The sequence below is a fragment of the Halichoerus grypus genome, chromosome 5 (assembly GCF_964656455.1).
Source record: "Halichoerus grypus chromosome 5, mHalGry1.hap1.1, whole genome shotgun sequence".
Lineage (NCBI taxonomy): Eukaryota > Metazoa > Chordata > Mammalia > Carnivora > Phocidae > Halichoerus > Halichoerus grypus.
Window position 1 is genome coordinate 27,985,324 of NC_135716.1, and position 72,089 is coordinate 28,057,412.

Below are 72,089 nucleotides of genomic sequence, written 5' to 3' on the forward strand. Positions count from 1 at the left end.
AAAAAAAAAAGTGAGTCTGGAAAGATTTTTATATATTAAATTTGTCATATACCGAAAAGAGTTCACAGAGGTCTAGGGGGCAAAAATCTTTTCAAATGGATAACTGTTCCAAAGGTCATAAGGTATACACAGAGCCTTTAAGCTAATTAGATTGAAAAGCTTGATTCAGCAAATGCAGTTTACTTACTACAAACCACATTTGACCTCCCCAAGCTTAGAAATGATTTCCATTACTTGTGACATTAGTATGATGCCTCTATAACTTTTCATCAATGTAAAAGGGCAAACCTTCAACCCTGGAAATGATCTATTGCACGTCTCTTTACAATCATTAGCAAATGCATAAAATTTCTGAGCACTTAAAGTAGCATGTACTTACCTTTAAACTTGCTTTTTAAAAGGGAATTCTTAATCTCAGGAAACAAACTGAGGGTTGCTAGAGTGGTGGGGGGTGGGAGGGATGGGGTGGCTGGGTGATAGACACTGGGGAGGGTATGTGCTATGGTGAGCGCTGTGAATTGTGTAAGACTGTTGAATCACAGACCTGTACCTCTGAAACAAATAATACATTATATGTTAAAAAAAAAAAAGAAGAAGAAGAAGAAGATAGCAGGAAGGGAAGAATGAAGGGGGAAAATCGGAGGAGGAGACAAACCATGAGAGACGATGGACTCTGAGAAACAAACTGAGGGTTCTAGAGGGGAGGGGCGTGGGGGGATGGGTTAGCCTGGTGATGGGTATTAAAGAGGGCACGTACTGCATGGAGCACTGGGTGTTATACGCAAACAATGAATCATGGAACACTACATCAAAAACCAATGATGTAATGTATGGTGAAAAAAATAAATAAATAAAAAATAAATAAATAAAAGGGAATATTTCCCTTCCTTAATATGTGAGTGCACTTCTAGCCTTGGGGACAAACAACACCATTGTGAAAATTATAAGCAAAGGGAATCAATTTGTTTTCCTAATTTACTTTATAATTTTAAATAAAAGTCACACTGCATATATCCTTTACGGAACCTGGAAGTTCAGTTAATACAATAGTTAACCATAAAAACAAATTATTTTTGTCAATATTGAAGCCACTACCTTGGCCCCTCCAGCCAACTTAGTAGTCTTCTAAGTTTTAGCAAGCACCTCTAGCCCTCATGACTAAACCATTCTTTGTATATCTGTAGATCATGCACTGTTTCCTAGAAAGACTCAGAATCAAATCCTCTTGCATTACCTCCTCCTCCCCACCCCCCGGGGACCAATATACACCTTCCAGGCACTACAATAATGTGTAGCTGGCCACTGCAATCAAGAAGTGTTATAGACCAAGATGCTCCCCTTTTACTGATTACCTGCCCTAAAGTTGCTTTAAAAATCTTTGGGCCAAGGGCGCCTGGGTGGCTCAGTTGTTTAAGCAACTGCCTTCGACTCAGGTCGTGATCCTGGAGTCCTGGGATCGAGCCCCACATCAGGCTCCCTGCTCAGCAGGGAGTCTGCTTCTCCCTCTGACTCTCCCCCCTCTCATGCTCTCTCTGTATTATTCTCTCTCTCAATAAATAAATTCAAAAAAAAAATATTTGGGCCAAGCAGAAACCTTGGTTGGTTTTTATTTTTATTTTTTTTAAAGATTCTATTTATTTATTTGCAGAGAGAGACACAGCAAGAGAGGGAACACAAGCAGAAGGAGTGGGAGAGGGAGAAGCAAGCTTCCCGCTGAGCAGGGAGCCCGATGCGGGGGCTCGATCCCAGGAACCTGGGATGACGATCTGAGCCCAAGGCAGCCGCTTAACGACTGAGCCACCCAGGCGCCTCGGAGTTGGTTTTTAGACAAGAGTCCACCTTCTCCCCAGGCGGCTGGCCTCCTGAATAAATTTCATATTCCTTTCCAATCAAAACTTGTCTCTTGATTATTGGCTTTTTCAGTGATGACAAATCGAACTTGGGTGTTTCAGTAACAATATTACATGTATCTAATTTATCTTAAATATGTAACTAGAAGCAGATGTAAAGACAAAAGAGGTAAAATTAAGAAGAGGTGGGTAAACAGAGAAGCAATTAGTCTTAATGTATATGTAGTTTAAGTAAGCTATTTTATTTCTGTTCAAATTCCAACACATTACCACATAAATCATAGAAAGGTACAGTACATATTGAGAGAATACAAACCAAGTAAGGTGGCTGCCTGGCTCCCAATGGAGCCTGCTGAAGATTCTCTCTGCCCCTCCCCCCATGCTCTCTCTTTCACAAATAAATAAATAAATACATACATAAATAAAAAACCAGAGAGGGAGGCAAGCCATAAGAGACTCTTTAAACTATAGAGAACAAACTGAGGGTTGCTGGAGGGGAGGTGGGTGGGGAATGGGCTAGATGGGTGATGGGCATCAAAAAAGACACTTGTTGGGAGGAGCACTGGGTGTTATACATAAGTGATGAATTACTAAATTCTACTCCTGAAGCAATACTACACTATATATTAACTAACTTTAATTTAAAAAAAAAAATCTCTACTAAAAAATAAATAAATAAATAAATAAAATTCAATGGAGAACCAATTTGACCTGATGTCACTGGAGTTGAGTCACTTGCACTCAAGAGAGAAGAGGTCTCTGAATCCTACTAGTATAGTCCCAGAGGAGTCTTATGTCTCTGTTTTTAACTGACCTTCAATTCCATTAGCTACTCCGGTATATATGCTATAAACTATTTACTTTTTCCAAAGCCTTATATGCAACTAATAGGAATTCAACTATGAAGCTGATAACAGGATGTTACCTCTTTTACCCACTTTCATACATGTATCACTCACTCATAGAGAGGTAGGATAGGGTATGACGAAGATAGTGATGATTTCTGTGATCTAGTCTCAACTCCAAAATTTGTTTAACTATGCAACCCTGGACAATATATAACTTTTCTGTGCCTCAGTTTTCTCACCTGTAAAATAGGACAATAACTCCATATAGCTGATATAACTGTTGGAATTAAGTGAGCTACCATAACTAAAGTGTTAGATTTAAAACTGCCACATAGAAAAAAATGTAAGAGTGTTATCTATTACTATTTCATAGCCATTGAGTCATAGGCACTGCAGGCTTGAGAGAAAAAGAGGATTCAGAGCTGGGGGCAAATCCAAAAGCAAAAAACAAAACAAAACAAAAACAAAAAACAAAACAAAACAAAATAAAACAAAAACAGCATAGGAACACTAAATGTTAGGGTTCTGGGGCAGATAATGCAAAGTAATTTCCACAGACAATGGTTTTTTATGGCAGAACCTCTTTTGAAAAGTCATGTACTTGTTTCCTAAAGTGGTCCTGCTTTTAAAGAATGTAGAGTCTAAAAACCATGTGCTTTTTTCATGATGTGACACTGGAAAAGATAAACATATTATTTTATCCTGAATGGGAATTAAGCCTGTGAATCACTGAAATCAAGTGATACCATGCATGTCCTGGCTATTTAAGTTCCTTCATTTTCTTAAGGAAAATGAAGTAGAGATAGATATGTTTGAAAGAATTTCTACATTAAGATTGTGGCATGATGAAATTATGCCAAATAACAGGAAAAAAATTCCTTAACTGAAATATTAATAGAAGGAAAAATAGCCAATGACCCAGGAAACATAAGGCTGTAGACTGGTACCTAGCAACATGAATCCTTTATGAAAAGAAGAATTATTTTAAAACTTAAAAAAAGTCATTTAATAAAATACTCATAAAATGAAAGAATTATTATTTTATTTTATGCTCTGTGGTTAAAACTTAAGATAAAATACCTGTTAGGCATTATTAGCAAAACATAGATCATCATTTGATGCATCAAAAGAGAGTTATGTTGGCTATGTTAGACAAGCTTTCTAAAGTTAGTGCAAATTAATCTTTATAATATAAAATTAAAATAATGAAAATATATATAAAAGTAAGACTCCTATCCTCATCCAATTTAAATACACTGGAGAGACAGATGTGTACAAATGAACAATTACATCAAAGTAATAAGAGTTATAATGTAGATAAATAGAAGGTAAAGTGGAAACATTAGAGAAGAGTCCCTGAGTCCTCCTATGGGAGTTTCAAGAGGAAGAATTTCCTCTGCACTTCAAGGTCCTTCTAGCCTGATTAAGAATCAAATTGGCATGAGGCAGATTAGCTAGAGGAAGTCAAATTTAATTTCATACATATGGGGAATCCACACAGACATGAAATTCTAAAGACAGTCAGGCAAAATGAGGTATGTATGTCATCCCGAACTACGAAGGAGGTAGGGGTCTGGCTCTCCAAAGGGAAGGAATGTAATTTACAAACAGATGTAAAAGAGTGAACATTTGGTAAACAAATGTTTTCTGGGCCATCCAGAAACTATGGGACATAGAGGGCTTTGAGCAAACAGGCCTTGCTAGGTTCCTCCCTGTCTACAATATCTAGTTCATATAATAATGTAGTTCTCTATGGTGATAGCTCTCTTCCTGGAGCCTTTCTTTCTCCATCTAAATTCTTTTTAGGCAGTTGAGGGACAGGTAAGGGACTTTTCTGGAATCTGCTGGGTTTTGATTGCTTTTAACTCAAAAATGATCCTTTTGCTAAAATGGTCCATCTTGGGGCAGCCTGCCTTTGGCCCCTACAGGAGTCAGGGAAGTCCACAGACAGTGACACTGGAACCCATGTTAAGTCAAAAGCGCTACATGAAAACATGACAGAATATTTCAACTTTAAGCATCTAAAAATAGTATGATATCTCTGAAACTTACAGCATCAAAGAGAATGCCTGAGAGGAAAAAACACTGGAAGAGTAAGCAGAGACCAAATCATGAAGGAACTATGCTGTTGCTATGCCCAAGTGTCAGCCTTATATCTTACAATGAAGATATATAAAATTGAAGAATTTTGCAGTTCCATAATGCTTGGAAATGCATCTTTACCTGTAGGAATCAGGTTATAAATCATTACCATTACATGGTGTGATATTGTGTTTTATAAAAAATACATTTGTTCATTCAGATTATCATAAGGTACGAGCAGCAGAAGATAGAAAGAATAAACTAGTAGAATATATAACTGTTTGTAATGGTTTTGTAGGACAAATGAGTTTCTTTCAATGTATCCTACAAGGCTTCTCCAAATGTTAGACATATTTTGCTTGTACTATTGCTCTATCTGTCCTATAGGTGCTACACCAAGTGTAAGTGCTGTGACAGGTATGACCATTTTTGTTCAAAGACCAGCGGTGGACTGCGATATTGTGATTTATAAGCAATATATGTTTGGTCATTCAGATGACCAAAATACATTTCACATATGTATTTAGTGTTCATCCACATTTCCTGGTTCACAGCCCCCCAAACCCTTGGAATTCCCCAAGTGATAAGAGCGATTAAAGCATCTTTTGTCATATTTGGTCTCTTGTTCTTGGTTCCTGAAAACACTTCAGAGCCATAAAGGTGAAATGGGTGTATTGTTATTCATAACAAGCCCCTTTCCAATACAACTAGGTCTATGTTAACGAAGGTGACTTTTAGGAAGCTCCAAGGATGGGGGTTGCTTGCCAGGGGAATCAACCATGGATGGAGGGTTGCAACTTCCAGCCCCATCCCCTGATTTCCAGGGAGGGGAGAATGGCTTGAGATTGAATCAATCACCAATGGACAATGAGTTCATCAGTCATGCTTATGTAATGAAGCCTCCACAAAAACCCACAAGTAGGAGGTTTGGGGAGCTTTCAGGTTGGGGAACCGAAATGCTTCCACGTGCCACTGTGCTAGCTCCCAAACTTCATGAGGAAAGAAGCTTCTTTGTTTGGGACCTTGTCCTATGTATCTCTTCATCTGGCTGTTGATTTATATCCTTTAATATTCTTTGTAATGAATCTGAAATCTAGTGAGTAACTTGGTTTCCTGAATTCTGTGAACTATTTTAGCAAATTAATCAAACTCAAGGGCAAGATCACGGGAGCCCCTGATTTATAGCCAGTCTGTCAGAAGTACAGGTAACAACCTGGGCTTGAGATAAGTAAAGGGTGGTCTTGTGGGACTGAGAATTTTTTCAGTTTTTTTTTAAAAAAAAACTTCTTAAAGTTTTTTAAAACTTTACCTGAGAATTGAGTGGAAAACAGCAGGGTATCAAAGAATTGCTTGTTGTTATGAGGAAGCCTCCATGAACACATTGGAATTGGGTCCAGGAACCCCAAAGACATGGGTTTTCAGTGAATGAGTAAATAGTAATTAAATTATACTAGAAATATTAAATTAACAAAAAAATTTTATATGAAGTTATCTACAGTGAGTTATGAATCTTACCATTAACTGAACTAAAAGCTTCCCAATTCAACATTTAAAAAGTGATATCAGAGTAGTTACAAAACACTTAAAGGCATCAGGTATTACAAAAGTGTAGATGAAAAAAGAAAATTTAATATTTTTAAAGGCAAATTACTTTATCTATACCTAGTATAATCAGAAAGAATCCTGGATTAGGAATAAAGAAACCTTAGTTCTAGAGCTCTTGTTATTTTTATTCTCTAACTACCTATTAACAGAATATGACTTAAAATCTAGTAATAGAAGTGCTGATCAATACATTCTCTATTCTTCTGATGAAACATGTGAGCATCTGAGAGAAGAGTTCTGAGCAGGAGCAATAAAATTTAGGATGTCATATTCTTATTTATGTTATTAACATTAACATTTTATTAAGACCATAAAATATCTGGATTTAAAGGTTATAATTTGTATTTTGCCATCCAGACCATCTGTTTCTATGTATTTGTCAGTTAATTTGAATGACAGTAATAAATAAGTAAATTTCACTTTCTGTATCTCCTGGCTAATGACAACTTAAAACCATTTTCATGGTAAATTATACACAAATATATATATAAAATAAAAAATATATATAATATATATTTAATATTAAATAAAATATAATTAATATAAAATATATATATAATATAGAAAATTTATTCCTGGTTTCACTTTATTTTTTTTTAAAGATTTTATTTATTTATTTGACAGAGAGAGAGATAGCGAGAGCAGGAACACAAGCAGGGGGAGTGGGAGAGGGAGAAGCAGGCCCCCCGCAGAGCAGGGAGCCCAATGTGGGGCTTGATCCCAGGACCCTGGGATCATGACCTGAGCCAAAGGCAGACACTTAACGGCTGAGCCACCCAGGCACCCCTGGTTTCACTTTAGAAGGGGAATAATTGGTGAATGAGAAATGAGATACAAAAGTTAGCTCATTAACAAGAGCACAGTCTCTTCAGCTAAATAGCTATAAATTATGCTATAGCTTTGACTATTCTAGCAGAGACCTAAAATAATAGTTGATTCAACAAGACAGAATTTTAGCTCTTTGGGTGCAAATATTCCATCACGAATGTGGTGATTTCATGATGCCAAGAATCCAGTATCTTTCATTTCTTTGTTCCATCATGGAATGTTGTCCTCATTTTTATGATTTGAGATGACTCAACTACATGTAAATATTCTGGCCAATGGGAAAGGGGAAAGCAGAAGGAGTATGTATCCTTGTTTTTGTATCTTCTTGGCCAGCATATAATCACATGGCCATTCTTAGTTTCAGTAGACACCTGTGAGTTTAATTTTTATTATGGGTAGCCATGAATTCAGTCAAAAACTGGAGACCCATTTCCTAAGGGGAGAACGGATAACAGGAATAACCCTGTACCTGCCACATTCTATGTTCATTGCATCATTGTTTATAGTAGCCAAGATATGGAAGCAACCTAAGTGTCCATCAATAGATAAATGGATAAAGAAGATATGGTACACTCAGGCATGCACACGCGCGCGCACACACACACACACACACACACACACTGGGCTACTACTCAGCCATAAAAAAGAATGAGATCTTGCCATTTGCAACAACATGGATGGACCTAGAGGGTATTATGCTAAGTGAAATTAGCCAGACAAAGACAAAAATCATGTGATTTCACTTATAAGTAGAATCTAAAAACACCAAACAAATGAACAATGAAACAAACACAAAAGACCCATACAGAGAACAAACTGGTGGTTGCTAGAATGAAGGGGGTGGAGATGGGAGAAGTGGGTGAAGGGTATTAGGACATACAGGCTTCTAGTTACAAAATGAATAAGCCCGGGTAACGAAAGGTATAGCATAGGATATATAGTCAATGAGATTATAACAGTGTCATACGGTGATAAATGGTAGCCGTACTTCCACTGAGTATAGCATACTGTGTAGAGTTGTCAACTTGCACCTGAAACTAATTTAATATTGTGTATCAACTATATTTCAATTAAAAAAAAAGAATCCCATAAAGAAAAAAAGTGATAAACTTGCCACTAAACATTAATGTGACATGGAAAATCTTTCAAGTATTTTTAAATCCTTTAACAAATTTCTTTCAAACATTTAACACGGAAGGGCAAGATGATTTTTATTAATTATACTTGAATCTGTATGGACATTATTTGTAGATGAGTTTTAAAATAATCATTTTTATTTATTTTATCTATGAAAATTCAATTTGTTTTCTTCAATATCCCTCTGATTCCCAGGAAAATATCTCACTGGGACAGACAATAAAAGTTTAGCAAAAGGAATAGTTAAAAATCAGAATTTTGAAAAGTACACCACATCCTGTGTTAGGCAAAAATACTTTTTGAATCTATATTTTAAAAGTAAATTTAAATTAGGACCTATGATTATCATATGAAGTATAGCCTGTACATTTTTCTACCGAGAATTCTCTACTGAGAATTTTAATTGAACTTTATCCTTGTATCTTTCAAAAGTAAGGCAGATACCATCATAGAAATGCATAGCATTCCTTGTCTAAATAAAATAAAAAAAGTGACAAATCATGCCATGCACAAAATGGGTCATTAGACTTCATTTGTATGACTACATGATGAATAACATGGCTTCAATTTTTTAAAATAAATTTTACAATATCAAGCAAGACACTTAAAAAGAGTGTGTTATGCATTGTAATATTACATGTTTAAGAGCTTTGAATAAATTTTAAAGAGTATGCATTTTCTAAAATGTGAAGTGGGAAACTACTTTGAAATTCAAACCAAATCTAAGTTGTTTGACAATTATCTGGACTTTAAATGAAATATATATATATACACACTTCTACTTCATATATTGAAGAAATTGAATTCATCTCACATTGACACATAAGTCTGCAAAATTTGTCAACCTGAATGAGAAGACATAATTTGTACAAAAGATGCAACATGCAGTGGTTGAGAGTACAGATGCTAGAGCCATATTTACTACTTCAAATCCTGGCTGTTTTATTGGGTGTATGGCCTAGATCGACTGATTAAAACTTTCTAGGCTTCTATTTCTCTATTTTTAAAACTAGGCCATTACAGTCTTAGAGTTATTGTGGAGGTAAAACTTTTTGATATAATAAAGCTTTTAGTGCCTGTAAGTGTTATCTACTATTATCATTTTAACAATTACAACCAGAGTTCTCAGCCTTCTGGAGCATAAGTGTATCCAGAACCAGGCAAATCTGTGCCAACTTTGAATAAAAATCCTTCTCATACTTGGTCTTTTCCAAGAAAGTTCCAAAGAAATATCCACATTTAGGGTAAAATAAATGACATAATAAAGGTCTGATCCAAATTGGCCATTTAAAGAAATCCTATGGTTAATTCATTTACAAAACATCCAATCAATAAATATTCTGAATGTATTAAAATTTTCATGTAGTCTGCTCTAAACGAATGTATTAAAATCTGAATTTACAAAAATATAAGTTTGTGAGAGAATTAGTTTTGTTAAGAAAATGTTTTTTGTTTTTTGATTTTTTTTAAGTAGGATCCACAACCAGCATGTAGCCCAATCGGGGGCTTGAACTCACAAACCCTGAGATCAAGACCTGAGCTGAGATCAAGAGTCAGACGCTTAGCTGACTAAGCCACCCACTAGACCTGAAAATGTTTTTGAGTAATAGAATTTACAATTACTACATGAGGGAATGCATTTTGGTCAGTTATCTATACATAAGGTATAGTACTTGTCTTACAATGAAGAAGTAGATAAAAGTAGGTCTAAATACTTCAATTTCTTGATTCCAATTTAGCAAGAAGAATTCAGAATATTTATGTTAAGCATTATAAAAATTCTCTGATAGATCATTTTTTTTCAGTCCATAATGGAAAAAGGTCCTTTAATTCCTCAACCTAGGAAAGATGACGGAGCACTAGTTATCTTCATCTGTCTTTTAGTTATCACCATTGGGAAGTTGTTCCTAGTGTAGATAATGAACAGAAAACTTTCTTAGAAATATGGTTTGCCTCTAATTTTTCATCTCAACTCAATTGTCAAAAAGTCACTAGTTTGAGTTTATCAAAATATGTTATAAAAACTCGTAGGAATTATATTTTACATAATAAACATTAGAAATCAGGAAATTAGACTTACTAGTTTTAATATTTTATTTATGTTACCTTGGTTTTATGTTAGATTGATCAATTATTTTTAAATGTTTTATTCTTAGAACATTTTCCATTATGAAACCAACATAATCATATAAACAATTATAAAATAGAAAATTTTATATTAATAAAATTAATTAATTAATAAAATAGAAAATAAAAGAAAATAAAAATTCCAATGCTCTAATATAATCATTTTTAGCATTTTCTTTTATTTCCCTATATCATTTTTCTTTGTATATTTTACTTAGCCATAATCATAATGCATGTAAAATTTTACATCCTGCTTTTCTTAAGTTAGTAGCACGAATTTCTTATTAGTACATAGTACTAGTACATAGTCTATGATTTTTAATAGCTGTATAATATTTCTTTTTTATTTCTTATAGATTTATCTCAATTAACTATTTCACAACTTTCTTCTCCTGTATTCCCTAACTTAGTGAATGGCATCCTTAATGTCTAACCAGACACCTGGGAATCATGCCTGCCTGCTTACCTACCTCCACCCTTCAAATCAAATCAATTAGAAAAGTCTAAATATTCTATTTTCTCAGTATAAGGGGAATATAGCCATTTCTCTCCATCCATGCAGCTGCTATCTCAATTCCAGCCACTATTTTCTCTAGTATGAATTATTATAACAACCTCTTAACTATCTTTCTGCCTCTGTCTTGCCTGGCTCAAATCCATTATCTATTGTGTAGCCAGGGTGATTCTTCTAAATGACAAATCTGAGCAGGATGTTTCAGGCTTAAAATGCTAACCAGTTCCCCAGGACTCTCAGGGTAAAATTCAAACTCTTTAATGTGTCACAAAAGGCCTTCCCTGATCTGTACCCTGATAATCACTCTAGCCTTATTCCATCATTCTATTCCTTTTACTTCAGGCTGTGGTCATAATAAAACATTTTGCAATTGTCAAAATGAGCCCTTGTTACTCTGGACATTTGCACATGTTATTTCTTCTACTTGATTTACTTTCTTGCTCTCCTGTGTACCTTTTACTTCTAACAACTGATAATTCTTTAAGATTAATTTGAGATTAATTACCATGTCAAGCAAATCTTTGCTCACGCAAGGAGGAATAAGAAGTTCCTTCTATGGGCTTCCATTAAAGCCTGTGCTTACCTCTTTGCCAGCACATATGATACTCTATTGTCCTTATCTCATTACAAGTCTGTCCCCCATAATCGACAGTGAACTAATCAGGATCTAAGATTATGTTTTGTCTCTCTTTATTTATATTCCTGAATTATTGAGATATAATTGACATATAGCATTGTATAATTGTAAGGTGTACAACATGTTGCTTTCATACACTTAGATATTGCAAAATAATTACAATAGCATTACTTAACACCTCCATCAACTACATATTTACCTTTTGTATGTGTGGTGATAAACATTTAACATCTATTCTCAGAAACTTTCAACTGTATAATTCACTGTTGTTAACTATAATCACCATGGTGTACCTAAGAGTCCTCAAAACTTTTTCACCTTGTAACTGAAAGTTTGTACCCTTTGACGAATATCTCCCCATTTCTCCCAGCCCCCAGCCCCTGAATCCACCATTCCAATCTCTGTTTCTACTAGTCTCTAAGGAAGAATCTGTTTCATACCTTTCTCTTGGCTTCTGGTGTTGCTGGCAATCTTTGGTATTCCTTGGCTTGTAGATTCATCACTTCAATCTACGTCTCCATTATCATATGGCATTCTCCTTGTGTATCTCTGTGTCTCTCTTTCTCTCCATATAAAGACATCAGTCATAGATTAAGGGCCCACACTTCTCCAGTATCACTTCATCTTAACTTAAACTCATCTTAATTACATATACAAGGACCTTATCTCCAAAAATGGTCATGTCCTGAGGTTTCAGGAAGCACATGAGTTTTGGGGAAACATTATTCAATCCAATACAGTTTGTTTGTTATCATTGTTATTACTAATTGGAGATTGTTATGAACAAAGAAAAGAAAAAATAGTAATGAATGGAACATTTTAAATGCAGTTGGAAGGAAGAATACTTAACACATTCATGCAGTTATAATACCAAACCAATAATTTGTCCTTCAAAAAAATTAAGGAACACCTCAACCACACTTCATTCTTGAACAAAATTGTCTAACATTCCAAATTGGCTCCAAGTTAACGAGATTTAACTGAATTTCTTTTCAAAGCTCATTTCATCTTAACATCCTTTAATAATTACCCTTATTCATTTTTAACAGCTCTACTGAGTTATATTGATATACAAATAATTACACATTTAATGTGTACAGTTTGATAAGTTTAGACATACGCAAACACCCATTATGCCATCACCACAAACAAGGAAATATATATATATATTTCCAACACTTTCCAGTGTTTTGTGTCCCTTTGTTGTTTGGGGCTTTTTTGTGTTAAGAACATTTTACAAGAGATCTACCCTCTTAATAAGTTCTGAAGTGCACAATACCATATTGTTACCTAACTCCTACAACTTAACAGCCACAAAACAAGTGACTGAAAATGGGCAAATAATTTGAAGAGACATTTCTCCAAAGATGACATACTAAAGGCCAATAGGTTATAAAAAGATGCTCAAAATCACTCATCATCAGGGAAATGCAAATAACAACAATGATATACTACTTCACACTAGTTAGGATAGCTATTACCAGAAAGAAAAAAAAAAATGTGTTGGTAAGAATATAGAGAAATTGGAAACTTATACACTATTGGTAAGAATATAAAGAGGTGTAACCATTATTGAAAAAGTATGGAGTTTCCTCAAAAAATCAAAAATAAAACTACCATATGATCCAGCAATCCTACTTCTGAATATATATCCAAAATAATTGAAATCAGGATCTTGAAGAAATAACTGTACTCCCATGTTCATTGTAGTATTATTCACAATAGCCAAGATATGGAAACGATCCAAGTATTTACTGACAGATGAATGGATAAAGGAAATGTGGTATATACATATAATGGAATATTATTCAGCCACAAGAAAAGGAAATCCTGCCATTTGTGACAATATGGATGAACATGGAAGACATTATGCTAAGTAAAATAAGCCAGTCACAAGACAAACAGTGCATGAATCCAAACTCATAGAAGCAGAGAATACAATAGTGTTGCCAGGGCCTAGAAAATGGGGAGGTTGACTGGATATAAAGTTTCAGTTATGCTAGAATAAATAACAGTAAAGCTCATTCTTTATGTCCATGTAAATGAAAGAATACAGGTTGAGAATTGTATGATATTTAACTAGTGCAAAGTGGAGACAAGTTTAGGGTTTCCAACAAATATTTCATCTCTGATTCATTGGAAAAATAAAGTTTCCAGAGCCTTTCCTTCTTCCATTAACCTTGCAGAATAAAATGTGCCTTTGAGACTATTTCCCAACTCTCACTCATGCAAAAATATGAATAAATAAAATGTTTACTCTTAAAGAAAAATCCAAAGAGATGGAAGGAAGAAACCAAAGGAAGAATGAAATAAATACTAACTTCTGAATTTGCTTAATCATAGCATATGATTGTTAACTCCCAAATACAGGTAAGTGTGCTTTGATATACAACACAGTGGTAACTCAAAAAAAGAGGCACCAAATAAAACATTTACTTCTTTACCATTATTATTATTTGCCTAGCACTGTTTTTTAATTTGATTAAGATTTATGTAAAAAAATGGTAATGTTTCCTAACCCCAGATTTTCCCATTAAAAATGAATGTGCATATGTCTGTGATATTTCTAAAATATGAAGCTATGTATGCAGGATGAAAGAAAACCAAAATGGTGGTATCTATCACAAGAATACATAAATTTAGTTATTTATTTATTTTTATTTAAATTAATACTTTAAAGAAACAGGATTTTAAGGGAATCATGAAGAGTTTTAGGGAATTGCAGAATACTCTCAAAACTTAGTGGTATAAAATAATCATCAGACCAGCATTATAGCAATCATGCAGGTTTAAAAATCATGAATCATGAGGAACTTACCAAATATAATCATAAAAAATGTTATTTATAATACATGGATATACTCATTTAATAGGTTTGGGAAAATGACTAGCTGTTAGACACAGGGGAAAATATCTAAGGGTTCCTGAATAGTTGAGAGTTGATTATATTTATATCATCCCCACCAAATAATCCTATATGTTCTCCTGCATATAGTTCTAGGGTTGGCAGGAATCTAAGTCATTTGAATAATAAAAGTTTACTATATAACACAAAACAATTCTATGTGAACATAAATATAACCAAGTGTATATAAATGTGAAAGAAAAACATCTCCACTAACAATAAAATGGTAATATTAATCAGTCAAATAGATACTCATTATCTATGTCATACTCACCTTTTTTGAAAGTCAGTGTTGTTGACTTAGTCCTTTCTGGTTCTCCAAGCAACTGTAATCAGAGGACCTGAGTAATCAAAAATCATCATCTCAGCAACATAATGCCTAAGTGTTAACCTCTGAGTTCCTCTCCTATTTAATCCTCTCTTCTATTAGGTTGACATGAAAATCTGTGTGTGCCCTATGTTGACCACGGTCATATAAAGTGTTGCCAGAACAGTTTTCCCTGCCTGTTCTGAACCCCATGACTGTGTCACCCTCAGATGGGTTTAGACTTGATAAGTAGTGCCTGTATTCTATTTGCATACACTGACTGGTTCCTATTCACATCCTAAGGCCAGGAGGGTGTCTTTATTTGACAAATACAACTCCTGGGGCCTGAGCAATAGCCCTAATCCAAGCTGCGATACCAGGGCCCAAATGACCATCAAATGCCCTATTCTAGCCCCTGCCAGCCTGTCTCCTGTAATTCTTTCCTGCTTCTCTGCTTGACATAAATGGTGAGGAGAAAGAAAGAACCTGAACAGAATATTGGGGTGATGGACCAAATAAACATAATGGAGGCCTAGAAACTTTCAGTATAGAATGAAGAGTCTAAGCCAGCCAATCCAAGTTTATTCATACCTTGGCTAGCTTCACTCGGCTAGCTTCTCGGCTAGCTTCACTACCCAAGAGATCAGTTGGAAGTGAAATATCCAGTAATATAGAGTATCATTTAGTGCAATTCCTGTAGCAAGGAGATCCAAATCAGGTTTATAGAATGTGTGACCAGAGGTAGGGAGTGGGATTGGTAAGTGGCCAGGTTCCTTAGGAAATTAGAAGAAACAGGGTAAGGATCTAGACCCAAGCAGAGACTTCTTCAGAAAGAATCAAGAGCAAGAAACTTGGACATACAGTTATTCAACCTGACTTGCATTAACAAAGGGCACTTGGGTTTAAATCTTCCATGCACATTAGGAATAGAAGCAACAAGGTACAGATCTCAACAATGAGAACGGTACTTTTTTTTTTATTATGTTATGTTAATCACCATACATTACATCATTAGTTTTTGATGTAGTGTTCCATAATTCATTCTTTGCGTATAACACCCAGTGCTCCATTCAATACGTGCCCTCTTTAATACCCATCACCAGGCTAACTCATCCCACCCTCCTCCCCTCTAGAACCCTCAGTTTGTTTCTCAGAGTCCATAGTCTCTACTTTTAATATACTTCAGATAAGGTTCTCTCAAACTGATAGTTTTTGGTTTAGTATTTCTACAGTCTGATATTTCCAAGACTTCCAAGCATATAGGTACAAATGAATATTAAAGATTGTAAGTACTATGTAAGTGTGGAGTAGGTGAAGAGTACTGGTTAACGGAACTCTTGCCTGAAAAGGTGGGACTCAAGCTGATACTTGAAGGATAAACAGGAAAGTGAAGTTGAGTGATCAGGGTACTCCACGCAGGAGGCAGATGAAAACCAAAGCCCAAAGATAGGAGAAATTGTCCTCTCATTTCTGGGAGACAGGAAGAAGACCATTGGTTCTTAGATCTATCTGAAGCTTATTTACATTTAGATGACAGAATCCTGACGAATAAGCATTAATTAGTACATGATTTGGGGAATTCTGATGAAAAGGTGGGCTTATAGAAGATCAACTAATTTTATTACATTTAACTATAGCCCATCTACTATACACCATTAAAATGCAGTGAAAAACTGAGAATTTTTAAAATATGTAGATAAGAGACCAAAATGCATTTGTTTTGTTTGAATTATAAAGCTCAAAATTCAATTCTTCACTTGACTTTTATGATGATAGTGTTGAAAAGTGGCAGAAGGCAATAACATTCCACTAAATTGGAAAAATTGAAAAAGAAAAAATCCTAATGGTATGCTCATTCCTAGGGCATATAAAATAGCAATAATGTCATATTTGGTCACATTCTCTAATAGTCTAAATTAAAATAAAGTCATCATTTTTTTATTTTCTCAAAAATAGAAATCTTTCATAAGAGACTGTAATTTCAAAGTTAAACTATTCTGACTTCATAATACAGTCAAATACCTTGAGGACATAAATGACACATAACTCTCATAACCTATAAAACATATAAAGTGTATTGCTCTCATAAAAATAAAGGTTACAGTTAATAGGTTGCCTGTAGTAACGTGCTCAAAGGTTACTAGAGCAACTCTTCTATGCAAATCAGCATGGGTGGTCCCTCACAACTCTCAGATGGTTGAAATAAAAGAAGAATTAAACAAATGGAAGATCACTGGACTTCTCAGTAGTCAGTATTACTCCTTTGCCAGATTGTCACTAAATATCTGTAATGCACCAATTTACTCACCCACAGGGATGTGTTATGGCTACTGGCATTGTTTTTCCTTCAGTGATGTGAATTATATAGCAGCTCTACCAAATTAATCTCAGAAAATTTGTTAATTGTTTTTGCCACTCATCCAGCTCCCAAAGAGAAAAGAGATATGACCAAACAATATGACATTAAAATTTTGAAGACAAATGACAAATCCCAGAGTAGTATAATGAACATGGATTCTATAACCAGATGTATCTGGGTCTAAATCATGCCACAAATTGCTTCATAAGTGATCCTGCACACATCATTCAAATTATCTAGACCTCAGTTTTCTACACTTTAGAATGTCAATAATAGTGTCTACTTAGCAATTGTGAGGATTCCATATAATTTTTACATAAAATACCTAGCCTAGCATATTGGTTGGAATACAGTAGGATCACTACAAAGTCTAGTGAATATGATTATTATCATAATAGATTTTCAAGGGGAACATGTATCTAGAAGCATCACTGCTTTAAATAAAGAGCCGTCAAGTTATACACTGTTTTATCCTGGGGACATAATTTGGTGAAGAGTAAAACATTACCTCAGCCCAGTTGAAATCATCACATATTAATAATTCCACAGTGAAGTCCTTGCTAACACTGAATCCATCTAAAATTTGTGTGTCTATCTGCAAATACATAAATATATTATATGTGTATGTTTGTATCTGTGCAAATGTATAAATATACATAAAATATGTATATATTTACATTTGTATATTTATATGTACATGCCATTTGTGTATGTTTGCGTGTACATATGTATGTAAATGTATATATGTATGTGTATATATATATGTCTGTGTGTATGCGTGTGTGTGTGTGTACACAGGACAATTTTAAAATCCTTTCTAAGAGCTCTCCAAGGTGCTGACCCCAAACTAACCCCATCCTTTACTTGTCACTCTTCTCTGTTACAAGATGCCTACTCAAGTGGTAAGGGCATCCAACACCAGCACTGTTCCATAGAGAAACTTTCAATGTAAGCACATATTTTCCCACAGACATAATACCAAGATGTCAGAGAAACCTACTTGATACTTTTGGAAGCATTGCACGAAGTGTTTTGTAATAAATGAACACAAAAATTTTCCTATCACAATAGCCACAGATGAGCTAGTAATCATATAGAGAGCATTGCAGTTTTGATCTCAGAATGATAGGAAGTTGAATCTGTTGTCAGAGTAATAGACTGTTACTCAAGAAACCATTGGACCCCATTCAATAAGAAAGAGAAATGTCTTTCCTTCTTTTCAGATTTACTTTTCATTAGTGATTAAATCTAAATGCTTTCATTCAATGAAAACTTTACTGAATCCATAAGAATGAGCTCATCCCTACATGTATTATCAAATGGAAATGAATCTAAATGAAGTCCATCACAAGAAGTAGATCCAGAAATAAATGCAAAAATATAGTCCATATCTTCCTAGCCTGGAATAGCAAATTAATTCAAACACTTTCATAAATCAGACATTACAGTTGAAAACACTGTTGTGAATGAAAATATAAATTCCTAAGGTACGAAAGATAGACCTTCTCCCTTGCATATCTTTCAGTTTAGAACATGCTTTTAGAGCGTCCTGCATAGGTCAAGACCTTACCAAATACTTGTGACTCAGTAGCAGTAGTAATAGGATATTAGTTGCCCATTGCTTTCTGACTACCTCATGTATCTTCTCTACGTGATTTAACTACAGTAAAGACAAGCATTATCTTAACTGCAATTTATTTTGATTTTTTCTCTTTTAGTTTTATCTCTATAAGAAATATTATTTCTAGATAGTTCTACTGTGTCTTTAAATGTTTATAACATTGTATTTAAAAGTGTCCAAAACTATTTGGACATCAATTTAAATGAGACATACTGAAGTAGGCTAAAGAAGATTTGCACATTGCTATTAGATCACAGGCTTGGAGGGTTTCCTTGAAGCTAGGATCATATGCTTATTCTCCATTTTCTAAAATTGTAATTCTGCAATGAAAAACCATGAAGAAAGGCTTTAAAGCAGTACTGTGAATGGGTAGTTAGTCTATGTCAACTACTGAGTATGGCCATAAAATGCATTTTTCCTCATGCAGCTGAACTGCATTTATTTCCTGAGAGAATCCAAGAGGTCAGATTCATTATTGTGAAATGGAATCTAAAATAGAAGTTCTATTATCAGAAGTCACTGCTCTGGTTATTTGTGGCATGGTTCAGATGGCTGCCAGCCCTCACAAATGAAGAAGATATTTACCTCTATAACATGCTCAGTAAACTATATCCCATGGTATTTCAGAGTTACCAAATAGCAGCTGACAAGGTCCACAGGAATACTAAAGTGAAGAGTTTGCAAAGATTTTCAAAAGCATCCTTTGTTGACTCATGGGGATCTTTCCATCACCTAGAAAGAAAATTCTGAAGGCCATGATAAATTTTACTTAGATGCAGTTTAAATAGACAACAAATGTCATAAAAGGTTCCATATCGCAGCAATAGTACTAGGTTACACCATCATATACTCCCCTAAGAAATGTTTGATTGTTTCAAAAGAAGCTGCCTTCTGGAGGCCTAGGCACAAGATCCACCATACTACATCTCTGAGTAAAAATCTCCCCAAGCAGAAGAGATAGCACAGGCCTCTGCAGTGTCTTGATTATACCAACATATTAAGCCCTTACAACCAATGCTAATGGGCAACCTATTATAGAAGTTCTAAAAGCATACCTATTCCTGTGTTCAATATAGTAACATGTGATGACTAACTTTGGGACAATCAGAAAAATAGTCCAAATGTTCTAAACACAGAAAGAAAATTAATAGTTCTAATAGCTACTATTTTCAGAATGTTATCTGTCAGGCAGTTTACATACATTCTTTCAAAAATGGGAATTCTTTTTTCTCACATAGTACAGGTGAAAAAGCTGAGAGTCTAAGGTTGTTGAAAACCACGATTTGAAGCCAGATCTCTTATGCAAAATGTCTTTCCACTACATCACACACAGTTGTCAGGAATGTCTTATGGTCAGGCTTGGCCTTTATAAGAGAGATATATATACGGAGGGGAGGGAGGGTGGGAGGGAAGGAGGGAGGAAGAACAGAAGGAGGGAGGGAAGGAAGGAGGAAAGAAGGAAGGAAGGAACGAAGGAAGGAAGGAAGGAAGGATGGAAGAGAAATAGAAAAGAGAAAAAGAATGAAATTTAAAAACTAAAAACATGACCACTACAAAGAAACTGTGCATTTGTGTTTTAAGCCAATACAAAGACAACTTATATATATATCATAAGATATAAAGACTAATTTGAAAAAAAATAAGGTAGCCAGAAAACTAAACAGATATTTGAGTGATATTAAGTGCATAGATATGATAATAATAAAAATAACATTTATTGAGTCCTATGTACCATGTCCTAGGGGCAGGGGGAGGGGACTTTATTAAAACTGCATTATTCCATTTCATTTATAAAATAACTCTATGGGCTAGGAACTGTAAGCATGTCCATTTTACAGATAAAAAAAAAAATGGAGGCAGAGAAACCTGAAATAACTTTGCAAAGGTTGCATGTCTATGTAGTGGCAGATCCAAGATTTGAAACCCAAATAGCTTGACACAGAGACACTGCTCTATATATACCAGTCTGGTAATCCATATCATTTATTCTATTCCTGTGATATTCCCACTTTTTCAAGATTTAAAATATATCATTATATATAAGGAGGTAATAAATAGCATTCAAAGCAATGACCCTATTTTCCCCACAATAATCATTATCTTGCTTTTCCTTGTATCAACAGAGTCCCCTTGCTTTATTATCTAGTTATATATCATATGAAGAACATTATAAGCATGCAGGAGATAAGAGTAATATTTTTCTGAAGTTCTACTGTATCTATTTTTTCTCTTAGCATGAGTAATAATAGTAATATTTCCATAGTGCTTTGGAGCTTCCAAAGCACTCCCAAACATTCAGCCTATCTTGCTCCTCACATTATACTATTAGTATTAGACCATTTCACAAATTTAGGAATTCAAGCTTAGAGCAGATAAGTGTCTTATGCAATATCACAAAGAGTTGAAAGCAGATTTTCAACTTAAGATTTCTTACCTTGAAACCCTTTCTAACAATTCATCATTTTTTAAACTATAATGTATACCCTTTTATAAAGAGTAGACATTTAAAAGTGTGTTTAATTAAATCAATTTTAGGAAACAAGATGGATGTCTTTTTTTCTGACGGGCCTCCAACTGATGCACGGCCCAAGCAATTGACTATCAATACAGGAATATATTTAAGTCATTCATGATATTGATATGCAAGCATGGAAATAACCACTTGCTGTTTTGCTTGGGGAAAATAAATGTATACAGTCCTATTTTAAAAAAAAAAAGAACGCTGATTTCATGGTTTTATTATTAGCCTTAGGAAAAGCAAGATCTAAATAAAAATTTGGTGTGGGGGCTGGCAAAAGCTTTCTCCCTCTTACTGTCTTTGTTTAAATTCAAAGCTAGTTTACCATTTGCATGTGGGACTGCTAATACAAGAACCTCATTTTAATTCAACAAATTAGCTACAGTACAATGTTTCTGCAACATTCTCTGAAGTGGAGTCATTCACAAATTGTGTGGTTCAAAACTTGATGAAATGCTGACAGTTCTTATTTGTTTTACATACACTGGTGGGTACACTCACAAGGCAAGAGCTGCAGTGGAGAGTTTGGGTATCCCTAATTACCAGTATTTTTTTTTCCCAAGAAATTCAGGTCAAACTATGGAGCAGAACTGTTTGTAACTAGGCAATGGCGTCCATTTTCCTGCACAGTTTGAAAATGATAGACTAAGTAAACCGAGGTGTCCTCGTACTAGAAGAAATGCAGCAGAGAACCAGCTCCTCTACTGAGACCAGTGGCCTGGCAACCTCTGACTTTACTTGGGGATTAGGCAAGACTTTGTGAAAATGGCAAAACTCTCTTCCTCTTTTCCGCCTATGGACACTTCCTGTGAAGAGACAATGAGACCCTAGTACTGAAAAGTCTTTGAAAGTGTGTTTAGAGCATACCACTGAACAACTTCAAAGAGAAACTAACTCCATTTATATTTTAAAAGCAGAAACTTGTTTAACAGAGTCAATTCCATGAATAGAGAAAAAAAAATTGTCCTCTTCCCTTTAGTAAGACTTGGAACATATGATATATCTCTTTAATGCAAATCTTATTTGGCATAATAATCAGGCTTTTGCCATAACATATAAACCTCATTTATATTCTAGCAGTCCTTTTCATTTTTTGTTCCCTTGAGGTATTTTTTTTGCTTTATTCTCAGAATTATAATTGTATCATCTTTTATTATTATTAAGGAACCGAGAAGACTGAAATCTTAATTATCCCCCCAATATTTAACATGATAGTTAATTATTATGATAACAATTGAAAGTTAGTATCTGGATATTCCCCAAAGGAGAGATTTCATATAATAGTATTTTATGCAATTACCACAACCTTATCTGACCATAAGAACCAACATCCCATCACAGATGTTCATTATAAAGAGAACCAAGTGCCATTCTTTTGACTGCTCATTAGCTGAATCCCCTTCCAATGTTTGCAAAACCCCCATCTTATAAATATTCTTAGATTATAGAATCTGAAAATGCTCCAAACACACGTCTGTAACTCCCATGAATATAGTTAGTAAGCACATGACCTAGGCTCACCAATCAAGTGTCCTCACCCAAACTTTGAAGCAAGAGAGAGTGAAACAAAGAGGTGGTGGAATACCTGGAGGTAGTGATATTATCTGGGATCCAGACTAGTGGTGTTGATGCACAGGCTTCTTTGACTAATATTCATTGATGACAGCAGGGTGACTAACCTGTACCATTTCTGGGGCATACTTTTGCTAGCTGCACTGTCCTCAATGTAGGTATCCATCCTTCCAATTGATTATATAAGTACCAATATTCTCTTAATAAAATTTGTTTCTGCTTAAATCATCCACAGTTTTTTTTTTTTAAGTTGGTTTCTGTTAAAAAAAAAAAAAAAAAAAAACAACTCGCAAAACCCTTCTTGATTCAGCAAGATTTTTTTGCTTCTATTTTAGGAGCCCTGTCTGTGTACTTACATCCATTTTGTGAGCTTTTGATTTCTAGGGATCTAATACACTACAAACTAGGCAATAAATGTGGATTGCCACCCAGTATGACACCTCAAATATATTGAACATTGAGCATTTAAAAATAAAAAATAAAACAAGTCTCAAAAATTACAGATACCAAATACCATATACAAGAAAGATAAAAAAGAAAGTCATTATCTTGTAACTAATTGCTAACAGGTTTAAATCAAAAGTTAAACACAAAATGCTCCATGACACTCTTTTCCTTAAATGAAGCATGTTTTAAGAACTTAGCCAAGGCAGGTTTGACTCTATAGCTTATCTCTTTTCTGATTGAATACTCAATATTTAAGAAGATATCAACCCTTATACTTTTAAAAAATCATAATAAAGTCAAAGTAAAAAAATACTGGAGGAAAGAGATTTGTTATGGCTTAGGTTACAAAGAATCTCTCTGGGGGAAAATATACTTTCATTCTCATGAAAGTATTTTTTTTATTTTTTTAAAGATTTTATTTATTTTTTGTTTGTTTATTTATTTATTTACAGTGAGTGAGACTGGGGGGGGAGAGAGAGAGCACAAGTGGGGTAAGGGCAGAGGGAGAGAATCTCAAGCAGACTCAGTGCTGAGTGTGGAGACAATGCAGGGCTTTATCTCACAATCCCAAAATCATGACCTCAGTGGAAACCAAGAGTCAGACATTTAACTGACTGAGCCACCCAGGCACCTGAGAGTAATTTTGAAGCTAAATATTAGTTAAATAGAATGAATATTACTAAGTAACAACCTGTGAATATAAGAAACATAGTATAGTTTTACAAAAGGGTGACAGTAGTTAAATCTATAATAGAAAAAACAAATCTTTAAAAAGTATTACTCAATTCTTTCTTTGATGACTGAAAGAAAGTTTGGCCCTCCAACGTCTTTACTCTAAGTACGCTATTTTAAACTCAATGCATATTTTCTAAGCCTATTCAGTTTAACCAAACCAACATAAGCCATGGGGATTTTTACATGGTCAAAAGGATTTTTCTGTATTTGGTTTCATTCATAATGATATACAATACTTACCTCATACCAAGAAATGTATCTTTTTATTCACTTATTTTTATTATTCTGTTATGTTAATCACCATACATTACATCATCAGTTTTTGATGTAGTGTTCCATGATTCACTGATTGCGTATAACACCCAGTGCTCCATGCAGAACGTGCCTCTTAAATACCCATCACCAGGCTAACCCATCCCCCCACACCCCTCCCCTCTAGAACCCTCAGTTTGTTTCTCAGAGTCCATAGTCTCTCATGGTTCATCTCCCCCTCCGATTTCCACCGCTGCATTCTCCCCTCCTGCTATCTTCTTCTTTTTTTTTTTTTTTAACATATAATGTATTATTTGCTTCAAAGGTACAGGTCGGTGATTCAACAGTCTTACACAGTTCACAGCGCTCACCATAGCACATACCATCCCCAATGTCTATCACCCAGCCACCCCATCCCTCCCACCCCCCACCACTCCAGTAACCCTGTTTGTTTCCTGAGATTAAGAATTCCTCATATCAGTGAGGTCATATGATACATGTCTTTCTCTGATTAACTTATTTCGCTCAGCATAATACCCTCCAGTTCCATCCACGTTGTTGCAAATGGCAAGATTTCATTCCTTTTGATGGCTGCATAATATTCCATTGTATATATATACCACCTCTTCTTTATCCATTCATCTGTCGATGGACATCTTTCCACAGTTTGGCTATTGTGGACATTGCTGCTATAAACATCGGGGTGCATGTACCCCTTCGGATCCCTACATTTGTGTCTTTGGGGTAAATACCCAGTAGTGCAATTGCTGGATCATATGGTAGCTCTATTTTCAACTTTTTGAAGAACCTCCATACTGTTTTCCAGAGTGGCTGCACCAGCTTGCATTCCCACCAACAGTGTAGGAGGGTTCCCCTTTCTCTGCATCCCCACCAACATCTGTTGTTTCCTGACTTGTTAATTTTAGTCATTCTGACTGGTGTGAGGTGGTGTCTCATTGAGGTTTTGATTTGGATTTCCCTGATACCGAGCGATGTTGAGCACTTTTTCATGTGTCTGTTGGCCATTTGGACGTCTTCTTTGGAAGAATGTCTGTTCATGTCTTCTGCCCATTTCTTGATTGGATCATTTGTTCTTGGGCTGTTGAGTCTGATAAGTTCTTTATAGATTTTGGATACTAGCCCTTTATCTGATATGACATTTGCAAATATCTTCTCCCATTCTGTCGGTTGTCTTTTGGTTTTGTTGACTGTTTCCTTTGCTGTGCAAAAGCTTTTCATCTTGATGAAGTCCCAACAGTTCATTTTTGCCATTGGTTCCCTTGCCTTTGGCGATGTTTCTAGGAAGAAGTTGCTGTGGCTGAGGTCGAAGAGGTTGCTGCCTGTGTTCTCCTTTAGGATGTTGATGGACTCCTGTCTCATATTTACATCTTTCAACCATTTTGAGTCTATTTTTGTGTGTGGTGTAAGGAAATGGTCCAGTTTCATTCTTCTGCATGTGCCTGTCCAATTTTCCCAGCACCATTTCTTGAAGAGACTGTCTTTTTTCCATTGGACATTCTTTCCTGCTTTGTCGAAGATTAGTTGACCACAGAGTTGAGGGTCCATTTCTGGGCTCTCTATTCTGTTCCATTGATCTATGTGTCTGTTTTTGTGCCAGTACCATACTGTCTTGATGATTACAGCTTTGTAATAGAGCTGGAAGTCCGGAATTTTGATGCCGCCTGCTTTGCTTTTCTTTTTCAACATTCCTCTGGCTATTCAGGGTCTTTTCTGGTTCCATACAAATTTTAGGATTATTTGTTCCATTTCTTTGAAAAAAGTGGATGGTATTTTGATAGGGATCACACTGAATGTGTAGATTGCTCTAGGTAGCATTGACATCTTCACAATATTTGTTCTTCCAATCCATGAGCATGGAACGTTTTTCCATTTCTTTGTGCCTTCCTCAATTTCTTTCATGAGTATTTTATAGTATTATGAGTACAGATTCTTTGCCTCTTTGGTTAGATTTATTCCTAGGTATCTTATGGTTTTGGGTGCATTTGTAAATGGGATCGACTCCTTAATTTCTCTTTCTTCTGTCTTGTTGTTGGTGTATAGGAATGCCACTGATTTCTGTGCATTGGTTTTATAACCTGCCACTTTACTGAATTCCTGTATGAGTTCTAGCAGTTTTGGGGTGGAGTCTTTTGGGGTGTCCACATAAAGTATCATATCATCTGCAAAGAGTGAGAGTTTGACTTCTTCTTTGCCAACTTGGATGCCTTTTATTTCTTTTTGTTGTCTGATTGCTGTGGCTAGGACTTCTAGGACTATGTTGAATAGCACTGGTGATAGTGGACATCCCTGCCCTGTTCCTGACCTTAGGGGGAAAGCTCTCAGTTTTTCCCCATTGAGAATGATATTCGCTGTGGGTTTTTCATAGATGGCTTTTATGATATTGAGGTATGTACCCTCTATCCCTACACTGGGAAGAGTTTTAATCAAGAACGGATGCTGTAGTTTGTCAAATGCTTTTTCTGCATCTATTGAGAGGATCATATGGTTCTTGTTCTTTCTTTTATTAATGTATTGTATCACATTGACTGATCTGCAGATGTTGAACCAACCTTGCAGCCCAGGGATAAATCCCACTTGGTCGTGGTGAATAATCCTTTTAATGTACTGTTGGATCCTATTGGCTAGTACTTTGGTGAGAATTTTTGCATCCGTGTTCATCAAGGATATTGGTCTGTAATTCTCCTTTTTGATGGGGTCTTTGTCTGGTGTGGGGATCAAGGTAATGGTGGCCTCATAAAATGAGTTTGGAAGTTTTCCTTCCATTTCTATTTTTTGGAACGGTTTCAGAAGAATAGGTATTAATTCTTCTTTAAATGTTTGGTAGAATTCCCCTGGGAAGCCATCTGGCCCTGGGCTTTTGTTTGTTGGGAGATTTTTGATTACTGCTTCAATTTCCTTAGTGGTTATAGGTCTGTTCAGGTTCTCTATTTCTTCCTGGTTCAGTTTTGGTAGTTGATACGTCTCTAGGAACGCATCCATTTCTTCCAGATTATCTAATTTGCTGGCATATAGTTGCTCATAATATGTTCTTATAATTGTTTGTATTTCTTTGGTGTTGGTTGTGATCTCTCCTCTTTCATTCATGATTTTGTTGATTTGGGTCATTTCTCTTTTCTTTTTGATAAGTCTGGCCAGGGGTTTATCAATCTTGTTAATTCTTTCAAAGAACCAGCTCCTAGTTTCGTTGATCTGTTCTACTGTTCTTTTGGTTTCTATTTCATTGATTTCTGCTCTGATCTTTATTATTTCTCATCTCCCGCTGGGTTTAGGCTTTATTTGCTGTTCTTTCTCCAGCTCCTTTAGGTGTAGGGTTAGGTTGTGTATTTGAGACCTTTCTTGTTTCTTGAGAAAGGTTTGTATTGCTATATACTTTCCTCTTAGGACTGCCTTTGCTGCATCCCAAAGATTTTGAACAGTTGTGTTTTCATTTTCATTTGTTTCCATGATTTTTTTAAATTCTTCTTTAATTTCCTGGTTGACCCATTCATTCTTTAGTAGGATGCTCTTTAGCCTCCATGCATTTGAGTTCTTTCCGACTTTGCTCTTGTGATTGAGTTCTAGTTTCAAAGCATGGTGGTCTGAAAATATGCAGGGAATGATCCCAATCTTTTGGTACTGGTTGAGACCTCTTTGTGACCTAGGATGTGACCTATTCTGGAGAATGTTCCATTGGCACTAGAGAAGAAAGTGTATTCTGTTGCTTTGGGATGGACTGTTCTGAATATATCTGTGAAGTCCATTTGGTCCAGTGTGTCATTTAAAGTCTTTATTTCTTGCTGGTCTTTTGCTTAGATGATCTGTCCATTTCAGTGAGGGGGGTGTTAAAGTCCCCCACTATTATTGTATTGTTGTCAATGTGTTTCTTTGATTTTGTTATTAATTGCCTTATATAATTGGCTGCTCCCATGTTAGGGGCATGGATATTTACAATTGTTAGATCTTCTTGTTGGATAGACCCTTTAAGTAGGATATAGTGTCCTTCCTCATCTCTTATTACAGTCTTTGGTTTAAAATCTAATTTGTCTGATAAAAGGATTGCCACCCCAGCTTTCTTTTGGTGTCCATTAGCATGGTAAATGGTTTCCCACCCCCTCACTTTCAATCTGGGGGTGCCTTTGGGTCTAAAATGAGTCTCTTGCAGACAGCATATTGATGGGTCTTGTTTTTTTATCCAATATGATAGCCTGTGTCTTTTGATTGAGGCATTTAACCCATTTACATTCAGGGTAACTATTGAAAGATATGAATTTAGTGCCATTGTATTGCCTGTAAGGGGACTGTTACTGTATATTGTCTGTGTTCCTCTCTGGTCAATATTACTTTTAGGCTCTCTCTTTGCTTAGAGGATCTCTTTCAATATTTCTTGTAGGGCTGGTTTCGTGTTTGCAAATTCCTTTGGTTTTTGTTTGTCCTGGAAGCTTTTTATCTCTCCTTCTATTTTCTTTTTTTTTTTTTTTTTTTAATATTTTATTTATTTATTTGAGACAGAGAGAATGAGAGAGACAGAGCACATGAGAGGGGGGAGGGTCAGAGGGAGAAGCAGGCTCCCTGCCGAGCAGGGAGCCCGATGCGGGACTCTATCCAGGGACTCCAGGATCATGACCTGAGCTGAAGGCAGTCGCTTAACCAACTGAGCCACCCAGGCGCCCTCTCCTTCTATTTTCAATGACAGCCTAGCTGGATATAGTATTCTTAGCTGCATATTTTTCTCATTTAGCATTCTGAATAATCATGCCAGTCCTTTCTGGCCTGCCAGGTCTCTGTGGATAGGTCTGTTGCCAATCTAATGTTTCTACCATTGTAGGTTACAGACCTCTTGTCCCGAGCTGCTTTCAGGATTTTCTCTTTGTGTCTGAGACTCCTAAGTTTCACTATTAGATGTCGGGGTGTTGACCTATTTTTATTGATTTTGAGAGGGGTTCTCTGTGCCTCCTGGATTTTGATGCCTGTTTCCTTCCCCAAATTAGGGAAGTTCTCTGCTATGATTTGCTCCAATATACCTTCTGCCCCTCTCTCTCTTTCTTCTTCTTCTGGGACCCCAATTATTCTAATGTTGTTTTGTCTTATGGTATCACTTGTCTCTCGAATTCTGCCCTCGTGATACAGTAGTTGTTTATCTCCCTTTTTCTCAACTTGTTTATTTTCCATCATTTGGTCTTCTATATCACTAATTCTCTCTTCTGCCTCATTTATCCTAGCAGTTAGAGCCTCCACTTTTTATTGCACCTCATTAATAGCCTTTTTGATTTTGACTTGATTAGATTTTAGTTCTTTTATTTCTCCAGAAAGGGTTTCTCTAATAACTTCCAGCTTTTTTCAAGCCCAGCTAGTATCTTTAAAATCATCATTCTGAACTCTACTTCTGACATCGAACTCATGTCCGTATTAATTAGGTCCGTGGCAGTCGGTACTGCCTCTTGTTCTTTTTGTTGAGGTGATTTTTTCCGTCTGAAAGAAAGAAAGAAAGAAAGAAAGAAAGAAAGAAAGAAAGAAAGAAAGAAAAAGAAAGAAAGACTTATATATGTAAAAAATAAGGGTAAATACGATGAAGGGATGGAATATGACTGTAAAGATGAAAATTATAAAAGATTTTATAAAAGAAATTGATAAGATTAAAAAGTTGGTTGAAAAAAGAAAGAAGAGGATTTAAAAAAAAAAGGCGAGAATGTGATCAGGCAGGAGACTAGAACAAAGCCATACACTAGAGATTTAGGGTATATTTTGATCTGTTAGAAGAAACTGTATCTCAAAATTTTAAAGAGAGAACAACTTATATATATATATACCAAAAATAAGGCTAACTACTATGAAGGGATAGAATATGACTCTAAAAATGAAAAATAAAAAATATTTTTTAAAAAAGGGATTGATAAGATGTTGGCTGAAAAAGGGAAAACGAAAAATTCAAAAAAAAAAAAAAGACAGTTAAAAAAAAATTAACTTTGAAAGACTAAAGAATCATGGTAAAAAAGCCATGAAATCTCTGTGCAGAATTCCCCTAGCACTGGCATTCTGCCATTCTCACTGATTGGTAAACTTCGTCTTGCCTGGCTGTTCTTGCTGATCTTCTGGGGGAGGGGCCTGTTGCCATGGTTCCCAAATGTGTTTGCTGGAGGCAGAATTGAGCCGCCCTTGCCGGTCCGGGCTAAGTAAGCTGCTCAGGTTTGCTCTCAGGAGCTTTTGTTCCCTGCAAGCTTTGGAGGATGAGAGTGAAAATGGTGGCCTCCCAATCTCCACCCCGATGAGCTGAGAACTCGGGGCCCTGCTCCTCAGTGCGCCCCCAGAGAAAAGCCATCAGTCACTCCCGTCTCCCCAGTCTCCGGCCACACTCCATGCTCACCCGGCCTGTGACCGAGCATTTCTATCTCTGGCACACGACCCGGTGTGGAGTCTCCAAACCCAGCAGATCCCTGAGGTGCGCTCCCGTGCCGCTCCTCCTGGCGGAGGAAGGGGAGTCTCCCCGGATCTGCCACTTGTTGGGTCCCTGCTGGAAGAGCAGTGGCCCGACTGTGCCGCAGATCATGGTTTATGGCAATACCGAGCTGAAAGCCCGCTCCTCAGCTCGTCTCTGCAGCTGGCTTCCCCGCTCCGATACCTGGGAGCTCTGCCACACTCAGGCACCCCTGGTCTTTCTGTGACCCCGAGGGTCCTGAGACCACACTGTCCCAGTGAGTGTTCCACCCCCCACTTAGCCACTGGAGCGACGTCCCTCTGCAGAGCCGACTTCTAAAAGTTCCAGTTTTGTGCTCCGCTGCTCTATCACTTGCCAGAAGCGGCCGACGGAGGCCCACTCCCCCGCCGTCTATCCTCCCAAATATCGCCTCGGATTCACTTCTCCACATGTCCTACCTTCCAGAAAGTGGTCGCTTTTCTGTTCAGAGAGTTGTTGCTATTCTTTTCTTCGATCTCCTATTGAGTTTGTAGGTGTTCTGAATGGTTTGATCCCTAACCAGCTGAATTCCTGGGACCAGATGAAATCCTGGTCTCCTACTACTCTGCCATCTTGCCAAAATGTATCTTTTTAGATTTGAGTACAGAGTTCACTTAATTTCATAAGTTTCTTAGCCTTATCTGTGTCTTAATACTATGATGCTATGATAATTTTCTTTAAAAATGCATTATTTTTTCATGAAATCACCTTCGATATTCTTCAGATTGGCATGTTATGGCTAATACATTTAAAATTGTAGACATCTTCAAAAATTTTAAGATAATCAATTAAGTACACTGATCATTATCCTTTGAAAAGAAAATAAATCCACAATGTGATGGCAGTATCTAGTGAAAGGCATGACTAGAAATCATTGATCAGTAATGTCCAAGTAAAAAAGTATGTTTCTTTTTCCAAAAAACTGGTCCAAATTATTTAAGATTTTTATTTTCTACTTTTCTTCTGGATGACATTTTCTACCTACTGCTCTCAGACTGTGTCTACCCAGGATCAGACATCAGTATTAAAAATTTAAAAATTAACACTCGAGGCAATTCCAATTCACAAATATGTGGAAATCTGCTAATAAAATATTTGAGAAAATTAGTCTCGAGGGAACTCAGTTAAAGCTCACTCCCTGGTACTGCATGTTTAAGTGGAAAATGGGGAGTTTTAGCAGTGATCACAGCAAGAAGCTTCATATTTTTTAACTGTCTTAGATGATGTTTCTTTATTTGAATGGTATGCTCCAGAGAATTCTATGGAATACTCTTCTCTCATACTCCTGGACAGACACTCGTGGAGGTGGGGAGGTTTGGACTCTCATCTCATCAGCTAAATTATCAATAAATATCAATGGCTCTTTTAAGTATAGAAGAACCCAACTTTGTGGCCGTGAAACCTGGAAATCCAGGCTGGGAAAGAATTGAAGAGAGGTGGGGGAGATATGCATTAAGGAGGGGACAAGGAAAGGTGAAATTGGTAACCTCAAGCTACTTTCCTGGCCATTTCCTGATTTTGTGCCTCTGAAGCTTCCCATCTCAAAGGATAAATTTGGATTTAACTTTAGAAAGTAATAAGGAAAAACAGCTTGTACTCTCCAAATTAATTTCTATTTAGAATTTTCGATATGATAAATTTAAAGCAGTAAACCCCTATTTGCATTGCCATCTGCAAATTAAATGATTTAGAAATACTACACTTTTCTTATATAATTGATATAAATAATCCTTAAGGTAGCCTTCCTTGTCTGTGGCTTTTGTGAGAAATGACCAAATCTCTTGCTAAACATCCCCAGAAGAAATAACCACATCTTTTGCTAAATCCCCCTGATTCTTGCAAAGGAAAAAAAGTTTGAAATACAGTCTCATAGTATTACTTGACTGAGAAACATGCATACCATGTCCACAGGGACCATTCATGGGTTGTTTTGGTTACTTAAATTTACTAAATATTTATGTTAAGTGTTATTGGTTTGAGCCTAGTTGAGATCAGTTCTTAAATGAAACACTTAAATTACAAAACAGGACATAAATCACTTCTCTTTCAGAGAGGAAATACATCTTGGAAATATTGTTAGACATTTTCAGTCTTACATCTTTGCACTAGATTCATATATGTACATTTTTGCCAATTGATTTCAAGACTAGCACAGTGACAGCTTACAAAATCTTGTACAGATATATCCGTTCTTTTTCTGTGAGAAGAATGTGTTTCTCTTTTATAGCTATGATTCAATAATAAGGGCTATATAATTTGCCAAATCAAACCTCTCTGGATCACACTCTAGTTATTCCCTTAAAACCAAGTGTTTCATAGATGAACAGTGCTCTCCTGTGATCAAAGAAAGGAACTGCTTGCACCATAAAACAGGTAATTACTGCCTTTTTATTGCCAATATGTCCCCTCCTGTTTTTCTATAGTTATTAGCAGGATTATCTTCTATATGTATTATGCCCATTATCTCTCTGAAGAAGCCTTCCTTTTTCCTTTCCAAAGTAAACATGCTACTATACTAATTATTTTATTCACATAATTATAATTGAAGTCCTTCCAGCTCATTTTTACCCTTGTTCAAGCCATAGTAGAAACAATAGTTGTGAAAAGAAGAAATCTTTCTAGAATTGATTACATAAATGTTGGCAAATCGAAAGATACATTATTTGCATAACTGTCCCCCATAAGCCAACATGTGCTTGTAAAATTAGAACTTTGAATTCTGCGGTTTGTTCAGCCCTGCCTTTTATCAAAAAGTAAGAAAGATTTATGCCGAAGCTTCAGGGAAAGAGCTTCTGAGGCTATTTGCCATTTTAAATTCCCACAATTTACAAAGCATCAAATAGCACTTATTCTCAAACAATTCCTATTTCTATTAAAAAATAGAGGTTTAGGCTTCCACCGATGCTATTTATATTCATGAGAGGAGTTTCCTGAGGTTTCTGTAAAACCACCATAATTTCCACTGACACATTTATCTAACAGTTGATGACATTTTGGAGAGAAAAGGAGGGCAGCTAGGAAACTTGTTCCCTGTGAGCACTGATCCAGAACACACTGCAAACAGGTCTGTCAGAGTAGCCTTCTTTGGGGAGAGTAAACCCAATAGCTACATAATCAGACTCTGCCACCTAGATTAATGTCTTACAGAAAAGGCTAAAATGCGTGCCTCTCTTAAAATGGTGGACATGGGACGCTGGGGGGGCTCAGTTGGTTAAGCCTCTGCCTTCGGCTTGGGTCATGATCTCAGGGTCCTGGGATCGAGTCCCGCATGGGGCTCCCTGCTCAGCAGGGAGCCTGCTTCTCCCTATGCCTGCCATTCCCCCTGCTTGTGCTCTCTCTCTGATAAATAAATAAATAAAATAAAATAAAATAATAAAATGGTGGGCATGAATCTGTCACATAAAAGATAGTGCAGGATTTTGGAGAAACTCTTTTATCATACCAAAATTGATATAAATTTAGTTAATGGATATTTGGATTACATATGGATAATGCACACATATACAAGTATAAGTGATATATATATTCATTGTGGTGGAGTTGGTATACCATCTGTGGATGCAAATGGGTCTTCTTCCTGCAGCTGGCCAAAGTCATAGCTGGTAGACATTAGAGCCAGCACCTGCCACACATTCGCCAAAGCCACTAGTGATGGTGCTAACAGCAGCGAAGCAGGGATGGATTTCCCAGACAGAGTAAGTCAGACCCCATGGGAAAAAACAATCTCAGGGAGGCATACAAGAATTTGACTTGTGTGCTCAAGTGTAGATCATGTTACTTGAGCAAAGAGAACACCAACGTCTAGGGAAAGAGCTTAACAGACACACAAATGTTCATTAATTAAATCAATGCCTCATTGGAACAATTTGTTACCTAAGATTTTTAGGAAAACAAAGAGAATAAATTGTCTATATCTTCTGGACACGAAATCACAAGGCAGTAAAATCTCAGGTATCAGCAGTGATGGTAAAATTTGGGGTAAGGATATCAGAGGGGATGGGGAGTAGTACAACCCAGAAAATAAGTCACTTTCTCACATAATACTCTTTTCAAGTAGCGAAAATAAAACAAAACAAAACCTAGGAACCACTTTTCACAAAAGAGAAATCACCTAAACAAAACCTGTATGTGGTGGATAACTGCACATCCTGCTCCTCCTTACCCATTGGGAATTTAAAATTCACATCCCTACTACAACATACACCCACTTAAAGTTGCCTGGTATTAACAATTGACAAATGTAGTAACAAAGTGAATGTTCACAATATGACTCCTTGGCAGAGTCTCTTGGTCCAGAGATGGGAACATGACCAAGGTCTAGCCAACGAAACCCTCTTCTAAAATTTGGAACTGGGGGTGCCTGGGTGGCTCAGCCATTTAAGTGTCCAGCTCTTGGTTTCAGCTCAGGTCATGATCTCACGGTCATGAGATCGAGCCCCGGGACAGGCTCCATGCTGAGTGTGGAACCTATTGAAGATTCTCTCTCTCCTCTCCCTTTGCCCCTCCCCCCTTGCTCTCATGCACACTCCCTCTCGCTAAAAACATTTTTTAAAAAGTAAAATAAAGTAAAATTTGGAACTAAAACTAATAAAGAGATAATATGGGAGCCTCAGAAACTCTTAACTGCTATTTCACCAGCATGAGGATCAAAGAAGTAGGCTAGCTAATCTGGAGAGAGTGGGAGGACAAAATCAAGGAGAAAAGAAGGAAGCAGCTGTTCAAAATATGTTTAGGTGAAACAGAAGAAAGAGAATCTTCACTGCATTCAAATCATTAGTTTCAGTAGGTCTTGGCATCCACCTACGTTCATGCCTTAGGTCCTAACACACATCATATTTCTTTTCATAAATCCCCCATTTTTGCATAAGCTAGTAAAAATATGTTTCTTGTGTTTGCAACCAAAAAGTTTGAACTAATGTACTTGCTAAGAATTTCAACAATATGCTAGTTAACTGGGACCTATCGATTGTTCTATGTATAACTATCTTAATATTAATGGCTTGGTAACTATATAAAGATCATTCCATTTACTAAGTTGAGCAATTATATTCTTTTTATTGTCATTATGTCTCAAAAAATAATTCTTTCAGGTACTATTGATGTGAAACAAGTAATTTCCAACGACAGGTCAAGTTTCAGAGCCATGAATGAGTACACGAATGAGCCTGGGTGGCTCAGTCAGTTAAATGTCTGCCTTCGGCTCAGGTCATGATCTCTGGGTCCTGGGATCACCCTGCATCAGGCTCTCTGCTCAGCAGGGAGTCTGCTTCTCTCTCTCTCTCTCCCTCTGCCCCTCCCCACTGCTCATTCTCTCTCTCTTTCTCTCTCAAATAAATAAAATCTTAAGAATGAGTACACTAGGTAACCAGTGAATCTGTGACAACTGTGTATTCAAAATCATTCACTCATATATATTTATATAAATAAAACTTAATTTCTTATTTCTAAAGTGTGACCTAGCAAATATTTGTATATTTGTAAGAACTATTTAAGAGTGCACTAATAGTCCTCAAACCTACAAGAGTCCCTCATCAGCCCATGCTTTCTCCTGCTAAAATCACCTCAGAATTTAACCAAGGACAAGTTTATTTGGGGATTTTGAAGGAAGGAAGGAAGGAAGGAAGGAAGGAAGGAAAGAAGAGAGGGAGGGAGGGAGAAAGGGAACCAAATTACTTCTTATACTGCATTTCATGTTAGATTTATATTAAACAAAAATCATTACCTGCTTAAAACCTGGATCTAAAGATTACTTGGTAAAACAAGGAAAACTATATACAACAGCATTCTAATTTGTCATGTGAAAATGTTTTAAAGCCATTATTTCATATTAAAGTAAAACGGAAAATGGGGCACCTGGGTGGCTCAGTCATTAAGCGTCTGCCTTCGGCTCAGGTCATGATCCCAGGGTCCTGGGATCGAGCCCCGCATCGGGCTCCCTGCTCGGTGGGGAGCCTGCTTCTCCCTCACCCACTCCCCCTGCTTGTGTTCCCTCTCTCGCTGTGTCTCTCTCTGTCAAATAAATAAAATCTTTAAAAAAAAATAAAGTAAAATAGAAAATGAGAGCACTGTGCATTTTTGTCTTGTTTGATATTAAAGCAGGATCTTAGAAATGCTCAACTCAAACATTCAGACAAAGAGATAAAGAGTAAGGGGTTGTAATTAACTTGAATTAGCAGGATGATTACCTCTCTGTGCCACATTTCTTTGCTTCAATAGCCCTTGTCAGCAAAAATGTTTGTGATTCTTTCTATTACGAAAATCCATTTTTTAAATTACCATCTTTACCCAGAAGGGAGTAAGACAAGAACAAGAACTTAACATTCCATTTGTTCAGGATGAGTAAGTTCTAGATATCTGCCGCACAACACAGTATCTCTGCTGTAGCAATACAGTACTGTATATTTTAAAATATGTTAAGAGGATAGATCTCACGTTAAATGTTCTTACTAGAAAACACACACACACACACACACAAGAACACAGGAAATTTTGGAGGTGATAGATGTGTTTAGCAACTTGATTATAGTGATATCACAGGTGTATGCATGTGTCCAAACTTATCATAATGCCTACATTAAATGTGTGCAGTATTTTTATACCAATTATACCTCTATAAAGCTAAAAATAAAAGAACTGAAAGAGAAAAAAGAGATTAACAGAATGTGTTTATATAAGTCCCTTTTCTTACACATCCATACAGCTCAACAAATATTTGTAAATAGGATGGGCACTATGGAAAGGACTAAGAATACAGAACTGAAGAAGCCATTGTCTCTAGACAGAGTTGCTAGACAGTCTCCTAGAGAGAGATGTATCAATAAGCAACTGATCTGGGCACCTGGGTGGCTCAGTCTGTTAAGCATCTGACTCTTGATTTCGGGGTGGTAGGATCGAGCCCTGTGTGTGCTCGGCACAGAATTTGCTTGAGATTCTTTTTCCCTCCTCCTCTGTTCCTCCCCCAGCTCATGCTCTCTAAATAAATAAATAAACAAACAAACAAAATCTTAAAAAAAAAAAGCAACTGATCTGATGACCCCTAATGCTCGATTAGAATGAATAAAATTCAACGGAACCACAAAGATGGCAATGATTAATTAGGTTTGTGAGGAAGGACACATGGAAGACATCACAAACTAGATTTAAGCTGCTCCTTCAAGTGTGAGGAGAAAAGAAGGTACACCTGTGACCCATGAACACCCTGTTTTTTTTAAGATTGAATTTATGACTTAATAGAATCCTTTAGAAAACTATTAGAAAAATAATGAGGTCTGCAGAGAATATTCATGTCATGCCAATGGCTGAAGCAACGTAAACCCAAAGTCTCTGGATCCGTTTCTTGTTCCTTCTTCCATCTTGCATTCCTCAAAATCTCAAAGAGAAGAAGCACAGAAAGTAGGAAAAGGAATAGATGAGTCACATTGCTAAGTGGCTCTTGGTCTCCATATTAGAAATAAGTTTAAAGCTGTTTTTGGAAGAAGGGAATTACCCTTTCCTGAACATCTTGGTGCACCAGGCTTCACATACATTATCTTATTTTAATCTGTAGACTCTAGTGACCAAAAAAGTCACTATGTGAGGGCATTGTTATTGCTGTTGGTTGTCATCATCAGGTTTAAAATACACTTATGACTTTTGTCATTTCTACTATCTCAAAATAAATTTTATACTCCTAGATTTCGGTAATAATCACTTATCCTTCTTTATTTTCTGCAAATATCAAATAAAGAGACATCACTAACTGAAGAGGGAAAAAAGTTGTTAATTCAGTAAAATAAAGGTCCTGATAGTCCAATAGCAAACTAATGTGTGTCAGACCTTTTTTCACAGTCCTGAACATTTCCTCCATATTAACATCTATGCATAAAATAGGAAAAATGTTTTCCATTTAAAATTAGTTTCCCAAGCTTTATAACAAATGACTACCAACACATATGAAACATCTGAATTGTTAAAATAGTCTTATTTCTCAGATCAACAAATTAAGGCATAGAGAGCTTTAGTGGACAAATTAAAATAAAATTAAAAAAAGAAAGAAAGCTTTAGTGTCCCAAAGGAGTCACAAACCATTTACTTTCTTTATAATCTATTAATTTTCTACTGGTTGACTTCCCTTTCAATTATGTTTGAGATGTGGCTACCTTATCAAATCAAGGTTTCTTGACCAAGTGTTATAAATAAATAAACAATAAAATTCTCTTTTACTCTCTTCCTCTGCGGCTAAGGAGATACACAGGGTTATTTCCTTTCACACAGCTGCTCAATTATATTTATGTCCTTCCTGTATTTTGTCTTTGGCTTCTGAAATGCACTGTTCATATGTTTCAGCGTTCTCTGGGTGGAATCTGATGTAATTTCTGGCAGATGCTTTCAGAGGGTTCCAGGCTGTTGGATTCTGGCACTAGGGGCTTAGGAGGAAGTGAAGCAGATCTTTCATAATAAGGGATTGTTGAAAGGTGCTTTATACACTTCATAATAGCTATGAAGCTATTCTGTGGCACATTCCTCTTAGCCTTGGTGTCTCAACAGTTCTCTCATCTGCAACTGAGTCTCCTAGTAGACCTTTCTAATCCCTAGAGTATGCTAAAATCCTAGGAACCCAGTAATTACTGGCAGTTTGACAGCTCATCAAGCATGGGTGCCACTGAGTCACATAAGCATGCATCAAGAACACAGAAAGATTTTTGAAAAGAATGGTCACATCTCTTAAGACGTTTTTCCAAAAATATTTTACATACCAAATGTATTTTGATTTTTGTGGGTTACACAATATTTTTGCCTCACTTTAATTTTTATTTGAGATGCACTGGTTAAATTCTTTCCATCCCTTTTGTTTTCTAGCTAGTGAAATGTATTGTTCTCTGGATTCTCTCCATGAAAATTATGTTGAAAGTATGAGATACAAAGTGGTCACATTTTTTCTAGGTTTAGGAAAAGTCACTTGGAAAACTGATCGTTGTTATTTAACCTTCAAAAATAATTAACAAGATATCTGGTACAGACCACAGAGCCACAAAAGAACATTATGTAGTAACAAAATGTTACTGTTATCACTTACTATATACCAAAAAAGCAAAGACAGCAGGATATATTGTTCCTGAAGGTTCTCAGAATCCTTTTAGACACTTGATATTAACCATGTTTTTTAACTTCAGTTTCTGGAGACAAATTGTCCCAAATCTCCTTTTAATAAGAATGACCTTGTTCGTTAGCTTGAGGCTGAGTGTTAAGTGAATGAGAAAAATATATTATGGTCCTTGCATTTGCTCCCAAAGGACCAGTTTAGATTCTATTGTAAAGCTGCTCATTTTAAAAATACCTAGAGTTTATTTTAAATTCTCAAGTATTTTATTCAAAGAGAGAGAGCATAGAAATAAGCTAACTGAAATAATGTTATACTAATTCTGATTTGTGTAAGCCCCTAGAGAAAACTGTAGTGTGTGTGTGTGTGTGTGTGTGTTTTCAACTGACAACATTCATCAATAAGTTGAAGCCATTTGCCCAGAACTCTGAAGCACTGATCCTCTCTCTCGTGCAGTATTGTTACTCTTTAGCAAATTAGAAAAACTGTATATTATAAAACTTGACCAGACTTATGGATTCTAAAAGGCATACCAATATAGCCTAATTATCCTGGCCACTAGCCAGGGAGTAAATTCACACGATTTAAGGTGGAATTCTTCATATTTTTAACAGCTTTATGGAAATACACTTTACATATCATGAAATTCATCCATTTTAAATTTACAAATCAATGACTTTGACCAACTTTACTAAGTGGTGCAATCATCACCATAAATCAGTTTTAGAATGTTTTCATTCCCCATGAGACTCCCAGGCCCTCTTACGGTTAAGCCTCATTTGACCTTCAGTGCCAGGAAACCACTAATCTACTTTCCGATGCTTTAAATTCGCCCTTTGGAACATTGTATATCAATAGAATCATCCAAACATGGCCTCTTGTGTCCAGATTATTTCACTTAGCATCATGTTTTTGAGGTTCATCCATGATGTAGCATGTGTCACAAGTTAATTCTTTTTTCATTGTTGAATTGTATTCCATTATATTGAGACCACATTTTGCCTATCTATGCAGCAGTTGATCAATATTTAGGTTGATTCAAGTTTTTTTTTAATTTTGAGTAATGTTGCTTTGAACATTTATGTGCATATCTTTGTATGCACATGTGTTTTCATTTCCCTTGAGTAAATACATTCTAGAGTGACTACACCAGCAATGTATGAGGATTCCTATTTCTCCACATCTTTAGCAACACTGTTATTGCTTGTCATTAATATGGACATTCTATTGGGTATTAAATAGTATTTCGTTGTGGTTTTAATTTGCTATTTTTTTTAAAGATTTTATTTATTTATTTGGCAGAGACAGACACAGAGAGAGAGGGAACACAAGCAGGGGGAGTGGGAGAGGGAGAAGCAGGCTTCCCGCTGAACAGGGAGCCCGATGCGGGGCTCGATCCCAGGACTCTGTGATCATGACCTGAGCCGAAGGCAGATGCTTAATGACTGCCATCCAGGCACCCCTAATTTGCAATTTTTAATGACTAATGATGTTAAGCATCTTTGCAATTGGTTACTAGCCATTCATACAGCCCTTTATTGACATATCTACTCATATCACACAAGTCCTTTATCATATATGTGTTTTGCAAATATTTTCTCCTAGTATGTTACTTATCTTTTAATTTTTTAATGATGTCTTTTGAAGAACAAAGTTTTTTAATTGTGATGGGGTCTAATTTATCTTTTTTTAATAGACTTGCTTTAACTATAGTATCCCCCCAAAAACTGCTGATCCCAAAGTCTTGAAGACTTTCTACTATGGTTTCTTCTGAATGTTATATTGTTTTAGAGCTTACACTTAAGTTTATGATAAAATTTTTAGTTAATTTTTGTGTATGGTGTAAAATGATGGCATAAATTCACTTATCTGCAAGTAGATATTCAGTAGGTCCTGTACCATTTGTTGAATGCTCTATCCTTTCCCCCAATAAATTTCTTTGGCACCTTTAAAAAAATTTCTGGGGTTCAAACTATGACTCAAACACATGCTAGGTTTTGCCTTGGGCAAGTTATTTAACAATTATATGTCTCAATGTCCTCATCTGTAAAATCGATAATGTAATATTACCTGTGTATACTCCCACTTTATGAACTTGTTAGAGTTAAATGAGTTAATAGGTATTTATAGAAGTTTTAGAATAGAGCCTAGAACACACTAAACACTCAATAGTTAAACATGAAAATCCTAAGGGATGGCAATCAAGTAACACAATGGACTATGACATTAGAAATAATGGAGGGGTTGGAGGGTGAGCTAAATGGTTGAAGGGGATCAAAAGGTAAAACTTCCAATTATAAAATAAATAATTCATGAGGATGTGATGTGCAGCATCATGACTATAGTTAATAAAAGTGTAGTGCATATTTGAAAGTTGCTAAAAGAGTAGATCTTAAAAGATCTCATCACAAGAAAAACATTTTTGTAACTATGCATAGTGACAGATGTTAACTAGACTTATTGTGGTGATCATTTCACAATGTATACAAATATCAAATCATTTTGTTGTACACCTGAGATTAATATAATGTTATTTGTTAATTATACCTCAATTAAAAAAAAGAAATGACAGAGACAGTATGAGCTTCTAACACAGCAGGTCACATTAACCAGAGGATGACTGACTGATAAGACTGGGAGCCCAGGACAATAGGTGAGCAGTTACATTTATTTTCTGCTCCTCATGTTTTGAAATGAACTAACCTAATGTAATATTCCTGGCTTCTCTTTCCATTCCTATCCAATAATTCTTTCCTACAGGAGAAGAGGGATCTTATCAATTGATTACTGATGAAAAAATATACTAGGCATGCTCCATTGACTTTGTTTTTTGTAGAACCAGCCACACAGTAAGAAGAATGCATAGTCTCCTCCTCCATCACAGGAGTAGACCTTCAGGGGTCTGCTCAACAACTGAACTCAACTTCCACTCAACAACTGAACGAGTAGTTCTTAGACTTTAAAACAATATTCAAAAGTCCATTTGGCTATATACATAAACTTTATTCTCTACTGTAAGCTTTTATCAAAAGTTAAAGGAGCATTTTTGATCTCCAAATGTCAGACTCCCAGTTGATTCTGATCCATGGATAGATAGCCTCTCCAACACCATCACAATACACAGCTTTTAGGGCTCAGGTTGATAGCACTGGTGTAAAAAAAGTAGATTATAGGCAAGGAAAATGAAACCTCCATTGTTGATGCACAGAGATCAATGACATGGGAAAAAAAATGTTTAAAAAACTGACATGAGGAGGCCAGGAAACAGAAATACTTGTCCCAAAATTGGGAATATATATCTTAAAGCTTTTGGCATTTTTAAACAAAATGCACCCAAAACGTTGTGCAAATCCTGCTGATCAGTGAGATAAAACATTTTCTTTTGGGGTGGCTCAGTCTGTTGGCTCAGCGTCTGCCTTCAGCTCAGGTCATGATCCTGGGGTCCTGGGATGGAGCCCTGCATCTGACCCTGCTCAGCCGGGAGCCTGCTTCTCCCTCTCCTCTGCTCCTCCCCCTTCTCAGGCTCTCTCTCTCTCTCAAATAAATAAATAAAATCTTTAAAATTTTTTTTCTTTTTCTCCTAGTTAACCTGATTTTAATTCCAGGGGAAACATAGGGCAACAATCAAAGGACTAGGTATATAGTATAAACATCCAGCCAAAGGCATAGCATTACTAGTTCTCAAACTTCATAATACATAATTAATTGTGATGCTTATTAAAAATGCAAGTTTTCATGAGTTACCTAAAGAAATTCTAATTTCATAGGTCCAGGTAGAACTCAGAAATGTGCATTTTTTTTTTTTTTTTTTTAAAGATTTTATTTATTTATTTGAGACAGAGAGAATGAGAGAGAGAGAGCACGTGAGAGGGGGGAGGGTCAGAGGGAGAAGCAGGCTCCCTGCTCGGACCTGAGCCGAAGGCAGTCGCTTAACCAACTGAGCCACCCAGGCGCTCAGAAATGTGCATTTTAAAAAACATTGGTTTGGGGCACCTGGGTGGCTCAGTCAATTAAGTGTCTGCCTTCGGCTCAGGTCAAGATCCCAGGGGCCTGGGATTGAGTCCCGTGTTGGGCTCCCTGCTCAGAGGGGAGCTTGCTTCTCCCTCTGCCCCTCCCCACCTCGTGTTATCTCTCACTATCTCTGTCTCTCTCTCTCTCAAATAAATAAATAAAAGCTTTAAAAATAAACATTGATTCAAGTGATCTACATACACTTTGATAAAAATTTGATAAATTAATGAAGTGCCACAGTTTCATGTGGCAAGGAGAATATTTGCCTCTGCTCTTTTTTTTGCGAAATGACCAAAGCGTCCAACTTGGAATAGTTCTATAGCACAATTGGCATTGATATACAAAAAATACTTAGCTTCCTAAAAACGGATAGGAAAATTGCACAAGGAAAGTCTCAGTATTTTCTTCTGAAAAGGTCATTTTCTTTTCAGTGTCCTAAAAAAATTACAATGTGTAGGCCTCTTATCTACAGATAGCAACATCTATTACACTAACTTAATCCCTTTAGCAACTACTATTTCGCTAGTCCCATTTCTCAGTCTGGGGATTTTGGGGGAGAGTACTGAAATCCGCCTATGTATGAGCAAAAAAAAAAATCTGAAAATGCTGGTTGTCTTATGGATTGTATAAGTCTACGTATAAATTTCCTAAGTGACAAAATGCTTCATAAATTCAATGTGTTGTAATGATGAGTTCATCTTACTGGAAAATATCTTGTTTAAAATTACAAAGTAGGGGCAACTGGGTGGCTCAGTCGTTAAGCGTCTGCCTTCGGCTCAGGTCATGATCCCAGGGTCCTGGGATCGAGTCCCGTATTGGGCTCCCTGCTCCGCGGGAAGCTTGCTTCTCCCTCTCCCACTCCCCCTGCTTGTGTTCCCTCTCTCGCTATGTCTCTCTCTGTCAAATAAATAAATAAAATCTTTAAAAAAATAAATAAATAAAATAAAATTACAAAGTAAAGGAACCTTTTGCATGATAACCAAAATTAATAAAAATAAAATAGTGAATTTGTCTGATATGTTTTAAACAGGACTCCAATTTTTTTGATCTTTCAGTTTTAACTATCATATCTTTAGCTCACCCAGGGATTTACTATGTAAAAGTAACTTACTTCCAGAAACTTTCAAAAGCCTAATATACTATTAAGTATTATCCCTGCCTATTACCACATATACAGAAGATGAAGCTGGTAGGGACTGAATGAGTAGCAGTGAGTTGGAGAAGTCTTTGTTCAAATGTTCAGATACTTCAACCCTTCAAAGCTAATTTAGTGTTGCTATTATACTCCAAAAAGACTTTAATCAAATACATATAACATTTTATTGAATGCATGTATTTAGATAAATCTTTCTTCACTCGACTCTAAACTTCTTGAAAACAGGCTATCTACACTGTTTTTCTCTAGAGAACCTGGAAGCTACACTGTAGCTAACTAAGCACCTGACCTGTAGAGTTGGAACATCTTGATTTCAAATTCTGATTCTGCCACTTACTAGCTGTGTGATAAGGCATATTGCTTCATATTTTAAGGCGCTACATTATCATCTTTAAGAAGGAGACAGTAGGACTGTCCTCATAGAGTTTTATGAATTCTTAAATAAGATCATATGTATAAAGCTGTACCTTGCACATGGAAGTCTGCATAAACTGCATCTATAATACATGGATGAAGTTAGGCTAAAGTCATAACTATGCTTCATGCACAATTAGACCTTGAAACAAATAGCCAAGGATAAGGAGAAAGTAAAGAGATTTCAAAGCATTTTACTTTACATCTTTATCAAAAATCAAAGCCAGTATCTAAGAAACTAAAAGAGTCACTATTGTAGAAGAGGGACATTTTCTAAAATTGTCAGGACCTGAACGGAGCTTTCCCCATTTAAATATGAAAATCTTCCTCCTACCATAAAAAACAAACAAATAGCAAAAAAGTATAATAGAAAATGGCCTCTCTGGAAAAACAATCTTACTCTTTGTCTCACATCATAGTCTCAACAAATTATATTTTTAATAATCAATTGATAAAATATAGAAGACAATAGAGGTGAATATAAATCTAATCTTAATTGAAGAATGAACTTACAAGCTTAAAAATAACAAAAAACCTTTCAAAGAAAAAGGATGAAAATATTTATAATAAATATTGGATAAAGAATTAATAACTTCAGTATAAAATAAGTTGGTATAAATTGATAAGAAAAACACTAAAATCCCCTAATAAATAACAAGTATATGGAAACAACTATATAGACACACACACACACACACACACACACACACACACAGAAATGCACCTAGCTAATAAACAAATCAATGAATACTTAAATCAATAAATTCATTGATAATTTAAAATAACTATGAAATGTCACACTTTTACAGTCAGTGCTAGGAAAGAATGTCATGACCTGGGTACTTTATTTTTACATACTACTGGTATCCTAAATAAATATGTACCCTTTGACTAAATAATTCTACTTTAAGAAGTACATAACCTAAAATGCAAACAAAATATTTTCATAAAAGTTCATTATAGTAGTGAAAAACTTTAATTAAGTGTGCAACATTGATAAATAGCAGAATATGTTATTCTTTGTGGATATAATAACATTTATAATCATTAAATGTCATGTTTGTGAGGTAATGAAATAATGTACTTTTGGTACATTAACCAAAAGAGACACTAAGCTTAAATATACAGTTTATCTATGTGAAAAAATATAAATGTTAAGAAAAGAATTATTAGAAATACTCTATAATGCTAAGTGTGTTTATATTCTCAGGTAAGTATTTTTCATTTATTTCTCTATGTTCCAAATATTACAATGGCCAACAATTGATTTTATTTATGCATTTACTTATATCTTATTTTCCATTTGTTCTAAAATAAAAATATTCACGGCATCCCATTCAAAAAGGTGGAAGTCTCCCTCCCAAAGCTTGACCTCCAGGTATTCAGATGCAGCCCGTGGTTTTAGTTTATAATAATTCCTTTCCATAATCTTCTATGTATATAACAAACATTCTCTTTTTTCAACACACATGGTAGCATATTATACATGCTGATCTGATGTGTATAGAGCACTTGGCTTTATTTACTTAACCATATATTTTGGAACTCACTCTACATAAACACATATGATATAAATATATAATAGAGCTTTCTAGATGTGTTCTGTTTTGTTTTTAACACTGCATGTTATCACATTGTAGATTGTTTCTCATCTTTTTTTAGTATAGTTAAGTATGCAATTTCCCACTTATGAATATATCTACAGGATATTTAAAGGAATAGAATAATTAAATCAAAGTGCTTATGAATTATAATTTTAATAATAATTATCACAGTCTTTCTGAGACACTGAAACAATGTACATAAATACCATTAATGTATGAGAATTATTTTTTTAACATTTTGGCCAATAATGTTTCTTATAATTTTTTTTATTTTTTCCAGTTAGAAGAAAAATAAATATATTTGATTTAATTTGCATTTTTTTCTTGTTGTTATAAAAAGAAACAAAAATATTTTAATAGATTAACTTGACCATCGCTTCTCTAAATGATTTTCCCTAGAAATGATTATCTTTGTTCTAAACCCCCAAGTTTTCCCTTATATTTTGACTGTTTCGGTTTTTTTCTTTGTAGACTGCTCACACACTCCAATAAATGTTCAACTAGAGCTCCCCCATAAGCTTAATTTTCCTATCAAATGTACTCTTCAAGTGCATCATGCCAAACACATTATTTTGGAAAAAGGTAGATGTTCCTGCAGTTCTCACCTTTTAACAGGTTTTTGTTTTATGCTAAAGATTTATGTAGCTCCAACCTAAAATCGTACTCCCTCTTCCAATAGAATGATGTTAGAAAGAGGAAAGAGCCTCCCTTTCTCTTTCCTCACATTTAATTTTTTGCCCACAGAAATTATGCCTAAGGAGGAAAGCATGAACATTCTGACAAACACAAGCCTGAGCATTCTTAGCTTAATTAATGACCCTACGCTGGGCTGAACACTCTGAGGACTGGTGTCATGATTAGCTTGGGTGTCATGTGAATGAATTGCAAGAGCAGTCTCCATATCCGGAAGACCTGCTCTGTTGGACACACCAAAGGAGAAGCAGAGAATCTGTCTCATTGCTTCCTCTATTCCATGAGTGCTTTTCCTCCTACCACCTTATCACCTAAGCAACAAAATGTGATGAACTTTTCAAAATAGTTGCTATTTCCTCAAGGGATATGCCAAATTAAAATAACCCCCTGTGTTTGTCTTTAAGTGCTCCCTGAAATCAAATACCATGTGATGCTCTGAGGCTGGAGACTGGGACCCTTTCCCAGTTGTGTCTCAAATCTGAAGACAACCCATTAATAGGAAGGAGCTTAATTTGTGCATAACAAACCAAAGAGGAGATTCTAAATTAAAACCAAAAAATCATTTTGAGGGTGCCTGGGTGGCTCAGTCGTTAAGCGTCTGCCTTCAGCTCAGGTCATGATCCCAGGGTCCTGGGATCGAGTCCCACATTGGGCTCCCTGCTCGGCAGGAGGCCTGCTTCTCCCTCTCACACTCCCCCTGCTTGTGTTCCTGCTCTTGCTCTCTCTCTGTCAAATAAATAAATAAAATCTTAAAAAAAAAAAAAAAAAATCATTTTGATTACATTATAAAGGTCAAAAAATTTAGCATGGCTCTAGATTAGTTTGTTTATATAAAGATAACTACTTTCTTTAATCAGGCTTTTCAAGAGAGTTAAGTATTTTATTTCAGTCTGTATCGGCCACAGAAAAGAAGTAGAAGTGCAAATAAAAGTTCTTTACCAATGTGTTTTATTTTTGTTTTCCAAAAACATATGGTTGATGTTTCTTATTCCATTTTCACTATATCAAGTCATGTCTTTATATTAGTTCTTCCCTTTATTTATCCAATCACAGCATTAGAGACATTGAAGAGTGTAATCTTCCCTACTATATACAACCTTGCTAATTCTCAGATTATAAGAAAAAAAATTACTTACCAAGAACAAGGTATTTCAAAGTCTTCTGTTTTCTTAAGAGTCTTGAGAAAATACCTGAAAATCCTACAAACCCATTCTGCCAAGTCTTAGTTTTCCCTCAAAGTGAAAGAAAGCCTAATTCCTGCCCTAAATTTTAGAAATGTTCTGCACCTTGTCAACTTAATTTTCCTCATATCTTTAGTGTCTGCTCTTAGATCCACTGCTGCCAAAGAACCCACCATGTCCTTGCTTGAGCCTGTTGTAATCAGCTCATTCCATCTACAGTTCTTACATCCCACCCATCATCCCATTCACCCTTGACCCATTACCCTTACACGCTTCAATTTAAAGAGATTCACCCTTCTGCTATGATTTTTTGAGATTGCTCTGGAAGGAAACTTAGAAATGATATGCTTTGCCCAGCTAATTTTGCAAATGAGAAAACTTCAGCCCTGGAAGAAGTTAAGAAAACAATGAACACCTATATAGTCATTCTATAGCCATTATCTGCCAGTTAGTGACTAACCTGGGTTAGAATCTGGGTGTTACACGCAAACAATGAATCATGGAACACTACATCAAAAACTAATGATGTAATGTATTGTGATTAACATAACATAATAAAAAAAAAAAAAGAATCCAGGCATATTTATGCTGGCTGTGAACTCTTTTGCACCACACCCACACCATGTCCTTACCCATTCTCCACCCCTCAACAAACTACCCCAAAATATTTTCTCTTTCTTTTTAAATGTGTGATTTATTCAAACCACACTGGAGAATACAAATGAGTTAGCCACAACCATTGCTAACAAATAGCTTCATTCAAGAATAATTCAAGATAAGTGGCTTAGAGAAGTAATTGTTATGGGAATTCAAAATAAGAAGCAGTAAGATCCAGTTAGGAAGAATCAGGAAAGACTATGTCTACCCAGTGCAGATTATTCTTGATTCTTTATGACCAGACAAAATCTTTCTTCCCAGTTCCACACAGTTATTTCATTTACCAGCTATAGATTTCTACTTGAGTATAACAACATCATCATTATAACAATAATAGCTATTAATCACATAATAATACCATGTGTTAGCTAACTATGTTAGTTAACTATTTCTTACTTGAAATATTCCAATTATCTCTCCTTTCCTATTTATACTCATTCAATACATTCTCCACTCCTAGGCTAATCTTTCTAAATGCTACCACTACCACTTTAAGCATATTATTACCTATGGCATGGTTTTAAATTTTATTGAGACATTTCCATTGAAGAACTAACTTCCCTATTGAATAAGATTGAAATTCCTGAGTATGTTACTGAAGACCCTTAAGATCTGACCTATGTCACTGCTTCTTCTCTTCTCTTCAAATCCTACCTTCCTACATGCAGTTATTCATGCTTCTCCAAATGTCACATATAGCTTTGCCTCCATGTTTTTGAAGACATTGCTATTCTTCCTGGAATACCCTTTCCTTCATAATTTCCAGCTACCTCACAAGTGGCCAACATCTTTCATCTTTTGAGGTTCATTTCCCCTTTGAAGACTTTCTGACCCATGTAGTAAAACTGAATCTATCTCACTTGATTCAAACTCTACAGATTTCAAGCATGTACTTGTAACACATTGTGATTACTTTGCAAGTTTGACTTTCCCTTCTAGACTATAACCTCCTTAGGGCAATAGCTGTAATGTACTTATCTTCCAATATTCAGTGGCTATAGAGTGATTGCTACTAAAAGAAATGAATGAATTAAAAACATTTACTTTGGATCCAAAGAGTTAGTTCACTTGTTAATTAAAAAAAGGAGAGACTTAAAGTTAAGAAATCTCAGCTGACCTAGAAAGGGAGACAACCTTCACCTAACAGTGGAGTTCTACCAAAAGAGCTAAACACAAAATGAGTGACTCTGGAAAGAAGGGGGAAAAAAGTTCTGAAAAGTCTCCAGAGCCAAATGGCTGGAAAGGGAAGCTAGCACACAGCAGGATTTAATCTGCAGGTCAGGCTCCAGAACCCTGTAACACAGATGCCAACCAAAACAAAGGCACCACCTCAGAGAACACACTAATATAGAACTTAGAAAAACCCAAGACCAACTGTTGGGAAATGAAGACAATCTTCCATCAATATTTTACATTTCTGTAGTTCCTGTCCTCTAAACAAAGACATTTACTGTCAATTTCGGTATGTTTGTATAAGGAGATATTCCAGGAAAATAAATCTTAGAGACACCTTCCTCCCCAGGGATGGCCCAAGTTAGTAAAGACAAAGACCTCTTCTGTCACTCCCCAGAGTAAATTTGATTATAATCCAGAGTAAAAATAAGGTTTCTCTCTTTCTGGAGAGGAAGATAGGCAGGTTACCAAAATCTCATGTAAGAGCAGAGTTGTATTTTGGTTTTTATCTTTTTGAATTTCTGTAAAAATTTAGGTAGTTCTTCTATACTATACTTCGTACACAGGTACCATCAGCCCTCATCAAATAATCCTATCTAAATTGAGACTCAGAGAAACAATGCAAGACAACACTCTGGATGCTGCTTTTACCATGAGCAATTGAATAATGAAGTATCTTCTTTTTCTCTGGCCCAAAGGCCTTTTTTAAAACTCTAGCCAACTAACTTTGTGTCTTGTAAGTAGGGCTAAATCTCAGAACCTTCACAGTTCCTGTCTTAACACCAAACTATATTTTTTTTAAGCAAAGAACTGAGGGCAGAACTACTGAATTGACAAATAAATATTTCTATATTTCTTTAGTGTTCTTTTTTTAAAAGATTTTTATTTATTTGTTAGAGAGAGAAAGAACGCACAAGCAGGGGGAGCAGCAGGTAGAGGGAGAAGCAGACTCCCAGGACCCTGGGATCATGACCTGAGCTGAAGGCAGATGCTTAACCCACTGAGCCACACAGGCATCCCTTCTTTAGTATTCTATGTGATGACCTAACTGTAGTTTCCCAAAATTAATGGAAGGCATTTCAATATGGTTCTTCAAATAAAGAAAATTTATCATTTCTCACATGAAATATTGAGAATTTTTTAAATTATTTATTTATTTTAGAAATTTTTAAATGACAGATGTTTATGCTAATGGAGGAAAATGGTAGAAAACCAAACCAAACAAATAATTGCTCTGTTTCCAATATGTTAAATATTTGAGCTCCACTCAGTTGTATTTCTGGAGTTTCCATGACAAGTTTTTCAAAAATGCATGAGGCTGTAGAAATCCTTCGCATGTGAATACCAATGATGTTATAGTGTATTCACTTGAATAGTTAAGGATGTAGAAAGATATCATTACAACATTTTTTTGGGGGGGTGTGGGAGGGGTAGAGGAAGAGAGAGAGACAATCTTAAGCAGGCTCCATGGCCAGCATGGAACACAACGTGGGGCTTGATCTCACAACCCTGAGATCATGACCTGAGCTGAAATCAAGAGCTGGAGGCTTAGCCGACTGAGCCACCCAGGTGCCCCAGAACTTATTTTTAAATTATGTGATTATAAGGTTTAGTAAAAAAAAAAAAAAAAAAATTCCAAAATAGTGGACATTTAAAAGAAACAAACAAAAAAGATTCATTGTTTTAATTTGGAGAAGATCAATTTCTATACTGAAGTTGCAGTTATGAACTATAGATAGGATTAAAATAAGAAAAAATGAGTAAGAATTCCAATTTTCCTAATATTTAGCTACCAAGTGGAAGAAAAAGCATTTTCGCATCTATAAACATATTCTCCCATGCACAAAATTGGGATAGTACTATACTATCTTCCTAAGGTCCTTCTCAGCCTTATACACAGACTCGATGAGATTATTGGTTTCACCTTGAAATTTAACACTTGTTTAAATTAATATTGGGTAGTGTCATTTTAAAAACGACTTTGTATTTATTTATTTATTAAATCTATTGTATCAAACTTACTTAATAGTTATTGAAAATATATAAGAGAGGGCCAGGTTAATAGAATTAACACTTAGGATGATCAAATTCTAGATTTTAAACAACTGGAAAAATACTAAAATAATGATTTTATATTGTCTGTGATAGAGGACATTTTAAGATTGAGTTTCACTTGGGGCACCTGGGTGGCTCAGTCGTTAAGTGTCTGCCTTCAGTTCAGGTCATGATCCCAGGGTCCTGGGCTCGAGGCCCGTATCAGGCTCCCTGCTCCGCGGGAAGCCTGCTTCTCCCTCTCCCACTTGCCCTGCTTGTGTTCCCCCTCTTGCTGTGTCTCTCTCTGTCAAATAAATAAATAAAATCTTTAAAAAAAAAAAAAAAGATTGAGTTTCACTTAAAGTAATTAACTTCCATTGTTAATGCAGAATCATGTTGGAAAGTTCTTTTCATTGATCTACTTTCTTCGATATGTTTTCAGTTTGATGTTCCATAGAGTGTAATTTTTTAAGATACTTCAGCTTTAATTACACTTACTTTTATTTCATCTAATGAAATCTCCAACGGATACCTTGGTGACCAAAGTTGATTTTCTGACATAGAGCATTGTATAACAGTGAAGTTTCAGCTCTTGATTATCCATATATCATCTTTCTCATGTGTTTGATCTGTATGCAGAAGTTATTTGAAATATATATGACACAGACTATGATCCACTTATACTCTTTAAATGTGATGGTCAAAAATAACAAACTGAAGTAAAAAGAAGCAACACCCTTGCTCTCACAGCTTGAAAAGTAGCAACATCATATCTGTCCTCATTTGAGCCTCATAACAGGTAAGTAATAGGACTTTAAATAAAGGCAGATAACAATGGTGGGCTGAAGAGTCCTCTAAGAAACCTCTAACTTCACTTTAATTGTAGCTGTTGAGTGTCAAGAGGACATGAAATACAAAGAAGCCAAAAATGGAAAGAAAGATGGAGTAATCTTCAGTGTGATTTAACACTGCCATATATAAAAAGCACTAGAAAAATAGTCATTTGGTTGATGTAAAATTAAACTTATTAAAATATTCAAGAATATGCCTTAGGAGATAATCCCACACCATTAGGTGAATTGATGAGGTACCCTAATGGATATTTTCTTCATCAACTTTCTAAATTATGCAAAATTGTGCCAGGCTTCTATATAATTTGTACAATTAGAAACAAATTCTGTCTTTCATTATGCATATTTCCCTTTAATTCTGACAGATGCTACATATTTGAATAACGTGTCCTTTTCAAAACCTTGATGAATGTATTTATGTTAAGTAGCAAAGCCTCAGTAACTTTTTCCCATCCCCCTCACTTTGCTCCCACTTGAGATATAAGAGTCATAGCTACAAAACTATCTGAAAGGCAAAAATTTAAATCCACTAGAGCTTTCTTTTTCTGGCATTTCTAAACTTGGTAAATTTACCTGGTAACAATCTGGTGTAAATGACGCCAATATTGTTTGCAAAGCTGAGAAACAAACAGGGTTCTAGAGGAGAGGGCGTGGGGGGATGGGTTAGCCTGGTAATGGGTATTAAAGAGGGCACGTATTGAATGGAGCACTGGGTGTTATATGCAAACAATGATTCATGGAACACTACATCAAAAACTAATGTGTAATGTATGGTGATTAACATAATAAAGTAAAATAAAATAAAATAAATAGCAGAGAATCTTGAAATTTTCAAGAAATCACATTTAAATATGAAGTAAAATATCAAATAACAATATAAATGTGAATTCAAATAATTTATTTTAATTACAAGTAAACTATTTCAATATTTTTATAAAATCATAAGTTTTATCCCTTGAAAAGATTAGAATAAGTATTCCATCCATTCTAACAATTAATAGTTTTCTTTCTTATACAAGAAAAATGAATTGCAAACTAGGCATCTCATATTTACTTGCTGGCATCCATTGCTGGAATCCCACTAGATTCAGGTGGGATTGGGTTTCTTAATCGCACAGAGATTGGTAGCAAATTTTTCAAAATTGTCCCAAACTGAAGCTATGGTTTCCTATGCCTTTTAATCTCACCTCAGTGCCCTCAGAGAGAACCTGACGGAAGGTTGCATACTCCCTGGAAGGTCTTATTTATTTTCTAATAATAAATGAAAGCTTTGTTCTTTAGAACTGCCAGTGTACTACCCTAAATACACTTTCAAATATTACCAAGGGTACTACCTATACAAGTTGATCATTTGAAAATGCAATTTGTTTAATTCACATTACTCAAAATTTACATAAATGTTTCAATTAATAAAGTTGGCATTATAGTTCATGATAAATACTAATTTTTTAGGATGACTGATAAATATTGGTTTATCAGAAGATTTAACATACGTGAAGAAAATACTGATATTATGAAGTGATTTAAGTTTTAACACACTGTGTCAAACATATTACCTAGTGAGTGCTTAAAATTATTTTTCAGGCAAAGAAGTAGTGCCATATTCAGTAAACTCCTCTGGAAGAAATCAAATAGGGCGCCTGGGTGGCTCAGTCGTTGTGTCTGCCTTCGGCTCAGGTCATGATCCCAGGGTCCTGGCTTCGAGTCCCACATCGGGCTCCCTCCTTGGCGGGAAGCCTGCTTCTCCCTCTCCCACTCCCGCTGCTTGTGTTCCTGCTCTCACTATCTCTGTCTCTGTCAAATAAATAAATAAAATCTTTAAAAAAAAAAAAAGAAATCAAATAGTTCATTTGATTAAGTAGTGATATTTACATATCACTATTGATATTGAGTAAATAGTGATATTTACATATCACTATTAATGTACTTTCTATATCATGGCACCTGGATGGAAAATAAACTCAGTCAATTTACCAAATAGCATGTTTAAAAGTTCCAAATAAATAATCTGATCAATACATTCACTGAATTCATTAGTTGTCTGTTTGGAGCCCCTCCCCCAATCAAGCAAACATGACCATATAGACATAATGAATAAAACTCACTTGTAAAAGTTAAGAGATTCTTATTCTCAACACCTGATTGCATTTTGACACAAAGACATTCATCCACCATCATGGTCCATAAAAATGGTAAACTCAAAGTATTTACATTTCAGTAAACATGGTAATGATGGCCCTCTATATTTTTCTACTGTCTTTTATTATATTTGGCATTTGTTAGGAATATAGGAAGAAACAGTTTTATCCAACATAAGGGAAATTTTCAAGAAGACACATGTTTCAACACTTCGAAATGCAATCATTTCCTAAATTGCCTTCAATACATTAATACACCTTTAAAATTACTTGGCCATATTACAAATAGGAAATAAAACTTCCATGGGCTAGTTTTTTCCCCATGAAATTATAACCATTAAAGTGGGGCTATTTGGAACATTAACAAACCTGGAGCAACACAGATTATACCACTGAGACATAGGCATTAAGATAAACTGAAAACCAAATGTAGCTTTCATTTCGATGTATTAATATTAGCTAGTTTTCCTCAGTATAGAGTATATTCCAAATAGAGAGGGCCTATATTCTTTTCTTCTCAAGCAGTATAGTAAAATATTCTTGGTCTCTGTAAAAATTTTAAATATAGAAAAAAATCCTTTATAAATGATGCATAAAAGTTTCAGGTACCTATAAAATACCAAAAGCACATGAATACTAAAATTTAGAGATCAACAGTTCCTGAGCCAATTTATGGATTAACAAGAATCAACATTACCTCTCCAAAGATTAAAAAAAAAGGTGGTTTTTTTTGTTTTGCATCTATAGAAAAATCTTTGGGATTTTTTTTTTTTTATGATGGCAAGATAATGAGTTTCTTAGAAAAACTTGTTTCTTTTTACAGGCTTTGAAATGTCATTGGTCCCATTTCTATTGGCTGGTAAAAATGAAATGAATGTTGGCTGTAGAAAAAAAAAAGTGATTCCATTTTTTAAAGGGTTGTACCTTGAAAATATTTAAAGAAGAAAATTATTTCACTTGCTTCTACCTTACAGTGGCAGCAGCAAAGCTTGGCAAGTGGTTTGAGGCTCCAAATTATCATAGTACTGCATACATGGAATTATTCATAGACTCACTGATCTTAACACTTGGTATTCTTACTAGTTTCTCTGGAAAAAACACTTTTAAAAGATGCAGTATAGCTATTTGTTATTTGGATCAGTAATAGGTGAATATATAAATTTAGTACAAATCGAAATTAATGAACTCTAAACAACTGACAGAATTATTTTCAAGAAGTCAGAAAAGGGGACAGATTTTACCAATCATTTTATGAACTTTTCCAACATCTAAAATTTCCTGTTCTCATTTGCTAAGTTTAACTTGAAACATGCATTTTTCTTATACCATCATTAGTTATATTTGATTATGCCATTACTTTATCACCTGGCAATAAAAAGAGTAAGCTCTTTTTATCTCTATCTCTCTTCCAAAAACTGATTCTGGAGTTCCTGCCATCATTCACTTCTTTGAGAAATCATTGCTAACCTGAAATTTGTGTATATTTCCCTTGCTTAAAAATTGGCTTACCAATTGTTTTATGTTTCTTGTTTCTGAACCTTATTAAAGTGGTATTATATTAAATGTAATATATATACTATGATATGATTAAATATAATGTATTTTTAAAATATTTAAAGTTATTAGTGGTAAAATAGGAGATTCCTATTCTGTACTTCTCCTGCTTTTGCCCATGATAAAAACCATACAACCATGTTAAAGCTGGCTGGGTGATACAGCTTGACAATTCTTTCTGGCAAGTAGAAAAACCTTAAAAATAAAAATTCTTATATATTTTATTTTACAAATAAAATGGTAGCCATTAGGATAATTTATCTTTCATCAAGAAAAATTACCAAGCAAATTTTTCAGAATCATGTTTTAGTTGATTTCTCAAAATTCTATAAGTATTACACAAAACTCTAGCACAAATATTATGGTACTTTTAATCATAAAATAATATTTCCCATTAAATTTTAAAACTATAATAGAATTAAAAAGTTGGCATGGAAAGGGATGGAATTTCTTTCTTTTCTTTTTTTTTTTTTTTTTTTAAAGATTTTTTATTTATTTATTTGAGAGAGAGAGAATGAGAGAGAGCAAGCACATGAGAGGGGGAGGGTCAGAGGGAGAAGCAGACTCCCCGCCGAGCAGGGAGCCCGATGCGGGACTCGATCCAGGGACTCCAGGATCATGACCTGAGCCGAAGGCAGTCGCTTAACCAACTGAGCCACCCAGGCGCCCTCTTTCTTTTCTACATAATCAAATGGAACATTTAGATTTTAAAATAGCCAGAACACAGAGAAGGACCAACATCCTCAAAAGCACAGATAGATCACAATAGTGGAAGAAAAACCAAGATGAATGCCTTATGTTAAAAACAGATCTGCCAGCGAGTTTTTAAAGTTGTAGAAAACTGCTATTAAACTGTTCTGAATAATGTCTGACACAACACCATGTATATTTTGATGGACTTGATAATGACATTTTGAAATACCTTCTATTATTTCTCAACAAGGTAGCTTTGAAAATTTTTGTTTGAACTAGAGAAATTAACTTATTTGATCCTTGCAAATATTTCATGAATTGGTAAAATGAAAAGGGCAGAACAGATCAACTAATCTCCCCTGATAGGATACAACAGTGAAATCCCACTGATTGGTTATCCAGAGGAATTAAAGCAGTTTTGGGGTGGGCAGCTGAGAGATTGAACAAGGACTCTAGTAGAGCCTATTGTTTCCAAAGAAATAGGAACTTATGCTGGAATAAGGAGCTAATCAACAACAGTAATTTAGCAAAGTGAAATCACTTCAATTTGGCCAATTTTGCTGAAAAACAATTTGAATCTTAAAAATGAGAGGGACTAGGTGGTTATCCAGAGAGAAACTCAGTGGGGATAACATTTTTGAAAGTCTGCAGCCTGAGATTTCAAATATGCAACACACTTAAGGGAAGTGGTTGGAGAAAATATCCCAGTTCTCTGAAAATAAAGCTACCATCACAGAAAGAAATGGAGTTAAGAGTTCTTATCAGTTCTAGGAGGCTTTAGTTTCAGAAAGAAGTATTTAAACAAAAATTTCATCTCTCTCATGAACTCCCTCACTAACTTGTATCTTGATTTCCTTCCTGTTCAATAGAAGAAAGGATCAGTTTTATTCACATGGCAATAAAGTAGAATGAGCAACTCATTGGTGTTTGCTCACATGCTACCAGGAGCAGTATTCACGCAGACACACCTGGTGCAGCCCAGGTTATACTCAGCAGACAAGCAGGTCCTTTCCTCCATATTTATGCCTTGGTTTCCACCACAGACCAACGCCAGCTCTGAGAAAAGGATAAAATAGAAACTGCAATTGCACTGCAGTTGTAAACTTTCTGACTCTGGTTCTCTTTATCTTAGACTGTCTCCCCACAATCCAGCTAAGTAGGTTTTCAAATGTCTTTTAAGAACTTTAATTCAAAGATATTTTAGTCACATTATCAGTCATATAAATAGATTGATGAAAACCATCAAACTTTCTAAATCAATAAGATTTTTCCCTTGTATATTTACCTCAAGAACTAAAAAGCTCACTTATTTTGGGTTAAGACACTGAGCTTCCTCATAAAAGGTACATGATTTTTTAATAAGAATCTATACCAACATACTGTCCACTATTCACTCTATAACATAAACTAGTATGTCACATCACCTCATCAGCAAGTAAGACGGTGAGATAAAGGTATTGATTGATAGATAAATCAGATTATGGGAAAGACACTCTAGGAAGGCCTGGATACTTCAGCATTGTCAGAAAGTGGAGGCCTATGAGATCATCACCATAGGGGGCTCTGGGTAGTCAGGAGTGACCTGAGATGTCTGGGTGCCATGGGGACAAAAACATCAAAGAGCAGTTCAGGAATGGGAAAGTGAGACTCCAGAGATGAAAATATTTCCAAATTCACTGTTCAGCCAAAATCCAGCCCTCATACATCAGCTAGGGCTCCATCCGTGGTACATGGAGAACTCACATTAAATTGACTTACAAAGAAAAATAGGAAATGTCCAACTTACCTAACTAAATAATCCATGAATAAATCTAGCTTCAGGTGTAGTTTGACTTTGATACAGAGGGTTAAAAGACAGTATCAGGACTCTGAAGAAACTATTCTGTTTCTCTCCACTCAGTCCTGCTCCCTTCTATGTGTTGACTTTATTCTCTGATGGGTTTTCCCCTCAAGGTGCAAGACCTGTGAAGCAGTTCCAGGAAAAAACACAAAGAAACTTGGGTAGAGAGAGCTTATCTATCTCTGCCAGCAGCTAAACAAAAGTCTTGGATGTGCCTCTCTTCTTAAGCTGAGTCACACTGTGACCAGAGGGATGGGTACACTAATGGATTTATGAATTAGCCATAGTGTCAACCTCATTCAAACCATGAAGATGAACAGTAGAGAAGGATGTGGAATTGGACATTGAGGTGTATTATCAGACAAAGGAGGAGTAGATGCTGAGGAGGAAAGCACACATATCTACAACACATGTATCTACTAGAACACATATCTACTACACTCCTTTAGGGGAGAGGGTGTTACTCCAGAAGACCTCCAGCTGGGTGCCTGGGTAGAGTCACAGTTTTACCTCCATATCACAAAAGGCTATAACTGTCTGTCATGTTCAGAAAGAAGTTTTCTTCTGAAGAATATACCACAAATATGGATTATTTTCCTAACATGCAGATCTGCTATCTATCTGCTTTGCCTATTGGCTTCCTTTTTAGATTTCTTCTTTAAAATTTTCTTTTAAAGACCTAAAGAACTTTGAAATATAAATACAAAATATACTTTTTTATTTAAAAAAGACAGTAAATGTAACCAAACTATATAAAACTTCAGGCTCACACGGCAATGTTCCTATCTTTTTTTCACCTATAGCAAAGCAGAAATGTCTAGATCCAGGTGAGTGCAGGCCATGATGCAAACAAAGATCTGCCAAAGGAGTAGGCAATGACGGAAACTAAGATCCAAGCAAAACTGAGCCAGGGCTTCTGGGGAAGAGTGTGCAAATGTCCCTTGAGGGAACAGTACGGTGGCAGACACCGGTGACCAGAGGTGATATGGAAGGCCAGCAACTAGGTCAATGGTGGAGAACTACCCTGCTAAGATGAAAAGAACAAAATAAGGTAAAGAAAAAAATTAAGCCCTAGTAAGAACAATCTTTCTCAGTTTTTGATAACCAGGTGAAAGCTCTCTCTCTGGAAAAATGCATAAAGGCATGCATTTTTGTATACAATTACAGGGACATCCCAGCTGCCCTGAAGTGCAACTATAGACATCCCCAGACATATATGCCCAGGTTAAAAGACCCTATCTGGACTCAAAATATGAAACTACCCAAGTACTTAATTCTCTGTATGATACTGTTTCAAAATAAGGTGGCTTACAAAAAAAATAAAAATGGGTATAACAAATTTTAATAAAGAAACCAGCTTTATTTCAAGAACATATGTTACATGGGAAGCCTTGAAATGTCTGAGCATATTATCAAAGAACATATCAACTTGGTAGGAGACAACTACCCTGTTGTCTCTGGTATTTGTGACAGCAAATGCCAAAAGATATATGTTAACACACAGTCTGACATAACACTATAAATACAAGAGTGAGAATATTTCAGGAAAAACATTCCCACACAGAGGTATAACCACTCTCCAGACATCAATTAGATAGCTTTTAAGAAGCTAAGAGATTTTATTTGAGTGTTTTAATAGCACGTTTAAATTTTCTCTTTTGTTGAATCTCATCTCATACACTTCATCCCCCAAAATAACCTCATCAAGAACAATGACCCCCCAAAACAAAATCTATCTTCTCCATAAACTTAGTTTGAAGCAGCTCTTCCTGGGCCTGTCATTGAACATATCACACTCAGTAAGCTGAGTGACTGGCTGGGTGACCGAGGTCCTTGTAAGGTCCCTCCTATGTTCTAGGGGCATCACACCCTCAGTAAGTTAAATTAAATCACACAAATATTAATTCACTACTAAAAAAAGCAATCAGCATTTAGGGAAGATAAATTTTTAAATATTAGGTGTCAGAAAAAGTTCCATATTGGTCTCATATCACTGTACATTTAGCATTTTCTTATCATTTCAAGAGAAAAGTTAAAGTTTAAACAGAATTTACACACAAAAAAAGTAACCTAAATTAATCAATCTCGTGAGTTGCAAAAATCCTTACTCTAGTTAATGTGAAGTTCATTTTGACATTCTAAAAAAAAAAAAAGAAATGTATAGTTTATAAACGAAGGTACACAAAAAGACAAATAGGTAGGAGAGGACATAGAAATGTTCTATTAATTTTGATACTCTATTTTTGTGGCTAGAACTTAACTAATCAGTGTATTACTGAAATTCCTGCCTGAGAAAGCAAATGTTCTATTAATTTTGATACTCTATTTTTGTGGCTAGAACTTAACTAATCAGTGTATTACTGAAATTCCTGCCTGAGAAAGCATTGTTTAGGACAGAATCATCATTGTGACTCAGCACCTTGATTAAAGCAAAGCTCTGCATTCCTCCTATTCTGTATTATTCTGTGTACTACACCGGCAGTAAACAGAATAGAACCAAATCATTTAATTTCAGTAGACTTAAAATTCTAGAGTCACTGAACGTTCCCTTATAGTTAAAGTTAGATGTTTTGTGATATGATATACATGTTTTGTGATATACATTTCTTTGTGGCAGTGGCTTGAAGGATTAGAATAGCACTAGAGCAATCTTTAATAAAATATAATTACATTTGGGCCTTAACAAATGATATTGATTATGAAGAGTACTATTACTCTTCTTCACAAGTAAGGAGACAAATAAGTGAAACTTCTTATCCCAAGAAGAATTATCTCATAAGCCCTACTTGAAATTATAAATGGTTTGAGAAAGCTTAGCTTATAGGAAACTGTGGTTGGCCAAATTAAAAAGAGTTAATAAAGTCAAATCCAAACTACCATCAACTTTGAAATGAGATTGGCCTAGTTCTGGCTGTCTGTGCCAATTACTGAAGAACCTCAGAAAAGTCTCTTAAGTAATTATACCCCAGTTTTCTTATCAGCAAAATAGATACTGTAATACCATAGGACTTCATGTGAGGATTAAATGGAATAATTTTTGGAAACAGCCAAACAATACCTAGCACATAATAGCCATTCAGTAAAAGACAGTAGTAAAAATGAAGGTGACATAAGTAATATGCATAGCAGTAATATACCAGTCAGTCTCTGATTTGCACAATTTGAGTATGCATGAATTTCAGTTACCACTGTTTAGCTAAGTATAAATAACACAGTCCTCCCAACAACATGGTTTAAATTTTAGTTACCATGGTATACGATTTAGTTACCATGGTATATTGCAGTTGTATAAAGTATAAGCCTTGCTGCTATGTCTTTGGTCCAAAAATCACAGGTAATAGATGTGCATCATAATTATTGACCAAGCACATCACTTCCTTCATATCATGTTAGTGATTGGTCACTCCACCTCTGTATGCAGTTCACACAAAGACAACGAAGGGTGTCGTTGCATTGCCTCCTCATGATAAACATACATAACATGATGTAAAAATGAATAATCAAAAAAGGGAATTGATAAACAAAGATGAAAGTGAAGCCAAGAAACAAAAATTTCCAAGAGTAAAATATAAATAAGAAGTAAATGGAGTTAGAGCTAATCCTGGGAATGTTGACATTCTTGCCATTCAAGATTCCAGATATGAAGCAGAGGAACTTAGAGAAGGTGAACTTCTCAACATACATGAGAAAAGTGGGTGTGACAAAAAGAATGAAGATGTCTCAGAGGAAGTGGCACTGGCCAAAAAAAACTTCACATTAAAGGAATTCATGGGGCTATTTCACAATATTGAAACAACAGAAGATAATAAAATATTGGAAGCTGATCCAAACATTCACAGGAGTATGACAATTTGCCAAGGCTTAGACGCGATGCAGGTTTCATGTTGTAAGTTATTCAACAAGGAAAAAAAAAGATAAGAACTGTTCAAACTACTCCTTATAAGTTTTTAACAAATACTTTGTCCATGTTTCTAATGTTTTAAAATACAGTGTACTAAATAAATATTAGTTTCACTATTTTCTTTTTCCCTATAAATTTATAATAGACTATAAGAAAGTTTTTAAAAGATTTTATTTATTTATTTGAGAGAGAAAGAGCACAAGCAGGGTGGAGCGGCAGAGGGAGAAGCAGACTCCCCACTGAGCAGGGAGCATGACGTGGGGCTCGTCACCATGGGGCTGGATCCCAGGACCCTGGGATCATCCTGAGCCGAAGGCAGACACTTAACCAACTGAGCCACTCAGGCAGCCCTATAAGAAAGTGTTAATGTTGTAACAACAATCATTATGGATCACAGAAAAATCATAATTTTTTCTTATTAATTATTAAGATTGGTTTGCATGGTTTCAACACACACAGTCATTTTTGTGGTTCTGGGCTATATGCAAAGTGAGGACTGTCTGTTCTACTTTGAAGGAAGACTGCTATGTGTGTCTGCCCTCCTCTGCATCTTTCACTTAAATACCCTTAGTAATGTAGAACCTTACTTCCTGAGTTTGAAGGTACCTACTCCCTTTAGCCTGTATTTGAATGGATTGTGGAGGAGGGCAAAGAACAAGGCTATAAGGTCTACTAAGAATTGCTAATGAACTTATTTTGAAAACAAGTAGTCTATTCTCAAGGTATGTATCCCACATTCTCCTCTTTCATTCCCCTACATATGCAATTCCTAATAACTAAAAAACATGTTCCTAAAAACTAAAAAACTTGAGAATAGAATAGGTACATTATAATTTATACAATTGTCCTTTAAAAATTAAGAACAATGATAGAAAAAGAATGTATTGAATCTAAATAAATCTCCCTGCCTGTGCAAAATTATCCTGTTCAATAGACTTTGTAATACTTCATCCAGGCTAGTTTTAAATGTCCCCAAGGATTATATTAGAAATATTGTATAGAATAACTCAATTCCTTAAGCTTGCTAACTATAATGAGTTGTAATAAGGGTGGAGTGGCAGCTAGAATAATATTTCCATTAATTTTTGTCAATTTAAGTAAATCATATAGTGGTATTTTCTTTTGTGTAGATTTTTTTAAATCATTTTATTTATTGGTCTCACATATGTTACAGAAAATTCAGGAAAAAAAAAAGAATCTATTTTCTGGTCCTAAATGGCAGCCAGCAGGATATGTAATTATTATAAATGACATTCATACTAAATTACAGGCAGGTAAGACTTTTGTTGAACATTTGCAGAACAAATGGACCAATAAAAAGCTAGATTAAAAAAAATCACTGTCTTAATCTATTGTGGAATAGTTTCATTTCACAAGATGTGCTGAATTTTAAGAAAAGCAAGAAAACCTTGAGGGAAGACATAGATCAACATTGTTCTCTTCTCACACACTAAACATAAAAGTTTCAGTTCGCAATTTCTTTGAATTGAGTGAAGAGAGAAGTGGTTTTTAAAGCTACTTTTAATTTCAATTCATTTCTCAGGACAAAACTTTTCTAAGACTTAGTTGCAAATCACAGATAGTAATAGATATTTTTAGGGTTATTGTTATCATTAAAGGAGAAAATGTGTGAGAACATTCTAGCACAACTTCTAGAAAGGACTACTGAGTCAGACTAGCTTTGGAGTTAAACTTATTTAAGTCTGGTTCTGCAACTTAGCTCTTAAATATGATCCGTGTGTTGCAGTGTCCCCTAGCAGTGAACTGATTTCAGGTTACCTTATCCAACACTTACTAGCTCTGGGACTTGGGCAAACTATTTAACATCTCTGTAACCTGGTTTTCCCTTATGTAAAATGCAAATAGCAATAGCACTTAACATAACTTTTTGGTGAGAACTAAATGAGATAATATATGTAAAGCATTTAGAGCAACACTTGGCATGAAATAAGAGCATCTGTCCATATAACAAACAAAAAAAACCTGTGCATTTACTATAAAGAAGGAATTCGTCTAAGAACTGGAGATAAAGCAGTGCATAAAACAAAACCACTCCCCTCAAGTAGCTCACTGTGGAAAGACAGGTAAAATTTTTTTACATCATGTAGCACATAATTAAATTAGATTACAGTGCTTTGAAAGTGAAGAAGGTAGTAGGGGATAAAATGTAATTTGAGTGTGTGTGTATACAATTTTTAATGTAGTACGCAGAGAGGACATCTCTGTGGGTGACATCTGAGCAGTGCTGAAGGAAGTGAGAGAACAGCCCATTTGCAGATGTCTGGAGAGAGGAGCCCATGCAGAAGGGAGCAAGGGGCAAAGGCATTAGGTTGGAAGCTGTTTGGGAATAGCTGGGAGGCCAATGTAGTTGGAGCACAGACAGCAAGGGTGAGAATGGTAGGGAATAAAGTACCAGAGAAAACAGGGTACTCTGTCCCAGGGGAAATATGGTTGGATCACGAGGCTGCACAAAGGGTCCCCTTTTTCTCAATGAAAGAGAGACCAGTCAACGTGAGTATGGGTGTTTTTGCAGTCAGTCATCTGTTTGTTTACATTACTATTTTATCCATCCCTTTAGGTATCAACATTTCTCTGCTCTTCTTTTCTTCCTCAAAGTCCTCCACTTCTTCTACCTCCTTGTGCTCCTCTTGTCATTCTCCCCACCCTCCTCCTCCCCCCTTCTCTCCAGGTTTCCTCTTCCTCCTGCTTTTCCTCATCCTTTTATTTTTCTTCTTTTTTTAATCCTCCTCCTGATTCTTCTTCTTAGTAGTAATAGACATATTTATCACATACTATGAAATAATGTATCTTTCTGACTCCCCATGTCCTCATCAGCAATATGGTATAACGCTTATTATAGAGGTTATTGACATAACATCTGTCAAAAGATAAGCTGAAGAACGTTAAAAATTTTAAGGGTTTATTTGAGCAAAAATCAATTCAAATCAGGCAGTGCCAGAATAGTTAGCAGCATTCCACCAACTAGGGCTCAGAAGAGACTTTTATAGAGAAAATGCAGAAGCAGAGCAAGGAAATTACTGATTGGCTACAGCTTAAAGTGAAGTTGGCTCTTTGTGATTGGTTGTCCTTGGGTTTCCATTTGTAATCTGGAGGCATTTACAGGCTTAGATTTTGGTTTGCTTTCATAGGCCACAAAGGCATTAGAATTAGAGACACCTCAGTCTAACTGCTTCCTTGTTTAATTAATCTAACACATGTGAAAGTACATACCACAATACTTGCATATAATCAGCTCTTGGTAAATAATGGTTGATTATATTCAGATATGTCCTAAATGAGTTAATAGTTGAATCTAAAATTGTGTGAAGTTTAGAAATGTGACTATTTGAGGGTTTAGGACAGAGTTTTCCCTGAACCCCTGAGAAACAAGCTTTACACAATATTCTCAGTGGCAATACTTCTTTTACTAGTAGCTTTTTAATTATACAGCAAATCTTTTTTAGTTATTATCCTATTTACCTCATTTAATTCTAAGTGCAACTTTATGAGATATATCTTTAATTAGCACCTGAATTTTACAAATGAGGAGTTGAGACACAAAGAGATTAAGAATGTGCCAAAGTTACACAGGTATTAAGTGACGAGTGAGGGTGTGAACCAAAAAAGTCTGCCCTTCCATCTGTCCTTTAACCTGTCTGCTAGGCTTTGATGCAATTCTCAGCTTAAGACTCTAAGAGAAATACACCCAAGGACACAAGTCACCTTAAAGAAACCAGGATAATAATGGTAGGCCTAATAGGAGAGGAACATTTAAAGTTGAAGAAAAAGAAAAATTTGACATCAAAACACCCAAAAATAGGGCTATTTTTCTCTAATTCAGAATGATAATAGATAATGTGGCTGATCAAAAAATGCCAGCAAATCTAGTATTTGCAAGAGCCTGGGTGTAGCCTTTCAACTGTCATAGTCTCTGCCCTCTATCCCCCTGGAAAAGATCAGCTTCTATTTCTTTTTCTTCATCTTGGCTTATTACTTTTCCATTTGTATTTCTCTGTAATGAATATAGACATTCATTTTGTAATATGCTTGTTAACTATCCATTTTTTCTCTTCCTGGACTTGCTCATTTATACTCTGTCCATTTTCCCATTGAGCTTCTTGTATTTTCTTTTTGACATGCAGGAGTTTCTCTTTAATGAAGTCTACATTTATAAACATATACACAAGCAAAAATTGTATACAATGTATCAGTCAATATACATACAAAGAAATGTATAAAATCTACCACAGTTATATTTATTATCAGAGCTGAAGGACAACTGATAATTAAATACTATCTCTATTTGACATTGGGAATCCAGTATCAGAGATTAAGTGATTTGCATAAAACTACAAAGTACTACCAGATGGTGATAGAATTAGGACTGGACTCCAGGTACCCTAACTCCAAATTCAGTACTTATTTCCAGTAATTCATCTTTCTTCCAAAAGAGGCCATTACTCAAGTTTGTGACTATGTATGTGTGTATGTGATGAGACCTTTGCCATAAAGTTAACAGTGTTGGTTTAAAAGGAAAGTTTTATCTAAAATATAATTAACTTTCTAAATATCAAAAAACATATTTGACTTGGCTACTAATAAAATAAGATGACAAAAAGTGTTGTTCTGACTTTTTTCTTATCAAAGTGTGGTAAGTGGATAACTATTAAAGAAAGAAAAGCATATTCTCTTCAGGGTCAATTCAAGTGCAGAAAAAAAAACAGCACAGAGAATACTGGTTCTTACATATTTGAAAAGTAGCTTAAAATCTTATTTTCAAAGGAATATTATAGGTAATTGGATGGTATATCATTAATGATGAAATGCATCAGTAGGCAAAATTTTATAATTAAACTGAAATGTGTATTTCTGAAACGCAGGGTCCTTTAATTAAAGGCCCAGACCATTATAATTCTATCTTTACTTACTTTAAAAAATAAAAGCTGAAGCATATTGACAAGAACTTCTTAGTCAATTTAATAATACATAAATTCAAGTGATATATACTGCATATAAAACTTGCACATCTCTCAAAGTGTTTTTTGAATGTTATAGAGAGCTATGATGTATCAAATACATTCATCTGAGAATCAGAATTTTAATTAGAATTTTAGGAAATCTGTTGCTTTTTACATGTGAGCCTCAAAAAAGAAAGTTTATTATTTTGTTCAGGTAAAAAATTTCTTTTTTATGCCATAGCCATAATGAGATTTATAGTAATTGGAGTTTCATGATTGTACCTTAAGTTGGTCCCTTTTTTTTTTTTTTAAGATTTATTTATTTGAGAGAGAGAGGCAGAGAACTCAGTTGGGAGGGGCAGAGGGGGAGAGAGAGAAAATTCCAAGCCAACTCCATGTTGAACATGGAGCCTAATGAGGGGCCCAATCCTAGGACCCTGAGATCATGACCTGAGCTGAAACCAAGAGTTGGACACTCAACTGACTGCACCACCCAGGCACCCCAAGTTGGTCCCTTTTTTTTTATAAAAAGATTTTATTTATTTATTTGAGAGTGAGAGTGAGAGTGAGAGAGAGAGAGAGCATGCTCAAAAGCATGAGCAGGGCAGAGAGAGAGGGAGAATCAGACTCCCCACCGAGCTGTGAGGCCAATGCAAGGCTCAATCCCAGGACCCCAGGATGATGACCTGAGCTAAGGCAGACTCTTAACCGACAGCAGATGCTTAATGTACTGAGCCACCCAGGAGCCCCCAAGTTGGTCCCTTTTTAGTGATAATGCATTATTCATCAATAACTGGCCATGGAAAAGTATCTATCTCTTTGTTTAGAGTTTTCAAAGCTAGAATCAGGCTGTCAAATCTGCACCCTCTTGCTATTATTTGCTATTCTGGCTAATTCTTACCAAAAGTCATCCAATGAGGGCTTTGATTAATGTGAATTCCTACATACAACAAGGAAAAGACAGGTCCTCACTCTCACATAACAAAAATTCGTTCATAGCCCAAATTGCTTATTGAAGAAAGATGCTAAAGGGAACCTGAATAATTGTATTTGTCATGTTTATAACATTGAGCCACCCTAAGTGGCAATTAAAAATGATGCTGTATAGCAAGGTTTTTCTATTTTTAATTTGCATGCAATCACTCAAGGATTTTATTGAAATGCAGATTTTGACTCAGTAGGATTGGGGAGGTGCCTGAGATACTGTATTTCTAAGAAGAAGCCAGGTGATGCCCATGCTGTTGGTCCATGATCATACTTTTGGTAGCAAGACTATAGAATTATATGCAATATACGGAAATATGTTCATGAATGTATTATTCAGTAAAAAAAAAAATAATATTTAAACATACGTATAGTAAGATCTCATTTTTGCCAAAATATAGATTAACAGATAGTGATAAATAAAGATAGACACATGGTAAATGTTGTGTGTTTACCTCTATCTTGGATAAAGCAATGATGAGTAACTTTTAAGTTTTCATTTTTTTATTTGAGTTATCCATTTTGCAGTAACAAATTTTATTATTTTGGTAATAACAAATAAAAATACTTAAAGTGATGATAATAAGGAAAACTAAATGTTTTGTTTTTAACAAAAATGCAGAATTTAGCAAAAGTATATGCACAGCCTCTATGTGCCAGGCTTGAACTAAAACTAAAGACAAATGAAATGCAAAAAAAAAAAAAAAAAAATTTCAACAGGGCTATTTTGGGGGTTCTTAATCATTCTGCTTTTCACTATTCATCATATTTTCTGTAATAAGTTATTAGTAATATAATGAAAATATTTAAATTATTTTTAATAATTACTTAACAAAAACCCCTTGAGGAATAAGACCCTATTATTTTGAATGACTATGTAGATAAGCCTATGAAAACATAACATCAAATAATTGAGACTCTTAACAGCATCTTTTTAAGTAACAGTTGTATAAGACCACAATAGTTATCAAGTTAAAAGACAGTAGTGGTGCCTTTTGGTAATTACTAACCTCAATGTGATTTACGTACCTTGTTTAACCTTTCAAAGGTTATTTATAAAATATTTTATACTGAACTCTGGTAATTCTCCAAAAATGTACAAAGAATAAAATATTATCTTTGAATAATGATAAATTCTAGTGGAGATTACCAAAAAATCAGAAACATAGTATGAGAAGTGATATAATAGAAACATGCACAAATTGTTATGGGTACACAGATAAAAGAGGGACTATCTCTGCATAGAGGACATGTGGGTCAATATCACAAAGGAGGTAATATTTGTGTTGAGTTTTGAAAAATAGGTAGAAGTTTTCCTGGTGTATAAAACAGAAAATGGCATTTCAGAAAGAGAAAATAGTATGTAATTAAGCATGAAGTTATTCTCTATGGTAGGAATTTAGGTTGGATGGGTAGAAAAAGAAAGGCAAACATTACAATTGGATTGAAAAAAGAAAAAACATACTTCTAAACGTCATGCTAAATAATAGCATGGTAGATCACTGCCTATATAGGCACTAAAGATTTTTAAGCAAAGGAGTGACAATCACAGATTTTTGTTTCATGGGATATTATTTTACAAGTAATATGAAACATAAATTCAAAATATCAGAGAATGTGACTTTTGTGGCTATTTCTATATTTTCTATTAAAGAGGTCTTAAGAAAAAATTAGCCATAGATAGGGAAGATAAAAATTCAAGAACAAAGTGCCATTTGATTAGACTCATCTGAAATCTGAGAATAGTGCCATTGTATCGTTTTGTATTTCTTGGAGAGGAAAAATTTTACTCTACCCTTTAAGGTTCTTCTGGCTGGTCTAAAAATTAAATTGACATGACACAGATTAACAGGAGAAAATCAAATTTAATTATATACATAAGAGAATCCATATAAACATGAAAGATTCCAAAGACAGTGAGGAAAAATGAGATATATGTGTCATTCTAGACTAACAAGAAGGAAGACAATTCACAGGAAGAATGAAAGAGTATAAGGTTTGGTAAACAAACATTTGATGTGCCATGAATAAACAATGAAACAGAGGATTTTAATTGAACAGGCCTTGCTAGGCTCCTCCCTGTCTACCATACCTACTTCATATTATACTATAGTTATCTGTGGTGAAATCTCCCTTCCAGGAACATGTCCTCTATTAAATTATTTTAGGTAGTTAGGGAAGGGAGGCAAAAAAGAAAAACTTTTGAGTCTTCTCTTTCTTTAAAAATAATCAGCCTAGGGGCGCCATGGTGGCTCAGTTGGTTGAGTGTCCAACTCTTCATTTCAGCTCAGGTTATGATATCAGGGTCATGAGATGGAGCCTGAGAGATGGAGCCCTGTGTCGGTTCTGCACTCAGTGGGGGGGTCTGCTTGC